Source organism: Martes martes (assembly GCF_963455335.1).
Source record: "Martes martes genome assembly, chromosome: 9".
NCBI lineage: Eukaryota > Metazoa > Chordata > Mammalia > Carnivora > Mustelidae > Martes > Martes martes.
This window is the reverse complement of record NC_137896.1, coordinates 5668667-5729614: the sequence shown is the minus strand read 5'-3', so window position 1 is coordinate 5729614 and position 60948 is coordinate 5668667. Positions and strand designations below refer to the sequence as shown.

General features: G+C 49.6%; 3 protein-coding genes across 4 annotated transcripts; 2 read left to right on the top strand and 1 right to left on the bottom strand.

Moving 5' to 3' along the window:
* Window positions 1-438: 438 nt before the first annotated feature.
* On the top strand, window positions 439-41374 carry RTF2 (replication termination factor 2). Of its 2 annotated transcripts, none has more exons than XM_080814367.1 (9): window positions 439-569; window positions 5530-5624; window positions 6331-6424; window positions 8640-8779; window positions 12388-12466; window positions 36618-36731; window positions 39374-39428; window positions 39547-39642; window positions 40619-41374. In XM_080814367.1, exons 1-9 carry the CDS (start codon window positions 501-503, stop codon window positions 40792-40794), a joined length of 918 nt encoding a protein of 305 aa, XP_080670493.1. In that variant the 5' UTR covers window positions 439-500; the 3' UTR covers window positions 40795-41374. The 2 variants fall into 2 exon arrangements, with proteins under 2 accessions (XP_080670493.1, XP_080670492.1); XM_080814366.1 differs by having other exon boundaries at window positions 40616-41374.
* On the bottom strand, window positions 19463-25889 carry LOC308349840 (beta-1,3-galactosyl-O-glycosyl-glycoprotein beta-1,6-N-acetylglucosaminyltransferase 7-like; the record flags this gene model as incomplete). Its single annotated transcript, XM_080814709.1, has 3 exons — window positions 19463-19686; window positions 23723-23818; window positions 24920-25889. The coding sequence occupies 3 exons, from the start codon at window positions 25887-25889 to the stop codon at window positions 19463-19465; spliced, it is 1290 nt and encodes a 429-aa protein (XP_080670835.1).
* Window positions 41375-44538: 3164 nt separating the features above from the next.
* Window positions 44539-46227, top strand: LOC308349588 (protein FAM209-like; the record flags this gene model as incomplete). Its single annotated transcript, XM_080814365.1, has 2 exons — window positions 44539-44787; window positions 45970-46227. 2 exons carry the CDS (start codon window positions 44539-44541, stop codon window positions 46225-46227), a joined length of 507 nt encoding a protein of 168 aa, XP_080670491.1.
* Window positions 46228-60948: the final 14721 nt, after the last annotated feature.

Genomic DNA, 60948 nt, shown 5'->3' with positions numbered 1-60948 from the left:
GCCGTTCACCCGCATCGTAGTTGCATTGCCGGAATGCAGACCCTTCCGGCGCGGCGCTCCCGCCCCAGGGCGCGCCAGACGCACAGTCAGACACGCTAGGGTGGGACGGGGCGTCAGGAAGGGGGGCTGCTCCCGAGTCACCCCTGCCCCCCGAAGCGCGGCGAGCGATCGCCAGGGTGCGGCAGAAACCCTGCACCCACCGGAAGGAGGGAGGAACGGGCCGGACGGGGAGATGGGGACGCTCCGTCTGCCCCTGAGCCGCCGAGGACCCGCGAGACCCGCTCGCGTTCAGGCAGCCCTCGCAGCTCGGCCTCGCCCAGCTCCTAGCGACGCTCTCCATGGCAACTGGCGCTTGGCAACGGATCCGCCCCGCTGCGGCGCGGCCGGCGTGTTGCGTCATCCCAGCGCGCCGGAAGTGGCTGCAGCCGTCGCCAGGGACCCCCCCCCTCCGGAAGTGGTCGCTGCGGAGTGTAGCTGCTGACTCTGACTCCTGGTTTGCGATGGGTTGCGACGGAGGAACAATCCCCAAAAGACACGAGCTGGTGAAGGGGCCGAAGAAGGTTGAGAAGGTCAGAGACGTGGGTCCGGTGGGGAGCAGCGGTAGTGGGGTCCCCAGGGAGTGGGGGTGGGGGCGGGGAGCTAGTGGGGTTCCTGACGCCGCCGTGCTCATTTATCTCACTTGGAGAATTCCGAATTAACAACGGTATTAGGATCAGACTCTTACTGAGTGCTTGCTGTTGCCATTCGCCTGACAGCGTGCTTAGTATGGGGTAGCTCGTACAGCTCTCACAACAGCCCTGTGGACACGTATTGTCATGATCCTCGCTTTTCAGACATTGAAATTGAGGGCCAAGAGGACAAAATTGCAACGCTGGTAAGTGGCAGGGCCAGGATTTAAAGCTTATCTGCGCCGTCAGTTACAGTGATACAAACGGCCGCTGTTTATTGAGCTTTGTACACACGTAACTTCACTTTCTCGGGGAATTCGTCCCAAAGGTTCTTTTATCCACATATGATGAGGTCCTTCTCTTATCTTTCCACTCTGCACACTGCCTTCATGGCTGATTGGTGTCAGCCACAGATAAAAATAAGCTCCCTGGGGCGCCTGGGTGGCTCAGTGGGTTAAAGCCTCTGCTTTCGGCTCAGGTCATGATCCCAGGCTCCTGGGATCGAGCCCCGCATCAGGCTCTCTGCTCAGCAGGGAGCCTGCTTCCCTTCCTTTCTCTCTGCCTGCCTCTCTACCTACTAGTGATCTGTCTGTCAAATAAATAAAATCTTTAAAAAAAAAAAAATAAGCTCCCTGTGGCACAGTCTTGCCTTTCCCCTGTACAGCTAGCACAATTCCTGGCCCAGTAAATATGGTGATTAAATGAATGAGTGGATAGTTCTTTTTTTTTTTTTTAAGATTTCTTTCTTTATTTATTTGATAGGCAGAGATCACAAGTAGGCAGAGAGGCAGGCAGAGAGAGAGGAGGAAGCAGGCTCCCTGCTGAGCAGACAGCCCCATGCGGGGCTTGATCCCAGGACCCTGAAATCATAACCTGAGCCAAAGACAGAGACTTAACCCACTGAGCTACCCAGGCACCCCGTGAGTGGATAATTCTTAATTCTCACAGGTAACTGAGAAAAATTGTATGTAGTGATTTTCATGCTACTGACAGGAAAATTGAGTCAGTAACATGACCAAAATCACACAACTGATAGGTAATGAAGCCAGGAGTTCCAACCATTTATTCAGGAATTCAAAGTTAGCCTTGATAATTACTTTACTTTTTTAAGCCTTTATTTTTAAAATAATCTCTGTGCCCATTGTGGGGCTTGAACTCATGACCTTGAGATGAAGAGTCAAGTGGTCTACCAGTTAAGGCAGGTGCCCCGCATTAGTAATTACTTTTTCCCCCTAAGATTTTATTTATTTATCTAACAGAGAGAGAGACAGCAAGCACAAGCAGGGGAGTAGGAGGGAGAGGGAGAAGCAGGAGCCCCGCTGAGCAAGCAGCCCAGTATGCGGCTCCATCCCAAGATCCCGGGATCATGACCCGAGCCAAAGGCAGACTGAGCTACTCAGGCTCCCCAGTAATTACTTTTTACTAACAGAGGGCATGTAAAGTAGCTACCAGAGTGTGGCACAGGTGGATGCTGCACATATTCTCCAGCAGCTAGAAAATCTTTATAAAAGGTGAATCTCCTATATCGCTACTATATTTCAAATCCTGCAGCAGCTTTTGGTCATATTCAGAACAAAATCATGCAGGGTCCTGTGTGATCAGATGCCTTGCCTCTCCACCTCAGCTTCTACCAGGTTCTTCCAGGTCTTTGTTTCAGCCATACCAGCCTCTGTTTCTCAGCCTGGAGTGTAAGTTCCATAACCTGATAATGCTCTTCACTGAGATGTTCACATCATTTGTTTCTTTACGTCATTCAGTTCTTTCCTCAGATGTCATCTCAGTTCACTGTTGCCAACATACATCCTGCTTCCATCGCTGTCTGTCCTCTTTTGCTGCTTTATCGTGCTTATCAGTGTTCTTGTTTGTGTATTGTCTGTCTGTCCCAGACATGAATGGAGACTTGTGTCTTACCTTTGTCCACCACACAATAGACACCTGGGAAATGTGTTGAATTTGAGAGCGAATGAGCTCTCAAGAGGACGGAGTGTGTCCTCTCCTCACACCTACAGGTGCAGAGACCAAGGGCAGGTCGTTAGCATTCATGAGAGCTTTTGCCAAAAAAGTATTCAGCTAGTTTCGTTAACTTGTGGCCAGGGCTGAAGAGGAGTAGCTTAATGCGAAGCTTGGCAAAAGGTGTCAGAAGGGGATAGAAAAGAAGAAAGCGTGATCTGAGACCACCAGAGTCCTCAGGCAGGATGGATTTTTGTTATCCTTATTTATTCTACGAATACTTTATTTAATGCTTATCACAGACACCATTCTAGGCCCTGGGGACACAGCAGCGAACAGAGTTCAGCCTTTGCATTGCTTACATTTCAAATAGATATATAATTAATATTTTTGATCACTCATATGGTATGTTTGGTCTGGCCAAACCATTGCTGTAATTTAAGACCTTGCCCTGAAAAGAAGAGAGACCCTGATTTTATTTTTTTATTTTTTTTAAGATTTTATTTATTTATTTGACAGACAGAGCTCACAAGTAGGCAGAGAGGCAGGCAGAGAGAGGGAGGTGGAAACAGGCTCCCTGTTGAGCAGAGAGCCCGATGCGGGGCTCGATCCCAGGACCCTGGGACCATGACCCAAGCCGCAGGCAGAGGCTTTAACCCACTTAGCCACCCAGGCGCCCCAGAGACCCTGTTTAAAAAAAAAAAATGTTTCAGAAGTTTTGGGGGGTTACCAACCTGGGTAAGGATTAGTTTGTCACTTTACTCCCTGTCCCCAGCTCTCCCAATTATTTTTTGAATCAACAAAGGACTATGGGTAAAGCAGGCGAGGGATTCCGGAAAGGAGATCTTGGACTTGCAGGACGTGGGTTTTTTGACTCTGCAAAAGATGTAGTAAATCGACTTCACTGGTGACAGGTTTCTCTTGGGGCTCCACTACACTGTGAATTTTGATAAAAGTTATTTAAGGAGCCAAAGTATAGCCCTTGGATCTGGGGTATGGATAGAATAACAGTTGCCGTAGTGTGGGTTTTGTTTTTATTTTGTCCTATTTGAAATAATAGAAAAGCAGTAGAAAGTAGTGACTAAAAGCGTGGTTTCTGGGGCGCCTGCGTGGCACAGTCGAGTAAGTGATTCTTGGTTTTGGCTCGGGTCATGATCTCAGAGGCATGGGATCGAGCCCTGCCTTGGCCTCCACACTCAATGCAGAGTCTGCTTGAGACTCTCCCTGATCATGTCCCCCGGCCCCCCTTCTCTCTCAAATAAATAAAATCTAAAAAAAGCAAACAAAAGAAAACCAACACAAAAACATGGTTTCTGGAGCCAGCCTGCTTGGGTTCTTAGCTTCTTCATTTACTTGCTCTGCGACCTTGGACATGTAACCTAACCTCTTGGTACCTCCATTTCCTCAGTAACAGAGTAAACAATACTAAGTTTGGGTTTTTTTTTTTTTAAGATTTTATTTATTTGACAGAGATCACAAGTAGGCGGAGAGGCAGACAGAGAGAGAGAGGGAAGCAGGCTCCCCACTGAGCAGAGAGCCCGATGTGGTACTCGATCCCAGGACCCTGAGATCATGACCCGAGCCGAAGGCAGCGGCTTAACCCACTGAGCCACCCAGGCGCCCAAGTTTGGGGGTTTTTATAAGGACTAAAAGATTAAGTCACAGAAACTGCTTAACATAGCACTTGGTACACAATAAACAAGCAGTTGTTACTGCAAAAAGTAAATTTAAGGGAATTTTTCTGTATTTTTTTCTCTTCCTACTTTCTCCCACTTGTGCCCTTCTATTATATTATTCAGATTTGGCATTTTAGGAGGGGAAAAGAGTGGGCCATGGAATATTATGTAGGTGAAATATCATTTGAGGGCAATAGACGTTCTTGTGTTTGGATTTTCAGAGTGTGGGTAAGGATTTGAGATGCCCCCTAATGAACAAGTTAAATTGGTGATTTTTATAAAGAATTATATAGTCTTTGTGCTGAACTTTAAAAAAAAAAACCTATGTTATAAATTCTTAGTCTTTAAATTCAGCTAAAACTTTATAGCCTTTCCCATTGATAGAAATTAACCTGTATTGCTTATTTTTTCTGTATGACTTTTCTTTTTTTTTTTTTTAAGATTTTATTTATTTATTTGACAGAGATCACAAGCAGGCAGAGAGAGAGGAAGGGAAGCAGGCTCCCTGCTGAGCAGAGAGCCGGACGCGGGGCTCGATCCCAGGACCCTGGGATCATGACCTGAGCCGAAGGCAGAGGCTTTAACCCACTGAGCCACCCAGGCGCCCCTGTATGACTTTTTTAACTTACTATTAAGGTACAAATGCTAGGGGACGCCTGGTTGGCTCAGTTGGAAGAGCATGTGACTCTTGATCTCAGGGTCATGAGTTCAAGCCCTATAGTAAGTGTAGAGATTTCTAAAAAAATAAATAAACTTTAAAAAATAGATGCAAATACTCATATGCAGCTTAATGTGAACTCTTTCGTTGTACGTGTCCTGTTTAGTGGGAACTCGATTTGACATGGTATTAGTTACATGGACTTTTTTTTTTTTTAAGATTTTATTTATTTATTTGACAGAGAGAGAGAGACAGCGAGAGAGGGAACACAAGCAGGGGGAGTAGGAGAGGGAGAAGCAGGCTTCCCGCCAAGCAGGGAGCCCAATGCAGGGCTCGATCCCAGGACCCCGGGATCATGACCTGAGCCGAAGGCAGATGCTGAATGACTGAGCCCCCAGGCGCCCAAGTTACTTGGACTTTTTAAGTCCCAGCTTCATGTGTCACTATCTTTGATTTAAAAGACAAAAAATCATCACATGTGGTATGACTAAGTAAGCCTTTATATGTAGAACTGTAGCCCATATTATCTTTCAGAGGTAAAAGTTAATTGAAAGGGTTTTTTTTTTTCTTTTCTCAGGTTGACAAAGATGCTGAATTAGTGGCCCAATGGAACTATTGTACTCTAAGTCAAGAAATATTAAGGCGACCAATAGTTGCCTGTGAACTTGGCAGGTATGATTCCTTTTACTTAATTGAGATGAGTTTTTATTAACTAATTCTCAAGAGAATTTTAATGTGGAAAAAAATAAAAAGAATTTTAAGGTGTAAATGCAGTTCTTGATTCTTGAAATGTGAATCATCTCAAACAAATTCGTGAAGCCTAGGTTATCATTCCCTGTCTCAGAACATACGTCTGCATTTTTCTATTCAATTTGGTTTATTTAATCTGTGATCTAAAAATTCAGGGGCCAGTAGGAGCTCATTTATAAACAGAAATGCATGAAGGAGCTATGTGGGGTAGTAGGGAATGGTGGGGACTGGAGGAAACTGGACAGTTCATGTCCTTTCTGGAAGGGGAGCTGCTGCTCATTTCCAGCCAGATGTTGTGGTTCAAGAATGTGGGCCTTGTGATTCCAGAATTTCGTTTTTCCCAGGAAAAGTTGAAAATGCACTTTTATATTAAACTTCCCGATTTTTAAGATCCTGTTCAGATCACATTCAGCCCTCAGACTGCCAGTTTGCAACCCTTGCTTTAAATTAGTTCTTTCTTTGTATACTCTGGAAATAGCTGAGACAGGATTTAATTTACTTTTTTAATAATGCAAGGCATTCCTGTTATCAGATGTAAATGACTTTGGATTGTACTGAATTTCATCTTACTCCTTTGTGTGGAGGTTGATTGTTGCTAGAATGTTCTGACTCGTCCTTACTGTTGCAGACTTTATAACAAAGATGCTGTCATTGAGTTTCTATTGGACAAATCTTCCGAAAAGGCTCTTGGGAAGGCAGCATCTCACATTAAGAGCATTAAGGTAAGGCCAGTGATTCTGAAGTTCTCCAGGGGTCTCAGTGGCTAACGTTTATTTTAAAGAATTCATGTGCATTATAGACTTAGAACTTATAGACTTAGAACTTAGAAATTTGGAATTCTGGTCCCACCCAACCACCTAATGAAAGTGTGATTTGGGGCAGGTCACTTAAAGCTCAAGCAAGGAGTTCCCACGCCTACCCTTCCTGCCTTATAAATCTGTTATAATTTAATACATGCAAAAGAACTTTGAAAACTCTTAATGTGATGTACAAATGTCTGGAGACATCACTTTTGTAGTTAAAACTCAGCTACTTGAAGTTTTGATTTGGAAGACACTAATAGAATTGGAGAATTTTACAGGTAGATCACTATTAAGTCAGTGTGGTATCTCCTCCTAATTAGATGTTCTGATTGGCAGTTAAAATTCTTTTATAAAAATGGAAAAATTAGTTTTTTAGTAAAAGAAGTTGAGAGGACAAAATCTTACAAATTGGTCAATGGGAGAAAAATCAGGACACGGGTAGAGAATTTGAGAGCCATCACTTTGGCAGACACGTCATCTCACAGGTGAGAATACTCACTGTCCTTGACTTCTTGAGGCCGCATAGCTAATGAGGTACCTAACCCAGAATCAGAGTCCCTGCTTCCCCATAAAAAGCTTTGGGTTTTTTCTCCTCTTTCTTTGTAAATTTTTATTATATTAGCCTTTTGTTTGAATTCTTGGAGTGATTACAGGATACATGCTATTTATAGGCAAATCAGCAATTCTGGAATGTAGGTAAAGTAGTGCTTTAGAAATAACCATGCTGGGGGCGCCTGGGTGGCTCAGTGGGTTAAGCCTCTGCCTTCGGCTCAGGTCATGATCCCAGGGTCCTGGGATCGAGCCCCACATCGGGCTCTCTGCTCAGCGGGGAGCCTGCTTCCTCCTCTCTCTCTGCCTGCTTCTCTGCCTACTTGTGATTTCCGTCTGTCAAATAAATTAAAAAAAAAAAAATCTAAGAAATAACCATGCTGATTTTTATCACGTTTTATTTGAGAAAGAGAATTCATTCTTTTTTTTTTTTTAAGATTTTATTTATTTATTTGACAGACAAAGATCACAAGTAGGCAGAGAGGCAGGCAGAGAAAGAGGAGGAAGCAGGCTCCCTGCTGAGCAGAGAGCCCGATGCGGGGCTCGATCCCAAGACTCTGGGATCATGACCTGAGCCAAAGGCAGAGGCTTTAACCCACTGAGCCACCCAAGCGCCCCAAGAGAATTCATTCTTAAAAAGCCCATTATAATGATAATTATTTTTGAGATAATTATCTTATCTAAAAAATGTGATAATCTTTGAAATTAATTTATACAGTTTTATATTTAAAATAATATTCAAGGTACATGATTGAATTTTGAATTTTAATGCAAAAAAAAAAAAAGACTTCCAAGAAATCAGAACTGTAATGGCAGAAGGATTCAAATAAAACAGTGCAAATATGCAAGGTAGTCATTACTGTCAGTTGATAGCCCTCACATACTCTTGAGCGGAGAACTGGATGAGACACAGGAAGCTGACTGTGTGGACGGTTCGCGTGGTGGCTTTCCTTTTGGCGCACTCAGGTGCTGTCCAGAGTGCTGACACCAGGGTGGTACCGCTGAATGTCAAGAAATGCCCAAGTGCTGAAGTGGTGCCGTTGCATCAGTCCTCGTGAAGGCGAGCTTCTGAAACGCTGACCGGCCAGCTCTTGGAATACGGTGGTATTCCCTGGCTAACGTTCTGCCCTGGACTCGTTGGACTGTGGCCTCATAGATGTTATTGTCTGTTCAGTTATTAAATAAACTTGGGCTGCCAGGAATATGGAGCAGCCCCAGTGAGGATTCATTGTCTGGGAGAGAAAATGTTGCTTCCTGGATGAAACCGATCCAAAGCTTTCTCTTAGTGGAGTCATTTTTCATGTCCAAAGTTACTTTTCCTTAAATAGCAAAATATTTGTAAAATAGAAATTAACTAATTCACTTGCCAGTCAGTGAATTTTAGAAGTCTTGTTTTCTATCGTGATTTATGATTTAATTTTTTTATCCATGTTACAGTTGACAGCCAAAGGAAAGGAGCTAGGAAGAAGAGGTTTGGATGGGAAAGGTCTGGAAAAACAGCTTCTCGGTCGATTTAGGTAGTTATTGAGGCTAAGAATGATCCGTTTATCACATGAATTCGTTAACTATGTATGGTTTTTCACAGAATGTGATGGAACTGAGGCTTTCTGATAATCCCGCCTGGGAAGGGGACAAAGGAAACACAAAAGGTGACAAACACGATGACCTCCAGCGGGCACGTTTCATCTGCCCCGTTGTGGGCTTGGAGATGAATGGCCGGCACAGGTCAGTAAGGGATGTGGGGCAGATGGTGTGGAGTCTGGTTAGATAATGTTGCTGTAGCCATATAATCACACAGTCCTCTTTAAGGGGTCCTTTGGTTTGGGTGGCGCCTTAGAGGTGACGGTGCTGCCATAAGACCTCGTTCATTCCCTAACAGCTGTTTATAACGTGGTGTCCCACCGAGACCCTTAACTTCGGTGTCTCTGCTTTCTGTTCTTGAGAGTAGGAGCACCTCAAGAGGGATTTTTAAAAGTTCTCACGGGACACGTAGAAGACTGGAGTTGGATTATTTGGTCTTTTCTTATGGGAAGAAAGCAGAGGACAAATGTGGCCCATCAGACAACTCCCATTTCCTTATAATTGCTGAAAACTATGCAGTGGAAAATGGTCACCGAATATGTGGTCAGTCAGTCACCTAAAGACCTAGCTGATGATTTTAGCTTGCTCTGAATTTGTAGCGAACAAATCCTCTGACTAGAGCACCAGAAATCCTAAGGTCAAGAGTTCTATAGCAAACATAAGAGATGTGTATATTTCTGCCTTAAAAAATATGAGTGTTGAATGGTTAATTAGTGCCTTTTTATAGGATGTCTCAGCAAGCCAAAGCTTTCAGCTCTTTTCCTACCATTTAGAAATACCTTTAATAACTGGTGGTCCCCTCTGCCATCTGGAATCTCCCATTTAAGATATTACTTGTTGAAAGATAGTATTTTTTTTTTCTATTTTCATTCAGGAAGCGGGTTGGGATTGAGGTAGGGGGAGAATCTCAAGTAAGTAAAAACTTTGAGCTATAAACGACCACATTGGATCTGGACCATTCTGGCGCATTTGTACACATCCGTTTAACAGACGTGTGTGCACTATGCATGGTAAACTGCATCAGAGAGCATGACCACCATGCCCTGAAATGGCGTAACCTGTGGCTTTGTAGATTTGGAGAGAAGTAAAATTTTAGGCCCAAGGAGCTTTTAAAGATTATATTCTTTAGATAGTCTGACTTTATTAAGCCTCTCAAAGTTTACCATTTAGTGGTGATGGGTATGTTAATTGGCTTGATAGTGATGATCATTTCATGGTGTGTACATATCAAATCATCAACCTGTACACTGTAAGTATAGACAGTTGCGTTTGTCAGTTGTACCTAAATAAAGCTGAAAGAAAGAAAAAGTAAAGAATTAATTAAAAAGCTAAAGTTCTAGGGAAGCAGACTCATGTACCTCGCCTCATCCCACTTTTGTGTGTGGTTTCGTATGTGGTGTACAACACACTATTTCAAGGTTAAAGTTGTAACATAGAAGTGACCATTTTAGGGTGCGTGTTTCAGAGGTGTTCGGTACAACCATAGCACTGTGCAGCCACCAGCCTCTGTCTTTTTCCATTTCCCTCACCCCACAGGAAAACTCCGTAGCCACGCAGCAGCCCCTCCGCATCCCCCCAGCCGCAGCCCCAGGCCCTGGCCACCGCCGGTCTGCTCTGTCTTCATGGATTTGCCTATTTTGGAGATTTCCTATATGTAGAATCACTCAGCATTTGACCTTTTGTGTCTGGCTTCCCACTTCTTTTTAGGAAAACCATGGTTCACCCCAAAAGAGGAACTTAGCAGAAAGACTCAACTCTGGGGTCTTGAGCAGGAGTTACCTATAACCTGTTGCTCTGATTATGGGTTCTCTGGTTTTCCCCTTTTTTTTCTAGTCTCCTCTCTTCTCTCTTCCCAGTTAATTGAGCTTTGCCTGTTTTGGCTTTGCACTCCTGCTATTAATAGGGCCTCCACAGTAGAAAATTGATTTGTGGGTGACTTCATACGTTTATTAAAGCTTATATAATAAAGACTTAAATACAGAGAAAAATAGAAGTAAATGACTTAAGGTAATGAAAACTTTGAGCATTTGTTTAAAGAAAAATAATTTTCTAAATTACTAATAATTAGTAAGCATCCATAAAAAAAGATTTTTTATTTTTGCCCTAAACACAGTAAATGAATGTAGTACAATGTTCCTAATTGGGTTTTTGTTAAGGTAATCTATATCCACTATAATTCCTAGAGAATTGGGGAGACTTCCTTTTTTTTTTTTTTTAAGATTTTATTTATTTATCTGACCGAGAGAGCACAAGTAGGCAGAGCGGCAGGCGGAGGAAGAGGGAGAAATAGGCTCCCTGCTGAGCGGGGAGCCCTGTGGGGCTCGATCCCAGGACCACCCGAGCTGAAGGCAGTCATTTAACTGACTGAGCCTCCCAGGCGCCCCTTGGAGAGACTTTCTGTTGTGGTATATTTAGAGGACTGTGTGAAGTAAAATGTGTACATGACTTTCCCTTTCCCCCAGTCTCTACCTCCCATGTCATGTTCTTAGTTGTTTGGAGTTTCACACCCCCTTGCAGACCTGCCCAGCACCAACACACATACTCCCTACTTCCTTACACCCCTGCCACTGGAAATAGAAATAACTGCGTATTCTTTGCAGTCGTGGGAATGTGTTATACACATCTTGTAACCTTTCTTTCGTACTTCTCTAATGTGAGCATGTTTCCCTGGCCTTGCACACAGATTGACACTTCTCCTTTAGTAGCTGTGTGAGTGTTTGTAATTCATGTAACCATTCCTCTGTTGATGAACATCTGGGTGCTTTCCTTTTTCCTTGTAAGAGTGGCACTGTCCTGGGGCGCCTGGGTGGCTCAGTGGGTTAAGCCTCTGCCTTCGGCTCGGGTCATGATCTCAGGGTCCTGGAATCGAGCCCCACATCGGGCTCTCTGCTTGGCGGAGAGCCTGCTTCCCCCTCTCTCTCTGCCTACTTGTGATCTCTCTCTCACTGTCAAATAAAATAAAATAAAATCTTTTAAAAAAAAAGAGTGGCACTGTCCTATACAACTTCATAAATACATATTTATGCATTTGCACACTTGTCAGCATGTTTCTGTAGGAGATGCTCTGAAAAGTGATTCTTTGCTCGATATTGACACATTGTCCTTCCAAGACGCACAGTGCTGTGCCCACCACCGGCGGACACGCCTGTTTCCTCCCTTTCCAGCAGGGTAACTTCAGTCTCTCTCACTACTGCCGGATACATAAAATGTGGCAGATCATTATTTTGCCGCGAATTTCTTCAATTAACAGTTGACTTAAGCATCTTTTATGTGTTTTGACCATTTATATTCCTCCCATGAATTGCATGTTAATGCCTTTGCCCGTTTTTCTAATACATTGTTTATTTCTGCTTTTTGAGACCTTTTTGGATATTCATAAAACACTGAATCTCATGTATATTTAAAATAGTCTCTCCCAGTGTTCCTATTCTGTCTTTTGACTTTTTATGTTTGTGGGGTTTTTTTTTAATGTATTTATTGTTTTTTTGTAGGAGAGACTTTATTCTAAAGGATTATTACAAGGGACCAGGAATGGGACTATGGCCTGTATTTCTGGTCTATATTTAAAGTAGTATATAAGTAGATATATATGGGACATACTAGTTTCTTTTTCCTTAATGGGATTAAATGTGACCATTTTTCTCTTTGCAGTTCCTGGCCTATGTACAAACTGAACAAATGTTAACTGATAATCTGGGCGATCATTTTTAAATTATTATTGAAGTCATCCTCCATTTGGATTATTTCTCCAGGTTTTGCTTCCTGCGGTGCTGTGGTTGTGTGTTTTCTGAGCGAGCCTTGAAAGAGATAAAAGCAGAAGTTTGTCACACAGTGAGTAGTTGACATACATCGTTTGTTCCGTCTTGGTAGCTCAGGAAATCAGATGGTTTAGGGTCCCTCCCTTCATGTGGCATTTCATCATCCTTCAGTTCTTTCCAAAATACAGATCTAATTCGTTGTTTCTCCACTTAAAACCCTTCCATGGCTCATCCTGGCTGGATGTGGATTCAGACCACCTTTTGTGACGTGTCCCTGTCTGACCAGCTCGGGCTGAGCTCAGGCCGCTGCCTGACCACCTCCCATGTGTGCCTTTGTTCCCTCTGCCCTGACCTGCCAGCCTGGGGAGGTCGCACCCCCTGTGAACCTTAGCTGCAGAGCGATTGCTTCCTCTGTGAACCCTGCTGCCGAGCCTCCTTCCCCATTCCCCGAGCACCTTGTTATCCCACTGATCTCATCAAAATGTGATTGGTAGTTACGTTGTGGTTTCCCCACTAGACTGGGACAGTTGTTTATTTCCCTTTTTGTTTCTTGTATTATTTATTTAGAGTAGTTTTTGTAGTGAAATTAAGAGGAAAGTAAGGGATTTACTCTGTTCATTCTACCCTTCCCCCCCCACACGTAGCCTCTCCCATTATCAATGTCCCCCCTTGCCAGGGGAGGCTCCATTTGTTAAAACTGATGAACCTCCATCAGTACACCATCACCCCAGATCTCTTCACGTTCCGTTGGTGGCGTACGTTCTGTGGGTTTGGACAAATGGGTAATGACATGTATCCGCCATCACGGTGTCATGCAGACTGTTTTCGCCGCCCTCACGGTCATCTCTGCTCCACCTGGAAGTGTGTGAGAGCAAGGAGCAAGGCGTGTCCATCTCGCACCCGCAGAGCGCGTCCGTGTCCTCAGTGCGCGCTCACACAGGGGAGCGGATACTTGATGTAGGAGCTGCCCGTGCAGCTCACGTGCCGGAAGTGCCGAGGGCCCTGCTTTCCCTCTGTCGCTGGTGCACACCAGATACCTGTGTCTCTGGTGTTCTGTTGGCCGTGGGAAACTGACCGTTAAGTTTCATGTCGTGGATGCCAGCAGCTCCTGATGGTGTTTTCACCCACATTAACCCTGCGCGGCTTTCACCGGGCCGCTTGCCCTGCTCCTCCCTGTTGGGAATGTCCTTTCATTCAGCGGCTTTCACTGATCACCTGTGAGGGGCCAGCCTTTGTCTGAAGCGTGGTACGGTGGGGTAGCCCGGTGGATAAGATGGCTACAGGCCCTGCCTTCACGGGACCCCCTCAGTCCCGTTGGAAAGAGGGGCTCAGATTGCTGAGCACAGCAGTAGGGGTTGTGACAGCCGCTGGGAAGGAAACAGGCTGATGTCCCCGAGGGAGAGGGGCTGCCGCAGTGGCAGGGGCTGCCGCTTTGCTGTTTACGGCAGGAGCGTAAAGGTAGCGTTCAGAGTAAATTTAAGTAAAGTTAGAAATGACGGGCATGTTTACAGAAATACATCAAGACGCTGATGGTACTTCAGCCCCCGCTGAAGCCTGAAGCTATGGGACAGGTCGCAGGTGGTGGCGCAGGATGTGAGTGGGGCTCTGGGAAGAGGTGGAGGCTGTTGAGAAGAGGAGGAGGGAGAGGAGCCGCTGCCGCGTCAGAAGGAGAGAGTGGCCAGGGAGCCTGCAGAGCCAGAGGTGCAGTGCGAGGTGTCGTCCACGCATGGGCAGGGCGGGGTGTGCGGGCCAGGAGAGGCCTGGGAAGGGGCTCGGACTGGGTGGTGGAAAGTTCGAGGCCAGCTCAAGGAGCAGGTCCAGCTACGCGTGCAGTGTGGCGCTGTTGATGCCTGCGGGAGCATAAATGTAGGCCTGTGCAGGGCGTGCAGAGGGTGCCGGCCGACCAGGCGGAGGAACTGGGCAGCGGGTGTGTGCAGGGCTCCCGTGGGGGAGGCCTTGTGGGCGCCGGCACGTGGCTGGCCTGGGGCTCCTTTGGGCAGGAGGGGAGCTCTGTACACATCGTATTCAGGTGTGTTTGTTTTCCCACGTAGTATGGAAGGTGTTGTTTCTGTGTTGGACACATGTGCAAGTACCGGAAGCGTGCTCGAGGAGGTGGGAAATGCTGAAATGTATTAGAGAAGCCAAATCTGCTAAATCCGTGGCTGCCAAACTAGGCCGCATGGTAGAATCTCCACAGTAGTGTAGGTTCCCGTCCCCCGTTTCAGCCACTAAATCTGGATCTTCACAGTTGGGGAAGAACCCCGCGGAGTTCTGCTTTTATTAGAGAGTTCCCAGAAGGATTCCAGTGGGCAGCCAGTCTGGGGGGCAGGGGGGAGTGGCTGATCCAAAGCAGCCAGACCTTATTTCCTTCTACCCGTAAAGGTAACCATCCCTCGGATGGCCTGAAGCTGCCCTTTGCATGGGCTGACCTTGAACATCCATCATTGACCACGTTAACAAACTTGTAGCGAAACAGGACTGTCTGCACAGAGCTTCACAGAGAAGTTGATTTTATGTCATGGAAATACAACAGTGCAAGGGAAGTCTGACACTTTTCTTGGTACTTGAGAAGTTTTACTGGGCGCTAGTGAACTTTTAAACGTCAGCACCTTGGGTACTTCCAAGGAAGGGAAGGAAGCAGGTGGAAAGGGGAACTGAGGGCGTCAGGGGTTGCACAAGGGGGGCAGGGGCAGGTGAGAACCAGGAGCGCGGGCTCTTCCTCTCTCATGAGGGCGGCTGCCATGGCTGTCGAAACCTCTGACAGCAAGACAGGGCGCTGGCTACCCTCCAGGAATCCCTCGGGGAGAGAACTTTAGGGAAAATAAATCTGTTGCCGGAAGAGCAAGATAACGAGCACTTTCTGACTTCAGGATCCACATAAAATTGCCTTTGCGGAGCCAGATGGAATACTGGTTTGCTCATACTGGCTTCCGCAACAAGGCGCCAGACACTGGGGAGCTCCTGAGAAGTTTACTCACAGTTGTTGAGGCGTGAAGTCTGAAATCACAGTATTGGCAGGGTTGGTTCCTTCTGAGGGCTGTGAGATGGCCATCTTCTCCCTGCCGGTCTTCATGTGGTTTTCTCTCTATGGAGGCGGTCTCTGTGTCCCGATTTCCCCTTTTTGTAAGGACATCCAGTCATCAGATCAGGCCCAGCCCAGTAACTGCATCTTAACTGCATCTACAGTGACCTGATTTCCAAAGAAGGTCGCATTCTAAAATACTGAGGGCTAAGACTTTAGCTTTTTGTGGGGGACACATTCAGTGTATAACACTGTGCAATTTAGAAAATCATAGAGCATGGGACAGTCAGTGGCCCCCTTCAGTGGGAGTCGTTTGTCCACATAACCAACACAGAGAGCCTGGTACAAGTCAGCTTTGGGTCACACACCAGCGCTAGCTTGAGACTGTCTCTTCTCTGGGCTTCCGGTTCTAATACATAAAATGAAAGTTTACAGTAAATTCTTAGACAGCTTTCCTTTTAGATCCAGATTCCAAACAGTAACATTTTAAAATAATAAATTACAAATGTATATCCTGCTATCAGGAATCGAACTCCTGCCTCTCATTGAAAGTCTCTCAAGTGTAGGAGAACTAAGCGTATCAGTCAAGGTTGGCCAACTGCTCCGCCCCACAGCCCTCACATTCCAGTGGCTAACGCAGGGACAGTTCCTGGGCGGGCAGCTTTCTTCCACGGGAAACTCAAGGACTCGGGCTCCTGCTGCCTTACAGCTCAGACCTCCCCCGGGGTTTGGAGAACTCTGCTCTCAGCTGACTGATGGGAACAGGGCAGGGAGCATACAATGTGGGAGATTTTTATGGCCCAGGCCGGGAAGTGGGTTATCACTTCTGTTGTCCATCAGTCCCACAGCCACACCAAACTGCAGGGAAGCCTGGGGAAGGTGCTAGAGCTGGATGCCCAGGAAGGAGCGAGCACCAACCTTTTCTGCCGAAGCTGCCAAAAGGAAGAGTCATGTGCAGCTCCAGGAGCTGCAGCGCGTCAGGGAAATGTCAGTGAAGGGAGGTGAAGCCACAGTATCGAAGTCTAAAACAAGTATTTTCGTTTTTTTAAGTAACATCTACAATCTAGAGAAACGAGTGTCATAAGAATGACTCCCGAACTCAGGGATGTTTAGGGTGTATGTTTTCTCTACTTTTCACTCTAGTTCCATACGCGTTTGGGTTTGCAGTTCACTAGAAGAGATTCGGGGCTTTGAGATCACTCCGCTTGTGGCTTGTGTGTTCTGAAACACACGGCGTGCACACTTCATTTCCATAAACAGGGTCCTAGGAGATGTAGTTGTTAGGTTTGTGTGTATGTTTGTTTTCACTATAAACGAGTCACTAGCCAAAAATTAACTGTATTCCCCACTGTCTTCTTCCCTTCTTGTAATAATGGAAACAGATTGGAGTAATAATTAGTTTGCCAAATGAACTGTGTGCTTGTCACTCTCAGAGAATGATCTACCGTCCTGCCATATAGGCATCACCTGGGACTTTTTTTATTTTTCTCTTTTTAAGAAATGCAGACTCCTGGGTCCCTCTCCAGACCTGTGGAATCAAAACCTGCATTTTAACAAGATGCGCCCGCGCCCAGGACCTGTGTGCTCTGTAACGTTTGAGAATCCCTGATGTCGATGTTAGCGGGATCTAAATCCCTGATTGGGAGTTAGGTGTGACTGACTTCATTTATTTAGGCTTTGTAGTCATTGAATAGGGTGTGTGGATATTTTAAAGTCAGAAGCGAAACAAAAATTTACATTCATGCTGGGTTTTTTTTGTTGTTGTTTTTTTTTAAGTAATCTGTAAGCCTAATACAGGGATTGAACTCACCACCTCAAGATCAAGAGTGGCATGCTCTGCTGACCAAGCCAGCCAGGCACCGCTCTTCTGCTGTCTTTTCATGGGGAGGTGGAATGGAAAGGGGAGAAGATGTTAGAGACCGGGGTATCTTCAGAAGGGTCTGTGAATGCTGATTTTTTTTTTTTTCATGCTCTGACCTTCTTCAGGCAATTTTAGCTTTCTTGCCATCATTATGGTCTTTGGAAGTATTAAGCCTCAGGGAACTGCATAACCTGTGGCACAGGCAGCCTTGAACTTTTCCACGTGTTAGGGAAAACTGATAGGAAAATTGAACAGTAGAGTCTGCTTTATAAGCAAAAAGGTTTTGCTCCCCAAAAGGGAAATTATCTCAAGATCTGATACACGTATCACCTTAAAGATTACATTCTGTAGCGGTGTATTTCAGACATTCTCTTTGCATGCAGTTGACTTTTGTTTTTACAAATGAACACAGGGAGAGTCTGACTCTGCATAGAGTAAAGGCTGGACTCTGGAGCCAGGCAGCCTGCTTAGGTCCAAATCCCAGCTCTTCCTGCTTAGCCGTGTGGTCCTGGAAAGTCCCACCGCTGCCCTGGCTGAGTTTCCTCATCTGTGAGATGAGTCATTCTAAGTGGTTCATCCTCTTGGCAGATCTGTTAAGTAGAGGCCCAGGTTGGACCCTTCCATAGTCATGTGACTATTGGATTGACATTGAAATGAAATATGAAATGAAATGACAATTGAAATGAAATATTCGGTTGACATTGAAACAAAATCAAGGCAGGTTTGTGTTTCAAGTAACTTGAAAAGTTACAAGCTTGCTTTTTTTTTTTTTTTTAATGGGTTTTGCCCTTAACTTGCTAGTGAGCTGTTATAAAATACAACTACGGTGGGTTCAAGCGTTCTGAACATAGCCAGTTGGCATCATCCTCGAGCACTGTGCTGGCCTGCGAAACTGTGTAGAAAAGTAGCGCTGTGCTGTTGTGGGGCCCCTGCGTTCTGCTCTTTGACAGTCTTAACATTTTCAGTGTGTGCTTTCCTTGGAATCAGGTGTCCAGGTGGGAGAAATGCTTGTTGAGACAGGGATTTTAATGTTCTGGGGTTACTTACATTTGATTCGTGGCACCTGCTTTCAGAGCCTCTTTCTGTTTAGCGTTGTGCGTTCCAGGGGCTCTTGGCCTTGACCAAGTTGATTTGATTTCATTTCACTGAAAAGCTTCAGTTCATGGAGGCTTTAGACTTTGCTTTTGAATCATACATTTTATTTCTTTAGTGTCTTCTGCGGTTCCTGCTTTTTCTTTATTTTGGTGGTTCCGTGTCGTGCCACCTTATAGTTGGACATTTTCAATCTTGTACGATTCCACAAGCTATTTTAGAGAAGGAGAATATAGAGGAAAGTCGTCAACAGAACGAGAAAGCCGTGCACTGTTGAGAGACCCAGACCTGCGAGTGGAGAAAATTAAGATCGTTCCTGCCTTTGGCCGGTGCTGTTCAGTATGGTAACCACCAGCCACATGTGACTATTTAAATTTCCAGTTCATTCAATTTTTTAAAAGTAAAAATGAAAATGGACTTAATCAGTCATACTGTCTACATTTCAAATGCCCTGAAACCCCCTATGGTTGTGGCCGTGGCTGTGGTCATTGGTATGGGACAGTCCAGACGTAGCATGGAGCCATCGGGGCAGACGGTGCCATTAGCGCCTCAAGACTCCAGAGACATAGGGCAGCCTTTTTTAAGAAAGTGTGTTTGAACTCTGGATTAGTTTCACTTCACCCAAAGGAAGTAGATGCTTCTGTGTTTTTGTAGGATTATCGGAACGAAGGTGCGTGGTTCGCAGCCAGAGAGCACCGTTGGAGACAAGCGGAGTCTCGTTTCCAGTGGGTTCGCTGTGCATTAGACCCTCATCCACAGCAGGTCTCCGAGATAACGTGTTCTTGTCTGACTTGAGTCAGGATCTAGTGTCTCAGCCACTGTTTACGGGAGCAGTCAGCCCTCCAGCTGGCGGGTCCGGGGCCCCCAGCAGTACCTTGAGTCACCTTTCCTCTCGTGATTTCTTCCTCAAAGCTGGGAAAGTGGCCTACGATTAATAGGAACGGCTTGTCAACAGCGTGTTGCTAAAGTCATCTGACGACTGGCTTGTATCAAGTCATCATTTCTCGTTCTTCCTTCTTTGGCTGGAAGTTCTCTTACTACGAGTCAGGAACAGGCGGCAGCAGTAAGAAAGCAAACACTCGGCAGCTCCGCGCTCAGCCGCTCGGTCTCCTGTTGAAGTGACTGTCCTGTGGGAAACGCCAGTGTGGCTCCACGGGAGCCTCTGCCTGTCGCAGCACCCGCAGCCGGTGCCACCGCTCCAGGCATGTCACCACCAGAGGGTCTGTCGAGTCGAATGTGCTGGCAAACAAAGAAGGCGACCGAGTGATCCACGGCAGGTCTCCCGGGCCATACACGCAGCTCTCGTGGACGTAGCGGCCTGTGGAAAGAAGCACAAAAACCTAGCTGCCTTTGTGTCCTCGTCAGGTCACATTCACACACAAAAAGGGACACTTTTCCAAGGTCATCTGTAAAGGCCCCTGCCTCGTAGGAGCTCAGACCGAGTGTGATTTCCCAGCTCGCTCTCACGGGGCTTCTGTGTAGGATTTTGAGTCAGTGGGCACAGGGGTGTTGCCGTTCCTCCTGTCCGTGATCTCTGGCGTGTTTAATGGCTACTTTCAGGGAATGCCGTGGAAGGTTCGTTAGTCACAAACACACGAGGGAGGTTTAATAGCACTCATTTGCCTGGCCCACTCTAAATTCTGTGTGAGGGCCCATGAACTTCGTTTTCCTCGGTTGTGGGGAGTTCACAAGAATCGCCTCGGTGGCCACAGGCCCTTGCTACCGTCCATTCTTGCTCTTGCTGAGTGAGTGAGTGATACAAATGGAAGGAATTAAAATTGGAATGGTAGAATCCAGTGCTCAGTCCTTCAGGATGAACTCAGTAGCATGTTTTGTGTGCCTGACGCCGCGCTCGGCGCTTCCTTCTCTGTCGCCCTCCCACCAGCACTGTGAGGTGGCTCCCGTGACCACCTTCGGTTCCCAGAGAAGCAGGCACCCAGTGTGTGTGTGAGGGAGAGGTCTACCCGTTTTGGAGACCTTGCTCTCTGCCCGGCTCTGCCCAGCTTTCCTCTCCACACCAACCTCGTCATCCTACTTCTACAAACCTGTCTGCGAGAACGAGGGGAAAGGGGCAGAACTGCAAGCACAGAACCATCCAGTGGTGTTTGTGAGGCTGGACAAAGGCAGAGAGAACCTTCCCCTGGGGAGCAGGCATTTATCCAGGAAAAGGCCAAGCCGCCGGCACGCAGTGAGCGCTCTGGAAAAGGCAACTGTCGTCATGATTGAAATCTTTCTAACTGATAGACGTTCCTGGTACAATGTCACAGAGTCGCCATAGAATGATACTTCACCATTTGAAAAGTCTGAATATGGGCGCTTGGGTGGCTCAGTCCTTAAGCATCTGCCTTTGGCTCAGGTCATGATCCCAGGGTCCTGGGACCCAGCCCCGCATCAGGCTCCCTGCGTTGCAGGAAGCCTGCTTCTCCCTCTCCCATTCCCCCTGCTTGTGTTCCCTCTCGCTCGCTCGCTCTCTCTCTCTCTGTCAAATAAATAAATAAAATCTTTTAAAAAAGAAAGAAAGAAAAGTCTGACTATGAAGACAAGCAGTCTGAAATACTTAGGACAGAGTGAAAAAAGAATGAGCAGCACCTTGATTGTGTTTGGATAATTCTGTCATTTGCAGACACATGAGTTTGAGCCAGAAGGGTACGCAAGCGAACGGAAAGTCCTCAGTCGGGTTCCTGTTATTTTGGTGATTACAGATAAACTCGTTGTTGCTGATAGCAACAGGGTGACTGTCCCTCTCGGTGTCCGCTCGTCCAATGGAGGGGCAGCAGGCAGCGGCCCCGGGTTTGAGACCGGGCTCCACCGCTTCCTGTGCCACTTCCTGTGACATGGGGAGTGACCTCACTTCTCAGAGCCCTGGGGTTCCTCCTCTGTAAAGTGTGACTATGACGGTTAACAACTGAGAGTCATTGTGAGGATTAACTTCGGGCCCAGAGCCAGACCCCGGAAGGGGGCTGGGTCTGCCCCGCTCGCTGCCAGTGCTCGGCCAAAGGCAGGGGCCATATTCCTGCTTTACTTGTAGACGGTCCGCACACCGAAGTGAGCAAGGGCGAGAACTTTCTGAAGTGTTTACTTTGGAGCAGTGCTGATTTTCGTTAAGATTCACAGTAATTGGGCGCCTGGGTGGCTTGTGGGTTAAGCTTCTATCTTTGGCTCAGGTCATGATCTCAGGGTCCTGGGATCGAGCCTGGCATCGGGCTCTCTGCTCAGCAAAGAGCCTGCTTCCCTCTCTCTCTCTCTGCCTGCCTCTCTGCCTACTTGTGAGCTCTGTCTGTCAAATAAAGAAAATCTTAAAAAAAAAAAAAAATTCACACTAATTGGGCTTTTTGCCAACATTGACGTATTCAGGTCATCGCTCAAAGAATTCAAAATCATTATTATTGATAGCAACAGCCCTTCGTGACTTTTTTTTTAAAAGATTTTATTTATTTATTTGACAGAGAGAGAGACAGCGAGAGAGGGAACACAAGCAGGGGGAGTGGGAGAGGGAGAAGCAGTCTTCCTGCTGAGCAGGGAGCCCACTGTGGGGTCCGATCTTCTTATACTATGAGTGAATCATGGTTTCATGATTTCATGATTTCAGGAAGCATTTGAGCCCCCCGAGCATTTATTGACCAGGCTTGTTCACCCCACATCTGTGTAATGGCAGCAAGCACCTGTTTTCTAAATAAAGGTTGAGGTTGCTCCTTAGGTCCCTAATTGAATCCTGGCTAAAATATTTATTAAAAATATCTAGGGGGCACCTGGGTGGCTCAGTGGGTTAAGCCTCTGCCTTCGGCTCAGGTCATGATCTCGGGGTCCTGGGATTGAGCCCCGCATCGGGCTCTCTGCTCAGCCGGGAGCCTGCTTCCCCCCACCCCCTCTACTTGTGCTTTCTCTCTCTGTCAAATAAGTAAATAATGAAAATCTTTAAAAAAAAAAAAAAAAAGGAAGGGAAAACAAATATTTAAAAAAAAAAAATCTGGGGGCACCTGGGTGGCTCAGTGGATTAAAGCCTCTGCCTTCGGCTCGGGTCATGGTCCCAGGGTCCTGGGATCGAGCCCCGCATCGGGCTCCCTGCTCAGTGGGCAGCCTGCCTCCTCCTCTCTCTCTCTCTGCCTGCCTGTCTGCCTACTTGTAATCTGTCTGTCAAACAAATAAATAAATTAAAAAAAAAATCTGGAAAATTCTTCCAGCCCTTCCGACCCGGTTCCTGTCAGGAGGATGGCTGCGCACACAGCAGCAGGAATTGCTTGTCTTCAAGTTACTCTGGCGTTAGGTGTTAGACTTTCCATTTGTCTGCAACCTGTTTCTTTTAGGTCAGTCTTTTAAATAGGTTGAAAATTGGGTGACCCCAGATCTCCCTGGTCTACTGTAACTCAGGCCCGAGGACCACAGCCAAATGCCCACTGAGAGGAGGCGGCTGTACCCAGCGGTAGCCCCCGCCGTGGCTGGGCAGCCGTGTGCAGACGGAAAGGGGAGGCCGGGTCCCCTCGGACAGGGGCTGCTGTGCCCCGGCTGCCCGCACGCCCATCTGCTCCGCTCCTCCGGCCTTCTCCGTCCCACACGTCGGCAGCCCCACAAAGGTCAGACGCCTCGTTTGCCTTTCCGTGCGGGCTCCCAGAGGGTTTGCATCTCTCCCTGTGGGACCTGTGTACGTGGCACTGTGACCGCTGGCCTCTGGCTTGTCCCCAAGGTCATGTGCTCCTCGCGGGCAGCCGTCCGACCCTGAGCTCCGGGTGGGTGCGGAGAGCGGGGGCCCGAGACCCTGCCGGCAGCCGGTGCTTTTCCAGCCTCTTCGCCACCAAGGGACACCGCCCTCCCCACCCAAGCCGTGCTGTTCTGTATTGTCCTGGTAACTAAAACCTCGGGGACACCAGACAAGAATTCACAGCTCCCCAGGAGAGTCTCCTGAGTGCAAAAAGCAAAAAGACCTTCCTTCAGCAAGAACCACTTAAGAGCCTGCTCCGGACCTTCCCCCTGTGTTACTGATCGTCTATTCTGGTGGAGAGCCCGGGAGACACACAGCGTTTTGAAGTGAGTGTTGAGTGTGAATTCTAGGAGCGGGCGGAAGAAACCCGCTAGCTTTTTGTGTATTTTTATCTTAAAATGTTTAAAGTTGCAGCCCGGTTTTGGCTTCACTTTGTGAAAATGTGTCAACCCAAATACCTAGGATTTGTGCGCTTTTCTGTCTAGGTATTATAATTAAATAAGAAGTTTTTAAAAAATGGACCCCGTGGCATCGGAAGCTCGCCCATCCCATCCCTGTTGTGCGCACGCTGGTCCGCGGCTCCCGACGGTACCGGGGCGGCAGCTGGACAGTTTCCGTCAAACGGGAAGGCTGGCTTTTGGTTTGGTTCGATTTTTACCTTTACATCCGTCGTGAACACGTCCCTCCTCGTGTCTCCATTTCACAGCGCGAACACGTCCCTCCCAGCCGGCGTCCAGGGTGGCTCCCGGGGCATCTGGGGGGGAAGCAGAACAGGCATGGCCCCGTGCGCGCGGGCAGCGCCTCGGCCCTTCCCCTTCCTCCCCGGGCAGGAGTCCGGGGGAGAGGCGGGGCGCAGGGCAAGTCCAGCCTCGCCGCAAGGGCTCGGCTCTCCGCTGTCCCTGACGAGGGGCTGAGGCTCCGGGGGCAGTGGGGGGCCCCGCGCTGGCCTCGTGTCCCGGCGCTGTGCTCCGCTTTCATCCCTTCCCGCAGCCCCAGTAAGTCACTGACCGCCGACTGCGTGCCCTGGGCCTGATGATCTCGGGGTTCTTGGGATGGTCTCTTCCCCGGGACAGCCTCTGAGGGGATTGGGAAGTAGGATTATAAGATCCTAACTGGTTTCGGCACTTGCACTGTCATCTGGACCGATTAGCTTAGCTATTCGAGCCTGAAGCCACATCCCCTGCAGGAGCCAGTCAGCTTTATGCAGAGAGAAAGTAAGTCACGCAAAGAAGGACATCAGCCCTCCCTGTGCCTCTCAGGGAACCTATCTGAGATATCCTGTCTGCCACCCCCAAAATTACTACTTTTAATATTTTCTATTCTTTTTTTTTTTAAAGATTTTATTTATTTATTTGAGAAAATGAGACAGCATGAGAGGGGAGAGGTCAGAGGGAGAAACAGACTCCCCACCGAGCAGGGAGCCTGATGTTGGACTTAATCCTGGGACCCCAGGATCGTGATCTGAGGCAAAGTCAGTTGCTTAACCAGCCGAACCACCCAGGCCCCCCAATATTTTCTATTCTTAAAGAGCCCCTAGCATGTCTGGCACTTAGTAGGTGCGCAGTAGTATCTAATGACTAAGTGAAGAAGCTTCTGAAGATTCATGCTCAGGTGCTGGTAGGACTTCCTTCTAGAGAGGGAACAGGAGCAGCCGGGCTGGTGTGGGAACATGGCTCGCTCCCCGCAAACTGGGGACCCCTAAAACCAAAGGCCTTCCCATACTCAAGTGGAAGGTCTTGCAAAATGCAGAGCTCTTTACCAAGCCATAGAAAACAGTGAAATAGAGTTTTCACTCGAGTAAACTTCTGTCCTTGCCTCTGATTCGAACAGACGCCACATGCCGGATTGTTCTTACCTCTCAGTCGGTTCAGAGTCACCCAGTAATGTCGTTCTGGGCTCTGGATGTCTTTGGACCAACGAAGCATGTCTTTCGCACGGGCGTCAGTCAGGACAAACTCTACAAACTTCCTCGTTAGGACGTAGTAAGCACTTCCAAAATAAACTGTTAAATTATGGGGCGGTTCGTCCTTGAATCTTTTATTTGGAGATATGTAGATATTTCCTCCAGGGGTGGATTCAGGATGACTTTCACTTGTCTGGGATTTCACGTTCGGTGGTTGGACTACTCCAGGAGTGATGTTTTTGTCATTCCATTTGCTTCTGATGTAGTGTATGATTTCTTTGTTGGTTTTGATTGGAAAATCCTGCCCGCAAAGGTTAATGACGTAGTTCCATTGGAATTTGGAATGGACCAGGTCTTTCATACAGTTAATATCTGCCTGGAGTCTTGTAAAGCCGGTGTGGGCCACTTTTGCTCTCTTTGATGAAATAAAAATATTTTCAAAACAGTTCACCAGGGTTTGCACAGCAGTCTTGTACTTCTTCGGAGCCTTTTCATCGACATGAATACAGTAAACGTTTTGAGGTACATAAATCGCTCTGAGAAGCTGTGCAAACATCGCCAGCTCCTTGTGAATTGTTATAATATACGCCAGAGAGAAATTGCCCTCTTCTGCAGACAAGGGTCTGGTTATGAAACGCAACTCCTGGGAAATCCTAGAGCAGTTTCCTGATGTGCGTAAATGAGCAAGAATTTGAGAACCATGAGGGTTTTTACAAAATCTTGCGATTTGAAGGGCGGCCCCTTTCCCTTCAAGTAAAGCTGAACACAGTTCATCTGGATAAAAGCCGCATTCCACTACTGCCGGATAGGTGGGCTCCTCCTCCGCTTCCTCAGGGGTTGGGTTCCGTAAATAAAGAAAAACAAAGATGCATACGGCTGCGCACACGAGGAGCCCAGGCTTTGTGGCTCGCAGCTGGCTCATGTTTCCGGCCTTCTCAGCACCATGGTTTAAAGTGTTTTCCTTTAAGCTTCCTACGAGAAAAAGAGGGAGAATTTAGGGTGTGGCAGCTCTCCCCCAACCTGCAGCATGACTGAAGTGCACGTATTTAAGGTGTATAACGCACTAGTTCTTCTGTACGTCCACACCCGCAAAACCATCACCACGATCGCCGTGACAGTCACGCCCCTCAGCCTGAAAGTTCCCTTGGGCCCCTTTTTCTCCATCCTCCTTCCACCGTGTCTCTGGGCAGTTTCTGATGCTCTGTCACTGGACTTGCTGGCATGTTCTGTAACTTTATATAATGGAGTCCTACACTGTGTGCTTTTTGCCTGTCTTGTTTCACTTGGGATACTCATTCTGAGATTTCGTCCACATCATTGCGTTTATCACTGTCCCAGATTCCATCACGTGAGCACACCCCGGTTTATCTGTTCATCTGTTGTGGACATTGAAAATGTTTCCAGTTTTAGGATATTACTAGACACTGTAAGCATTCATGCACATGTCTTTGGCCCTTTGTTTTTGTTTTTTTTATTTCAGTAGCTTTATTGAAAGGTGTAGCCCTTATTAGCACCAAAACATGTTGGTAGGTGGTTAGGTGACCTCTACCGACTCTGAATTAACACTTACGTATTCAAATGGTTGAAATATGTATCAGCCTTTGGGAAAACTGAAAAACGATCCACAAGTCATGTTTACCAAAGTATGAGATATACTGTGGGTCTGTGGTTTATTTTCCAGGGGTTATTTACCCATAACGTTATGTCAGAATTGGGCACAGCCATCCTGGATGGACTCGGGCTGCGCACTGCACACAGTAGCCATTTGCAACACTTGCGGTGCTGGAGGTCTCCTTATATTACAGCAGAAAATCCTGATGACTGCTTCAGCAAGCTTATAGTCATGATGTTTCATATCTACTTAAGACTTTGTTTTTGGAACAGACGTAGATAGACACTGTCCTGTTCTGCACAATTCAGAGTTCATTTTATGCTGTTACTCTGTATCATGTTATAACTCCTTCCAGTAAAGGAAGCAACATATGGAGAGAAGTTTTGTGATCACAGAATTTGACATGAGTTTATGATTATTTTTAGAGAAGGGTTCAGTGATTAAAAACATGGTATCTTTATCTGATAAAAATTAATTGATAATGAGTTGCCTTTCTGGAACCCTACAGAAATGCACGAATAGGTTTAGTAGCAGGAGCAAAGGGGACCAAAAGCATTTTGATTCATTATTAATGCATGAAGATGTTATCACCTTTGAAATTTAGGAAGAAAACTGATCGGGTAAGACATCTATGTGATAGTAATTACTTTTTTCTTGTTTATAAATCCTGACTCCTGGTTTCCATAAGAAGTCGTATCGTTGCCTGTTTAAAAAGCCCAATTGCTTTTGAGTAGTGTACTAGCTCACACCGACATTAGTCCCATTACCCTTCTGCATCATTATTACAGATGCCATACAGATGAAGCATGGACTAGGCAGCCTTTGAGCTCTCCTTATGTTCTTAAACTGTGAGCCAATAAAAGTTGTAAACGCTGATTGCGGGTTGTGAATTTTAAAAATGTATTTATTTTCCTCTCATAGTTTCTTTTCATCCATCCCGCTTCAAAAATAAAAAGCAGTCACTGCCCAAATAAACCAAGTTACAGTGTTCTTTGCCAGGTCAGTAAACGCTTGTGGATAGCCCCAAACATGAAACCTAATGGCATAATTTTGAAGACATTTTTATAAACTATGTAATACTTTTTATAAACACAAAAACTCTATAATGAACACACTTCCTGTCTGGTCTGTAAAATAAACAAAACCTAGAAATTCGGCAGGAAGGAAATACCTTCCTGAAATTAAATTTAGCTACTTTTATAGATGTTGGCTCCAGGGCACCCACGTACCGTAGTTTGTGGCAGCACGGTGTGACAGCTGTAGTGTGGGGAGGTGGTTTGGGGGCTTGTCCTCTTCAGGGTGGTTTCTAGGCTCGGGGTCAGAGTAGAAGGTTCTGGTTTCGGGGTAGAACTGTTGTTAGCCCCGCCTCACTGACAGGTCACACCCCATGGCAACTGGCTCCGCCCCAGGGAATTGGCTCTTTTCAGTAGTTTGTAATAATTAAATGAGGACTAGTCCCATGTGCAATCCGTTGTCCTTCCGGGCCATCCCTGAGCTAAGTGTTTTCGGTCCCTTCTGCAGCCGCGGGCGTGTGAGCGGGGCTGCGTCCACCTGCCGCCTCTCTTCCCCGGGTCTGGCCTCGTGGAGCTCAGGCCCGTGCAGTCGCAGCTTCCCGCCCGCGTGGCCTCCGCTGCCGAAGCCGCTGTGCCCTCCAGTGCCCTGGGCCGCGGGGTGGAGCTTCGTTGTCCCTGCTTCACCGCAGGCTCTTCCCGGCAGGCCCGCCCGCCCGCTCGCCCCAGGAGTGCGGCTCTTGTCTGGCTTTCACAGGCCAGTGACACCCCCGTGGGCGTGGCATCTGCGGCGTGCTGGCCCGTCCTCTTTAAATGGGTGTGCGCCCCCTTCGGTTTTGCAGACGTTTCGTATCCTTGATTCTTGTGACCTGTGGTGGTTTTGTCTGGGATGTAAACGTGGCCTTTGTTGCCGTCATGAAAATGTAATCGTTAAACAGGTGACTTTCCTATCACTGAACTAATTGCCAGACATGTCCCTGGTGTTTTTCAAGTGTGAGGGATCGGCAGCTCACGTAGCAGGGCAGGGAGACTGATTTTTGGACCCTTTTTTCCCCTCTGCAAAAACTGTATTTAAAATATTTATTTTAAAGACCTTTGAAAGGGGCGCCTGGCTGGCTCAGTCAGTTAAGCATCTGCCTTTGGCCCAGGTCATGATCCTGGGGTCCTGGGATTGACACCCCTGTCGGGCTTCCCTGCTCAGTGAGTTGTCTGCCTCTCTGCAACCCCCCGCCCCACGCACGCACGTGCTTGCTCTCTATCACTTTCTCTCGAACACATAAAATCTTAAAAACTAGTAATAATAATAAAGGCTTTAGAAAGACTGGCAGCGGGGCGTCTGAGTGGCTCAGTGGGTTAAAGCCTCTGCCTTCGGCTCAGGTCATGATCCCAGGGTCCTGGGATCAAGCCCCGTGTCGGGCTCTCTGCTCAGCGGGGAGCCTGCTTCCTCCTCTCTCTCTGCCTGCCTCTCTGCCTACTTGTGATCTCTCTCTGTCAAAAAATATAAAATCTTAAAAAAAAAAAAAAAAAGACTGGCAGTTATCCTTGTGTTTTATGGAGCAGATATGAAGACTGTCCAGACTAGACCCATTTTTTACTATTCCAGTATCTTCTTTCCTCACGTGTTACTGGAGTCATACATGGTTCCTGGAACTATGTATTATTTTGTCTGTGAGTGAGAGCATTCGAAGTCTCTTTTTATTTTATTGTCAGTTACTGAAATTACCTTTCCGGTAATTACCTTACGTACGCTAATAATTACCTTACATACCCTAATAATCTTTTAGTGCCTGCATCCCTGCAGCTTTTGGGAGACAGAGTCAGGGAATATGTTCAGTGCGCAGACAGCTTCTAAACAACGAGTCATGTTTCGAAGATCGTACATTCAGTTGACCGAAGACGTGACATCCAAGAGATAGTAGAGAATCTCTTTCAGTAGAAATGACTGAAAGTTGTGATTAAGGATGGGGTTTAATTTTTTCCCGTTTTTATAGCATTAGAATCTATATAATAGCAGAAATGGTTTTCAGTTAATAGTTCTCAAAATTGGCGTGTTTTGCTTTTTATGTTTTTGCCCGAGCATATAATATTATCAAGGAGTTACTTCAAAACACGTTACTCCCCTAATTACTAGACCAAGTATGGTTTTCTTCTTCTTTTCTTTATCCAGCCACAGTGCCCGCCCCCCACGACAAGCCTTAACAGCCAGAAACACAAGTGGGCAGCATGGGTTCGGTACTGGGTGTTACCAGTAGAACACTTTCTTTAAGGGCAGTCATTTTTCGTTTGTTAGGATGGGATTTATTGTAACGACTTTTCAGGGGAGTTGACAATATCCTGTATAAGCTAACTCTTTTTGCTGACTCTTTTATACTTAGTTTTTAGTAATATCTGTGAGTAAACAGATAATAAATGGGCATCTTTAAAGATGAACTTAAAATATTTTGCCACATGTTCTAGAATATTATTGTTTCGGACCATTAACATTAGCTTGCCCAGATTAAACATCGTAGTCTCCATTTCCTGGACCGAAGATGGGGTGTATGGTAGTACCTGCCCCATAGGAACGCCAGGACACGAGTCCGGGAGCAGGTGGATGTGAGTTTCCTGCTGAGCCTCACCGGGGATGGACCCTCAGCTTGAGCAGAAGTGGGGTGCTTAGTGTTGGCCCCCAAGACTGAATGTTGGCAGTGTCATTTACTGTAGGTTTGTTGTAAAAAAAAAGTCACTCCAGCCACAGCAATGAAAATTTGACGCCTGTTATTTTTGTGGTCTCTGGGCTAAGAATGATACCCACAAGTTAAAAACATTTGGTTTTCTTGAACTCTTTCTGTTTATAACATGACACTAGTTTTGAGTTCAAATGCTGTACCAACTGTCTAGCAAAACAGATGTCATAGTCACAGTAGGTATACAATTTTCAGCTCCAGTACGAAGAGGAAAACTTCATTTTAGGATATCCTACTCAAAACCCCCACAACAAAAATAGCATGTGTATGATTGGCACAAAGTGAGGACTGCGGACATGGCCTTGATGCTGGCTTAGTTGTTATCTGCTATGTGAGGAAGGAGCAGCTGGCGGCATTTTAAATTTAAAAATCTAATCACATGGGTGCCTGCGTGTCTCAGTCAGCTAAGCATCTGCCTTCGGCTCAGGTTATGATCCCAGGGTCCTGGGATCGAGCCCTGCATCAGGCTCTGCTCTGAGGGGACCCTGCTTCTCCCTCTCCCTCTGCCTGCTGCTCCCCCTGCTTGTGCTTTCTCTCTGTCAAATAAATAAAAATCTTTAAAAAAAAAAACTAATCTCAAACTTGAGAACATTCTACTTTTATTTTTTGGCTGAAACAAAGACCTGAGGGCTGGTTTTGAGAGAAAAAGATGCCTGCTACATCTGCATTGAAAAATACTACTCATCTCCCAGTATTCTGTTTTAGAACTAAAGGAGGCAAAGAAAAACATTTTATTTTCATAATTGTACCTGCTCAGCCTCTGCCGTTCATGACCCGGACGCACTTAGTGAAGCACTTTCCAGAAGCTGCTCCTCGAATTCCGAGGGTTGGAATGCCGGCCGCCTCCATGCCTGGTCTGGTTTTTTCTCCCCTCGGTGCTTCTCTTCCCGTGGCTTCCACTCAGATCACATGAACGGAGTTGTTTGGCCGGTTTTGCTACCCTTTCATCCCTGGAGGATTTTATTCTTGTTGGCTCTGACCTGAGGATTGAAAAACAGCGTCTGCTTCTCTGAGTGTTTCTCCAGGACCAGGGCAGCCTGGCCCAGGCGGAGGGCAGCAGAGTGGTCTGGCGTTCTGATGCCTGGACGAGATCCTGGAAGTCGAGGGGCAAATTCTATAAACGCTTTTAAAAATCGGAGGCCAGATGTGGTTATCTGAGCCTTTTTCATTAAAGGGGTAAATGATGAAAGTCCTTTAAAAATCTTTTTTTTTGTTGTCGTTTCCTTAATAGCATTCAGCATAATCCAAGCATTTCAGCGTGGCTCTCCAGAGGGCCTGAGTTCAGGGACGCAGGGGAGCTGTGCCCGGCCTGGTGCCTGGGGGCTCCGCCAGGGGCGGGGCGGGGCACGGGCTGAGGGGGCCTCTCTGTGCCGCCGGTGCGGCTCTTCCCCTCTGCTGTTCTGCACGGCCGGATGCTCTTCCCTTTCCCTTCTCTGGCTTCAGAGCGTCCCTCACTTGCTGTCTCCCAGGCTTCCCGCACACAGATCTGAGAAGAGCCGAGCCAAGAGGCGGGAGTCACACGCCTCCTCTTGAAGGTGTCCAGGCACCTGAGCTTGACATTTAGTCAGGTGGGTCCTGATTCGTTTCACCTGGTTACAGGTGACTCGAGGTGCCTGTGGCTCTTCTGCAGAACAGGTGTCGCCGTTGCCATAGGAAAACTGCGTAATTGGGCCGATGAGGTCGAGTCTCTTTAAGCTCATGGGGCCGCAGCGTGGCTGTGTGTGGCAGGTGTACTTTTTGTACGGAAACAGATTCGTGCCGCCTTTCACTGGTGGCGAGACCTTGTATGTGTTTGTAGGGACATCTTCAGAGGCCAGGAGGTGAGGTTTTCGGGCAAGAATCGGGCAAGGAAAGGCCACCGGCCCCCGGTGCAGTCTTGCACAGCTGTGTCCCCGGTACCTTGAGTGCTTGTCGGAAAGGTCAGCCTGTGGGTGCTCGGGACCCGGGCCCTTCGCAGTGGCCCATTCTGGGGGGATAGGTTCGGTGCTGGACTTCACCTGGGACCTCACATCCTGAACCTGGAAGGGGGGAGATTCTCTAAGCAAAAAGCAGTGGAAGAAACAACTGAGAACACAGAGTGGCCTGCGCACAGCTCTACGCTTCCGTAGCTCGAAGGGAAATACAGAATAAAACCAAACACGTGGGAGGAATTATTGTGATACGTGGACCAAAGGTCAACAGGCCTAATGTGTCAGCTTCTTACACAGATTGGTTAAAGTAAAAATTTTTTGGATGAAGATCCTAATAAGTAGGGGCGCCTGGGCGGCTCAGTGGGTTAAGCGTCTGCCTTTGGCTCAGGTCATGATCTTGTTGTCCTGGGATCAAGCCCTGCATGGGGCTCCCTGCTCCTCGGGAAGCCTGCTGCTTCCTCTCCTCCCACCCCCGCTCATGCTTGCTCTCACTCTCTCTGAAATAAATAAAGTCTTTAAAAAACATCCTAATAAATAGAGTGGACCTACAGCATATACACGTAATGCTCGAGAGGCAGTAGGAATGTGGTGGGGATTTGAGTTTCTTTTTTTTTTTTTTTTTAAAGATTTTATTTTATTTTTTTTTATTTTTATTTGACAGACAGAAATCACAAGTAGGCAGAGAGGCAGGCAGAGAGAGAGGAGGAAGCAGGCTCCCTGCTGAGCAGAGAGCCCAATGCGGGGCTCGATCCCAGGACCCTGGGATCATGACCTGAGCCGAAGGCAGAGGCTTTAACCCACTGAGCCACCCAGGCGCCCCGGGATTTGGGTTTCTTAAAGCCAAAAAGGAACTGTCTTCTTTTACCTTTCAGATCAGTGTAAGTGTTTTTGTTCCTTCAAATTATATGGTGTGATGGGAAGTCTTACATGTGGTAGGAAGTGTAAAGTTCATAAGACTTTTCACGAGAACTATTTGGCTTTAAAATTTTATTCCCTTTCATCCTGGTTTGAAGTATTTCTTTGGGTCGTGTTTTCATTTATGCATAGAGCGATTATTTCCTGGTGCCCACTGTGTGCAGGACTCAGCCACAGCCGAGGCGGATAACGACCCTTCCATCCCTCTCGGGGCTTCCGGTGTGACAGAGGGAAGCATTACTTTAAAAGTCAGTACCCACGTGCGGGCACACGTTCATTTACTACGTGTCACAAAGTATTATGTAGGAAACAGACTTCGGTGATGGAGAATAAACAAGTCCCACAAGTGGGGTGTTGGGGTCTGAGATGCACGCCATTGGGTGTTCATTGCAAAGATTATTTGTAAGAACAGTGATTGAGAAATTACTTTTCCATTGTGCAGGATACAGATCTGCAGGCACAAGAGCAGAGTAGCATATTATCATAATTTTACCCATTCTCTTGGCCCTTTTTTTTACAGTTCTCTCGGCTGGCTTGTTTTCCCCTAATGCTTAAAAAAAAGTTAATATCCAAAGATCAAGAATATATAATTTCTTTTTCTTTTAGCTTAATAAGCATTTTCTACATTGTCAAACTCTGAAATAACTATCTGCCTGCCCTTTTTAAGAATGTATTGTGATTTACTTTCCCCATCTTGGGGGCGTCTAAGTTATAAGTGATGAAAGGAGGCTAATTTAAAATAAATACATGATCTCAGCTGTGCAATAACAGTACACCTAGAAAAATGCATTTGCAGGAGAATATGGGTGTTTTCGCTTATGATATGAGTTACTTTATAAGCAGAGAGGGTCCGTCCTTTTGGGTCAGCCGTGTCTCTGCTGCAGCCCTCCCCTCACTTTCAGAAGAAGCCCTCCCTCACCCTGCAGAGAGAAGAGCCCTAGGCGGGCAGCGGGCACTGTGGATGGAAAGCTGCTTCCTGCCCTGGCTTCACTTGCTCCCAAGGAATGGGCCACTCGTTCAAGTTCCTGGAGGCAGAAGCCTGCCAGGGTCAGGCACACCAAGCAGGACAGCGCCTACTGCCAGTGGGAACTCATGTGCCCAGGCTCTAAAGGGCAGCCCTGGTCAGGTCCCAGCAATTAAGGCCTCGAGAGCATGGCTTTAGTATTAATGGATCTTTTGAATTTGGGGGAGAAAGCAAGATACCTCAATTTTTAGTACGAAAGGTGTTCCTGACTTTTTATGGTCAGTGGCTAATTCAACTTTAAAGCTAGAACTCTGGGCACAACACACCACAGCTGTAGGTAGAATGGGGTCCACAGTCCGATCTAGACAACTAAACAGTCACGTGTAGAGGAGGGAGGGAGGCTGCTGACCGTCGACACTCCGGGAAGGGGTGCGGGGAACTGGTGGAAATCAGCCACGGAAACCCCGGGTGGGGAAGGAAGCGGGGCAGGCTAATGGAACAAACGGGGACTCCTTTCTGCCTCTTGGTTGCGTGCTCGGGAGGGTTATTGACGCCATAGCCCCAGCCCCCCTGGGCCGTATCCGCCACATGATTCTGTTCCTGCGGATCCCGTTTCACTCCCTTCTCAAGAAGGAGATCCCCCAAGGGAAGGCTCTACCCAGATCTCCCCCAGCGTGGGGCTTCCCTGGGGGCCTCCTCCTGCAGAGCCTGGAGGCCTCCCTGCAGTGATGGCGACAAACAAGCTCCTTTTCTTCCAAGGCAGTCCCAGCGAGGTGCCAATAGCCCCCCTTCTCTTGTTCGTAGGACTTCTCTGTGGCCCTGATCTCAGCCTTTGTGGGCCAGAGGGTGGGGGTGGGGGTTCTCTTCAGCTGTGACATCTTACCAGATCCCCCCTAGGAAAGGAGGTGTCTTAGGTCTGTGCAGTGGGTTTTGGGGGTGAGAACCACAGTAAATAACCAAGCTAAGGCAGCCCCTGTGGGTCAGCCCGTGTCCAGTGGCTCTCCTGTGTGTTGGGAGGTGCTGGGAAGAACTTGGCAGCTTTTAAGAAGAGGACTCCCGTGTCTTGTGCTGAGAATGTGTTGTAGAGATTCTGGGTGCAGTAGGTCTGTGGCTGTTTCTCTTCCGGGCAGGATAGGCTTTCGAGGCCTCCCTGGGGTCAGCATGTCGTTGTGCTCACGGCTCACGCTTATTCCAGCAGGCTGGTAGGGCTGCGTGGCCGATGGTAAGGGACAGACCTGGGCAGTGTCAGCAGAAATCGTGTACTCTTTTCCGTGGAAGGGCACAGAGACTCCCTTTGTCCTCAGGACACATGCAGCCACGTGTGTGTGAGGTTTCTCCCAGGGAAGCTAGTTAGAAACGCAGAGATGTGTCCTGGAGACGGTGTGCATCAGGACAGGTGGTGCTCCTCCAGGAAAGCGCAGCCCGCAGCTGTAGCCCCTCTGGCTGACTGTTGGGTACCCAGCCCTGTGCTCCGCTCCCTTAGCCGTCGCCCTGAATTCTCACCTCCCCCCGGCCGTGCTGGGACTTCAGTTTACTTCCCATTTAACAGATGCGGTAACTGAGGCCCAGAGAACGCACAGGTGTGTCCGGGCTTTGGGACCCACAGGAGGAGAAAGAGCCCAGAACAGAACAGATGCTGGCCCCAATCCTTCCCTCAGCGGGGTGGGCTCCCCAGGCGGGCCTTTGAAAATGCAGGACCCCCACCCCGCCCCACCCCCATGGGAACGAGAGTGGGCAGGCCCAGGAGAGAGCTGAAGGGCAGCCCCTGCCTCCACACAGGTCCTTCCGCCGTCCTGCTGGGATGGAACCCTGTTCCCCCAGTTGGCCGTCTTCCCGGACGCTGGAGCAGGGTTTCTCGAAGCAGGGTTCCCCCACAGGCAGCGGCCGCATCACCTGAGAACGCGTGAGATATGCGGGTGACGGGGCCCCGCCCCGGAGCTCCTGAACCGGACACCGGCCGAGGGTCCCCTCGCTCCCGGAGACCCTGACGCCAGGTCCGGCTGGCGAACGTCTGCTCTGTCTGGGACGGAGGCTGTGCCGGGGGCCAGCGGGGTGCGGCGGGCACAGCACGGGCTCTCGGGGAGTGACCCTCCCGAGGCGAGCCGGCAGCAAGTGCTGACGGACAGGCCGGTCCCTGGCGCAGACGTGCCCTGCAGGCCCGGCAGCTGCGGGCGGCTGTGAACGGGGCCCTTCTCCCGCCGCCTGGAGGTCGGGGCCGCGGGGCACACCTGGATGGAAAGAAGCCCGATGCCGTTAGGAAATGGTGGGACCCTCCGGGTTCGCAGCCACCAGTGTGGGGCTCGCCTTGCAGAACCCCTCTCGGGCCTGCCACGCTGCCTGCGTACACAGAACTGGCCAGAGCAGGGCTGACACTCAAGCTGGCTCAGCCGAGACCCAGGCAGGAAGTTCCCGAGGGTTCACAGAGCTGTGGTTGGGCTTGGGGAGCGTCTGGGGGGTAGCTGAGCGGCCCTCCGCGTGCTGATGGAGTCTCTCCTGTGTTCTGTCCTCTCCAGTGCGGAGCCGCCTTCCAGGAGGACGATGTCATCGTGCTCAACGGCACCAAGGAGGACGTGGAAACACTGAAGGGGAGGATGGAGGAGAGGAGGCTGAGGGCGAAGCTGGGGAAGGTAACGGAGCCCCGGGGTCCACCCCCGTCCCCGGAGTCTTCAGCTGCCACCTGCCGCCTCTGCTGCAGGGCCGTGGCGGACCCCGGGACTGCACCGCAGGGGCCGGCTTTTGGGCGCGCAGTGATGGAGGCACTTGTATGGGCTCGACGGGCCTGGGCTCACTGTGGGGGGCACGGCTGCTTCTTCTGTGACGTGGGCCTGGTGACAGCACGTGCGTGGGGTGGGGTGCTCAGGAGGGTCACCAAGATCGGGCCCGGTTGCAGCCCGGCGGGGAGGGGGTGTGGCCGCCACCCCCACTGCGCTGTGCCAGCTTTAAGAGTGTGTGTGTGTAAGACTCGGACAGTAGGAGTGGACAGCACATCCAGAGAGCCTGTTCATCCAGGTCTGAACGTCCTGTGAGTCCCCTGGAGATCTGGGGGGCCTGGGAGCCTGCGACCCCCATCCACTGCTGAGGCGCCTCAGGTAGTGCGGGGCTGAGCAGCCTTCCCACGCCTGGGGGCCGCCCCGGCCTTCCTGAGCCCTGCCCGGCCTCTAGTTGGGAGGGCTGCCTCTGCTCTTCAAAGGGAGGCCAGTGCTAGGGACCCACGGTCGCAACTAAAGCTCTGTGTGGACACAGACGTGGTGGGAGGGCTTTGTTCTGTGGCCCCAGGCCTAGGATCCTGTTCCATAAGCGGGGGATTCATTGCCTCCTGACTTGGCCTAAGGACCAGGCTCAAAACGGTTTATTAGCTAAGAAGTCCTTCTATGTGCCATCTGTTATGGGTCCAGCAGCAAATTTTGTTATTTCTTAAATATTTACAAATGATCCCTGTGATTTTTGTGAACAGCAAGTTTTTCATTCTTCAAACAAAGTAAGTTAGGGGCGCCTGTCTGGCTCAGTCCGGAGAGCACGGAACTCTAGATGTCCAGGCTGTGAGTTCTAGCCCCACGATGGCTGTAGAGATTGTTAAAAGATAATTAATTTTTTTAAAATAATCACAATTTTAAATTATAAGATTAAAAATACAAAAGAAGTTAGATTCAGGACAAATGTGGGAGAAATTTTGTGATCAGAACTAAGAGGAATGTTTTTAAAGCATTAGGAAATGCGTTTCAGTGTCCTGAGGACGATAAAGTAGTGGGGAAAATTGCCTGCCTCAGTGGGGCATCCATGTATCAGTGATGTAATCATCAAAGATTTTTCGGAGTTGTGTTTTTCTGATCATCGCAGAGGAAAGAACAGGACCCTACGCCCCTCGGAATGTAAATGCACTCGTTCTGTTGGTTTTGTGTGATTTTGTTATCATATGAGCAAAAAAGAAAAAAGCTTGAGAGAGTTTTGACAGTTATCAGAAAGGATCTGCTGGTTCTTCCTTGCTGTCATTGATCAAGCTTAGTTTTTATAAAAAGCGCGAAAGGAGAAGAAAAGTGTTTCCGAGGCTCCCGGCATTTGTATCGTCATTAACGGAGCCGCTGCGGGGAGCGGGCTCCAGTCCCAGAGTTCCCGCTGAGGTGTTGAAAGCCCAGTGGGGCCAGCACACCCCTCTCCGCAGCTTCTGGGAATGCCTCTTAGATACTGCTACCAGGATACCAAAATATTTCCCAAATACGCTCTCAGCCGAGGACAGGACCTGGCATTTCTTCTCCGACTTCTATTGCTCTTGCTTTTATAAACCTCAGCTGTGAATGAAAGGCTCCAAAACCCAGTTGTCTTTCCTTGAGGACTGGGTATCATCCTCAGGGATCTGAATGTGTGCCGTGCATGTGTGAAGCAAACAGGAAGTTTCTGTGTTGTGTAGAAGCATTACAAGTCATTTTGCCCGTCTGTATTACAGGCTCAAGGTCTGCTCCCCAGCCTTGGGTCATAATCAGGCCGTGTGTCTTTAGCGCCACCTTTTGGATACTTAGGAAAGTGCATGTTAAAGTAAATTCTCTGAATAAACATCCTTCTGTTCCTGCTCTGAATCCCTTCTGACACAGCTGTGTGATTTTAGAATGGTTAGTTTCGTTTCTTAAATTTTTGCTGACCAATATCATTATTCTGAGTGACAGAATTCTAGTGCCTAGAAGTCTTAATAGGAGTAATCCAGAGTTTAGGAGGATGGGCTCAAGTGTCCTTTAGCATAGCGTCAGATCTTTGTTTGTTCTTAGTAATCTCTACACCCAGCGTGGGGCTCGAACCCATGACCCCATGATCAACAGCGGCGCACTCTTAGACTGAGCCAGCCAAGTGTCCCTGGCCTCAAGTGGGTGAGGCTCGTGGGTGAGGCTCGGTGCGTCTTAGACAGGCTGGCCTGCAGTGCCCATCCGTAACCTCGAGGCTCGTGGACTCCCTCTTCCGTGTGCGGTAGTCACCGCTGACGTGGTTACCACTGAAATCTGGCGCCTTCATTTAGATTTTTGAGAATGTGTTTTTTGGAATATAAGTAGAGAACCACGCAGATCTTTTCAGCTGTATTCCTGAAGGAGCGGAAACGTGTAACTGGAAACACATGCCAAGGGTCGGGGTTCAAGACTCGTGCGGTCAGAGTCAGCTCCAGAACGAGCACCTCCCTCACATGAACCTCGTCTGCCAGTCGGCGGGCCCTGGAGCGGCGGCAGCAGCCACGCTGACGCTGAGGTAGAGTTCAAGCACATCTCAAGTTTACTCTTTCTCTTTACAGAAAGCAAAGAAACCCAAGGCGACAGAGTCTGTCTCAAAGTCAGGTGTTGGTGAAGGTAAGACCCTAAAAGAGGGCCATATTTCAGCAAAAATAAGGCTATGGAGCTGTTTCTTTTAAAAATTCATGTTTTTGCTTTGGTTTTGTCTGCCTTACTTTTTTTATTTTTTAAACAGAATCTCCAGGGCCATCAAAAATTAAGACAGGGAAACCTGACGAAGCCAGCCTTGATTCTAGAGAGAAGAAAGCCAGCTCAGCTCCCCGGAGTGCAGGTGGGTCCTGCTGAGACAACGGGGGCTGCTGAGAGGGCTGCCGACCCAGGAGCTGGTCCTGGGTTCCTGTCCCAGTTCCTGTCCCAGTTCCACTGGAGCGAATCTGAAAGCTCGAGCTGGTCCTAAGTCAGTTTCAAAGTAGTCCCTGAGCTCTCTGGGAGGCTGAGAGACAGCCGCTCTACCCCAAAGCCTGGTTGAAGGAGTCTGGCCACCGATGCTACTTGTTTTTCTGTTGAGTTTGCCTCTGGCGCCAGGCTACCCAGGCTGCCCAGGGAGCCGGACTCAGATGTACCACGAAACTGGTTAGTGGCCCAAGGCTCAGGGCATGGGCGGGAACGTCCCCGATAAGGCTGGGGTTTCATGTGCACCACACCTGGCAGTCCACCAGCCTTCCCTTTACCTGCCTCTGGCCAAGTGTCAGAGGGACATTTGACACATAGCCCAGAATTCAGTGCGTTTCTCCTCACCACCTTTATCTTGAAAGATAGATTTCACAAGAAGGAAACACAGATTTATTGTTTGGCGAAAGAAGGTGTAATCTTGTGTCTTGAGTGGCACCCGCCACGGTTACCACCGTGGTTAATGGTTTCCAGCCTCCACCCTGCACAGCGTGGCCACTGGCCTGGGGGTAGGTGACCGGGCTTCCTGGAACTTGCACACCTGCCGCTGTGAGGCAGGCTGGTGGCACTTCTCCTGGGGGCGATCTGATCTATAGCTTTCACGGGGCTGGCACCGGAGCGCAGAGGATAGCGAACAGTCACTGGTGTGGTTTTCAGTGATAGACTTCGGTGTAGGAGCTTCATCTGTTTCTAGGAGTTGGCAGTTGAGATGATGTACTTTCGCATTGACCCCAAGCAAGGAAGAGGGAGATTCCTGAGATTAATAGACTTTTTTTTTCCCTTTTTAAGAACGCGATATGTGGAGTGAGCTGTAGGCCCAACCTTAACGTATTATTTGGCTTTTCATGCTTTAGCAGCAAACGGGAGCTCTTCTGGAAAAGTCGGGAAGCCTCTGTGTGGACCCCCAAAGCGGTCCATTGCTGACAGCGAAGAGTCGGAAGCTTACAAGTCCCTTTTCACGACTCACAGCTCTGCCAAGCGCTCCAAGGAGGAGTCCGCCCACTGGGTCACCCACACATCCTACTGCTTCTGAAGTGCGTGCTGCACCCCGTGCCACACAGGCCTGTCTGGTTTCCACCGGGGCAGGTGGCCGGGGCATGCCCGTGCCCTATCCTCTGCTGGCTCTCCGTTTGCGCCGAGCTATAAAGTCGTCCCCCCAACCCCCAGAGCTGGCGTGGTCTCCCCTGCTTGTGACGCTCGTGGGTTCCTGTGGTGACGTGCTGGGCCCGGCCCGCCCCCTCCCGCAGGCTCGTGCTCTCCCTGGGGCCTGGAAAGAGGCATCTTCTGTACCTTTTATGGCTGAAATAAAGACTCCAGATTCCTTGGGGTGTGGGGGTGGCCCATTTTGCCTAAAATTCTAATGATTTTGCTGCCGGTAGTGAAACAGACCAGGTGGAATTGGACTTTAGAACGTGAGCTTCCCACGCACCCCGCCGGCGCGTCCGTTGGCGGACACCCCTCTGCCCCCCGCCCCCCCCTCCAGCGGCGCTGCGGCCTTCCCGGTCGAGTCTCGAGGGAGGTTCCTTTATTTTTATCACTTTCAAGTTGGAAGCCTTTTAGTTGGGCACCTGAGGGTTTGATATAAAAATAAAGCAAGTCTGCCCTTTCTCTCATCTGTCTGTATTTTTCTCTCTCCCATGTTTAAGAAAATGACAGCCTCTCCACTGATGGCGATCAGAGCATTTCCACATCATGAGTTCCCTTTTCTCGCAGAAGATGAGGGCAGTTCTGTGTAAAATCGGTGTCTCTTACCGGTCCATCCCGTGTGCTGATGTCAGGCATGGAAACGTCCTGTGGGACTGATTCAGAGCTGGGAACCCCTCCCCCCCGTCAGCCCGGCTGTCTGGAGACGGTCGGTTTCCATCAGCACGCGGGAGACGGACGGAGCTGGGAAGAAAGGCCAGGGGCCTGGGCGGGAGGACTGTGTCCCCATGTCCTCGGTCTCCGAGGAATGGAAGCTCGGCCCTGAGGTGTCTCTGTTAGGAACAGAGAATCATTTTAATCAGAATTCTGTTCACGTCAGTGAATTTTTGTGGTGGACGTTTCCAGAACAAAACCGAATTGCCCATTTTCTTTTCCTCACCCATTTCCTATACAGCCCAGTAAAACCATTTCCTAATTGTTGCATTTTTTTTTATATTAACAGCCATTATTTCTGCCAACTTCAATTTACCTCATTTTAGCCTTAATTTTATTCTGTGGGGATTAGTTTGTCTCCAGTTTTTCCCCGTGACCCAGTCACAGTGTCCCCAGCATCAAAACTTGAGCAGCTCAGGCCGCCTGCTTGCCCTCAAGGTCACCTCCAAGCTCTGAGTGTCCCCCTGCCCCGCCCTTCCCCCCCAGCCTCTGCCACACTCAGCAGCACCCACCCCCACCCCCGAGAGCACCGCAGCCCCGGGGGAGAGCTTGCCGTGGGGGCTCCTTCCAGCCTTCCGTGTCCAGCAAGGCATCGAGTCCACAGAGGCCCGAGGAGCAGCACTTGTCCTTCCGGAGGTGGGGAGCAGTCTGCCCGTGTCCCCCCGGGCCTGGCAGGGTGCCGGGGACACAGGAGGAGGAGAGCAGGGCGGCAGTGGCTCAGAGCTGCCGCTGCGTCGAGTGGAGCCTCAACAGGCCTCGTCTCCTGGGACTCGCCCGCCACAGAGAGGGCGACAGAGGTCACACAGCATCATCTCGCAGCATCGCGCACACAGTCACAGCTCGTGTCCCGTCAGGACGCCACGCCCGGCTCTCCCACAAAGACTTGCCAAGTGGGTCGGTCAGCGGAAGTGGGGGTGAGGCTTCCACGCGGGGTGCCGAGGAGCGCCCGCAAGCCCCACCTCCTCTGCCCACCCGGCAGGGCCCGAGCCGCTGGGCCAGGCAGGAGGGCCCCGGGAGGGCGAGAGCTCCAAACACAGGCTGTTCCAGTCTTTGATTTCCAAGAAATCTCACGAAAGCCTCCCCACGATGAACTGAGAAGATTTCCACTCAACACCGTGAACCTGTTCTTGGATTTGGACCCAGAGAACACTTTGGCTCAAAGATCTTTCTGCTTTGTAGCTGCTTTTCCACTTGCCCTCACTCTCTTGAAAAGTGCTTTAGACTTTTGAACACAGTATCAACTAAGACAGTGTGATTCCTGTCGCGGCATCTATGTCAACATTTCCGAATAACAAAAATCAGGCGGGACGAGAGTTCCCGAGCATTCCCGTTGTGTGGGGTCACCCGTGTGCGTGACGTCTGTGTGCCCCTCACTGCATCACACCGTAACGGCCACATTTTAGAGCACTGTTGGGGGGTGACTTAAATTACAGGGTCCACACAGACATGGGGCCACCCCAAAATATCCTGCAGCCGTAGCTCGGCAACAGGGGTGACTCTCCCACAAGAGCCACGTGAGGCTGCTCAGGTGAGTCAGGACCGAGCCTCGATTCCAAGGATGAGCCTCCAAGGGTCACCGGGGCACCCCCCCCACCCCCAGCATGTGGCCGGAGACACCAGCACCTGCTTCCCAAAGGAGCAGCTACAAAGTAGCCCCTTGGGAAGGCTTCTTTAACTGCCTACTTTCTAATCAGACCTTTGGATCTGCATCCCTGCCAGCCCCTCGCAGACCACCTACTGCAGGAAGGCCCCCGCCTTTCCGTGAGCTGTGCACATGCCGGAGCCGTCTCCCCTGTGGATTCAAGTAGTCCTACGAAACCTTGCTCTATGCCCAGAGCTCAACACAGTGCGCGACACAGGGAGGGTTCCCGGTGGATCCTTAATGATAGCAGAACGTTTCATTCCTAGGGACTAAGCCTGCGAATCAGAGAACACGGGGAAAGAGGTACAAGCTGCCTTGTATTCCATGAAACGAGATTCTTTTGGTTTCTTATCATTTTAAAAACTGATGGTTTGGAACACACCGGCCAGTGAGCCCTGGCTTTCCTCCCGGCACTGGCTTTGGTCGTCCTACAGGCTGGGTCCTTCTCCCTCTGGGTCCTCACGCCACGCAGATGCCAGCACTTCCTCGTCACCCCTCAAACTACCCGAGTATCTTTTTCGGGAGAGGCTCCCTGCACAACCTAACCTAGAGTCGTCCTTTTGTTCTGGTCTCCTAAAGTACTGTTTTAATCACAATTTTAATGAAGTAATTGATACCCTTAATTAACGCGGGCACCGCACACTCGGACGATCAGTGAGTGGAGGTGTGAGGCGAGAGGGAGTGGTGGCGACTGAGGAGAGTGCGGCCACCCAGAGGGCCTATTGGATTCCAGCAGAGAACAGCCCAGTATGATCAGATCATCCCTATTTTCAAAGGAAGCCAAAAACCACGGTTTCAAAAGTCAAGTCCCTCCCAACATCTAAAAGTTGGCAAATCATCATGTTTAGGAACAATGCAGGCAAAACCAAACACACCGGCGGCTCCCCGTCTGTGGCCTCTGTTTAATCTCTCCTCCACTTGGCCCTCGGCCCGACAGGGACATGCGCTGGGTGGACCTGCTCACCATCATGTCTGGATTCCACAAGCGAGAAACAGAACTAGGTGAGGGCCTCTCCCAGGGGTCGGAAAGAATGTCCTGGGAGGGAGCTGGCGTCCCACGGTGCCCGTGCTCCCACTCTCACTGTCCACCCGCCGTTTCTCCCCCTCCCCTTAAGCCTTGCTCCCGGACAACCACCCCTGGGAGCCTCCTCCTCTGGCCGGAAGTCATCACAATGGGCTCTGTGACATCACCAATGGCCCGGTCCCAGGCACCCAGTCTCCAGGTGCGCAGGCAAACAGACCCACCATGAGCGACTTCGTCCCCCACCTCGGCTCACCATGCGGACGCTGACATGGTTCTTGTTCTTGCCTCTGTGCCTCTGCTGCGGCTACGCCTTTGTGTTTTCTCCTCTGAGAGAGAAAGTCAAAGAACCCCAGGGGAAGGTGCCTTGCGGAGGGCACTTTCGCATCAGGCAGAATCTCCCAGAGCACGCCCAAGGCTGGCTTGGGAGCAAATGGCTCTGGCTCTTCTTCGTAGTTGTGCTGTATGCGACACTGAAGTTTCGAGGAGATAGTGAGAGGAGGAAGGTAAGGGCGGCCCCATTTCCTCCCCCGCCCCGTTCGTTCCGTCTCAGACGGGTCAGGCTCCGAGGGACGCGCGCGCTGGTCCTGATAGGCGGGGCCTTTCGGTAGAACGAAGCGGGCTGCGAGGCACCTGCCTGGTGGTCCTGCGACACGCAGGCACATTCATTTCCTGGCGTGTCCTTAGGGAAGACAGTGGTCCCCAGACCCTCAGGGGTCAGGGCTAGCGGTTGGAGACGACCTTCCACTTATTGGCTGGTTAAAAGCTTGGCTTGATATTTATCTTATTTTTTTTTAAGATTTTTATTTATCTATTTGACAGCTATAGAGAGAGAGAGAGAGCACAAGTAGGCAGAGAGGCAGGCAGAGGGAGAGGGAGAAGCAGGCTCCCCGCTGAGCAGGGACCCCGAAGTGGGACTTGATTCTAGGACCCTGGGATCATGACCTGAGCCGAAGGCAGCCGCTTAACCAACTGAGCCACTCGGGTGCCCTGCTATTTATCCTAATAAATGAGATTTTTTTCTAATGAAGGAGAGATTTGAGAACTTGGTGTGTCTCAGGTCAACATTATTCACAGACAGATTCACTGCTCCTGATTCTTAACTTCCCTAAAAGAAATTCTTTATTTCTTCTTATTGTTGTTTTTTAAAATTCTTTATTTTTTACAAGTTGCCAAACCGTTGGAAATGGTATCATTATTCCAGGTAAGGGAAAAGATCTGTCGTGAAGGGATAAAAGTGTAAAGAAGTAGCAGCTCCTCAAAGTGACTGAATAGTCCTCAAATGGGGAAAGGGAGAGAAATATGGCATGTTTTCTGCTAGACAGCCCAACACTTCATGACCCTGTGTCCAAACAGAGAGCAGGGGTTGGCAAGCCTTTTCTGGAAAGGACCGGAGAGTAGCTATTTTCAGCTTTGCAACACATACAGTCTCTGTTGCACAGACCCAACTCTGCCATTTTAGCCTGAAAGCAACCTTATGTAATGTGCAAATAAATGAGCAAGGCTGTGTTCCAATAAAACTTTATTTACAAAAACAATTGGTGGGCCAGACTGGGCCATAGTTTGCCAATCCCTGGGCTGGAGTGCAGTGTGAGAACCATCTTTTCTTAGGGGAGCCCGACTCTTGGAACTGTGTCAAAACCAACAAAGGCAACCATATTATTCACCCTGAGTATCTTTCTTGACAGGAGCAGCATCCTTCTGCCCTTCGAGGCTGTTCATTTCGCTCTCCACTAAAGAAAAATCAAAATGCTTCCCCCAACAAAGACTATGCGTTCCATACCTTAACCCAACTGGAGATGGACCTCGTGAAATTCGTGTCCAAGGTGCGGAATCTGAAAGTCGCCATGGCAACTAGCCTCAAGCTTCAGAACTTGGAGTTACCTGCAGACCCACACAATAATATCACCATCTATGAAATATGGGGCGAAGAAGACACGGAATGAGTGGATTTGTGTGTCAGAGTAGGAGAGACAAAGTTGAGTGTTGACAAACCATATGGAAACCAATAAAACTATTCTGAAGAAAGAATTCTCCAAGTTGGCACTTTCTTTTTTTTTTCTCCTTTTTTAAAGTGGAAGAAAAAAAATAAGTGGGAGGCCAGTAGGCACAGCAGTTACTCTTTTGTTTGCCTTCTTCACCAGCCCCAGCGCAGTGAGTGGTGAGGAGAGCACAGAGAGCAACACGGTAACAGAGGCAGTCTTCTCAGCGGTGACGCCCTGGCCCTGGGGGGTGGCGATTAGGCTTAGGAAATTTGGGATAAGATGTAGATACCATATTCATAGTAGTTACCTTTGTAGTAGCAGTTTGTGCAAAAGATGGAACCAAGTTTTATCTTTATAATTTATTACAAAGGCCAACTTTAATTATAGTTTTAAAAGGAAATGATTGAATTAAGAGGTTGTGCGTGCGTGTGTGTGTGCACGCGCGTGTGCATGCGTGTGTCGGTCAGGGAATGCTGGATTCTAGAAACATTAGATTTTCTTCTCACCAGAAAAGTCTTTTTATTCATTCTGTCTTGTGCATGAGATGTATTGACTTTTTCTTCTACCAGATGTCTAGTTAGATTAAGAAATCGAGAATAGATCTGAATTTTCAATGGAATTTGGATACAGATGAGCTAACCAGGGCTTCCCAAAGTAGTCGATAAGAATGTTTATAACGGGGGCGCCTGGGTGGCTCAGAGGGTTAAAACCTCTGCCTTCAGCTCGGGTCGTGATCTCAGGGTCCTGGGATCGAGCCCCACATTGGGCTCTCTGCTCAGCGGGGAGCCTGCTTCCTCCTCTCTCTCTGCCTGCCTCTCTGTCTACTTGTGATCGCTCTGTCAAATAAATGAATAAAATCTTTAAAAAAAAAAAAAGAATGTTTATAACGCATATTTAAACTGGGACATTTTGGCATGTTAGTGCAGCTGATGGGAACTACATTTGCCCTTAAATTAGCTTTACTGACCCCCAGTCTAGGTCAGCGGGCAGCCCTGCAGACCCGCAGGTGTGAGCCTGGAGAAGACATGAAATGTCCGTGTACCTACTTGAGTCCGACTTGTGTGTGCCTGGCGGAGGAGGCTGGAATCTCCTTCCGTGAATTCCCACTCTCTGGGCAAAGTCTTCAGGCTCTGTCCCGTGTGTAGGCGTCAGACCTCAGACCAAAACCGCCGGCCCCTCTCTCCCCGTCTTGTCCCTCCTGAACACTTGACTCTTGGTCTTGACTTTACGGGATGGGGAAAATGGCAGGAGTTGAGTTGTGCCTCCGGTATTCTGAGTAGTCCAAGCAAATGGGACTGCGCGAATGTCTTCCCCGCACACTCGGAGGCACCAGATCTCGCGGCTGTAATCTCTGATCTCAACATGGTGCAGATGTTAGATGAATGGAGATCATCTAAAAGGCCAGGGAGGCCACAAACCCTGGCTGACGGGCCCAACTCAGCCTGCTGCCCATTTTTATTTACAGTACCCACGAGCTAATAATGGCTTTTCTATTTTTAAGTGGTTGAGAAAAGAGGAGTAATACTCCATGACATGGAAGTGACATGAAACTCAGACTGCGGTGTCCATGACGTTCGTCGGCACCCGGCCGCTTGCATTCACGTCCACGTTGCCTGTGGCTGCTTCCATGCTCGTGGGCAGGCTTGAGTTACTGCAACACAAACCCGATGGCCCCCAGAGCTGAAAACACTGACTGACGGCCCTTTACGGGAAGTTTGCCAACTCCTAGTTTATGCTAATCTTATTTACATGCTAACAAGCAGGGAGAGCGTTCAAGGGAATCAGATCTATTCAGCTGTAAATGTCACAAACCTCCCACATTTGTCTGCTAGGCGAACATGGAATTTTATAAATCACAGTTTTTGTAGTCCCGTCCTTGTCACGAGCAATGAAAGACGGGGCGGGGGAGGCGGCGTGTAAGAAAATGCAGAGAACCTCGCAATTTCCTTAGAGCAAGGTGACCGAGGCTATACATTAGAACAAAATCTACTGTGCGTTTGGATGTAGCAATTTCTATAAAATCGTGTCCCCGAGTCTGGGCCTAGCCTCCTGCAGACCTCCGCAGACCACAGTTTGGCCTGGAGAACAGTGTTTTCTGAACCCAGTCAATCGCATGCAATGTTTTCCTACAAAAATGCATTCGATTTGCGATCTAGAGCTTAAACTACTGAATTCTGCTGTTCTAGCATGAATTCAATTCCTCCTGTCACCACACTCCGTGGTTTCAGAAGAGCAGCTGACAGGCCGAGGGTAACCGCTGGCTCCCTGTCGTCACCTGGGAGGCTGGGAGGAGGGGGATAGATCGGGGAGCGGCGCACACTGTGGTTTGCTCCCTCCAGACCAGCAGGAGGAGGAAGATCCCAGTCTCACAGGATGGAGAGCGGATCCAGGAGTGACAGCTCTCACATCAGCTACTGGTTAGAAACAAGTCCCTCGGGGGTGGGGGTTACACCCAGTGTGAGCGCCGGGACTGGGGCCCACGCCAGACCCCGCGGCAGAGAAGGAGGCTGCTCGCAGGAGGGTACAGGTACAGGGACTAATGAAGAAGTGGGAGGCCCGTCGGTGCCCCCCTTGGCACGGTCATCCGCAAGGCCTTTCTCCTGTATCTGGGCACAGGTGGGGGAGGGGGGCAGAACCCTGGGGGTCCCCGGGGGGCACCCAGCCCCGTGTAGCCAATCTCTCTCTCGAATGACTGTGAGGGAGCGGTCACTGCCATGTTCACAGCCCCAGCTGACCCTTGGATTTCAGCCCACAGAAGCTGGGAGATAAGGAATGCGTGTTGCTTCAAGCCACTCAGTTTGTGGTAATTTATTGACGGAATTAGAAAACAGTAACGCGGCCTGTGCACGTGTGCGCACACACACGTAAACCTGCCGGATCTCTCCACGTGCTCCTTCCCGGGCCTGCATGACCTTCCCTCTGACCCAGGCACCGGCCTCTGAACCTGAGAAGTGGGACCAAAGGATTATCGGCAGCGGATCAGGAATGGGGGCATCCGGGGGCCCAGGTGGCTCCGCTGCCTTCGGCTCAGGTCATGATCCTGGGGTCCTGGGACCGAGCCCCGCACCGGGCTCCCTGCCAGGCAGGGCCTCCTTCGTCCTCTCCTTTTGCCACTTTCTTACTCACTCTTGCACATAAATAAAATCTTTTGGGGGGGGGGCGGCGTAACGGTGGTAGGAAAACAAAAGCAGGGACCCGACATTGGGACGGTGTGTGTGAAGGGTTCTGGGCCATTTTGCCCCCCGTGGAGACTGGCGCACCTGCCCCACAGCCAAGAGACAGGTGTGTGCCGGCCCCGGAGACCTCTGCCCGCTGCCCCTCGCGAGGGCTCCGGAATCGCCCCCATCATCCTGCCGGCACCGATGCGTCTGTTTCCATCTCTCAGATGCCGTCGTTTGGAGGGTGTCGGTGAGTGTGGAGGTGTCCTGCGAACGCGACCTCTGAGGCTGGCTTCTCCCCTCTGCGCCGCGCCCTGCGTTCCCTGCGAGTGGCTCTCTGGGCGGGGGCTCCGGGCCCATCTCAGCATCCGTGTTCCGCGTGCCGGGGGACACTTTGGTCATTTGCGGGCTCCGGCTCTTACCAACAGGTCGGCTACAGAGGATCGCGCCGTAGGTGTTCGTGTGGGCGTGTGTTTTTATTTCTCGGGGATTTACGCCCAGATTTATGCCACGTCGTGTGGCAAAGGGTATGTTTTGGCCCCCAGTAAAATCTTTATGACTTTGGATGCGTGGCCAACATTTTACAATGAGATTCCACATTATATTCTAGTGAGGGCCATGCAGTAAATCAAAAAGTCTGATGAAACACACATAAACACAACAGGAGTTGTAGCAGTCTGGGTCACATACCCTCTGGGCTGTCCCAACAGACTCACAGGAGCATCCCACCCACCACCGAGCCCTGTGACCTAGCTCCTCCCAGCTATGCCACACCAAGCCCGTTTCTGCCCCAGGGCCTTTGCACATGGCCTCTCTCCCTATGGTCAGTTTTTCCACCAGATGTCACAGTGCTGGTTGTCTTGCTTGTCATTCTGACCTTTGCCCAGACGGTCCCCGGCTCAGAGAGGCCTTCACTGACCACCCGGTGATCTCCCTCTGCCACCCTAGCTACCTCATCCACTTCCATTTGTTTTCTTTGCAATACCATCACTGTGTGACATTGTGCTTTTTACTGAGCTGTTTCTTCCTGGTCCCCTGGAACATGAGCTCCATGAGGTACAGGGATGGTGTCGGCTGTGGTGACCGCAGTGTCCTCAGTGTCTGGAACAGAGCTGGCATGTAATGGGTACTCCATCCAGATCTCGGAAAACCTACGTGGAACTCATTCCAGATTTAGAGAAAACAAGAGCACAGAGAGTTCTCCTGCGCCCCTCCCCCAGCGCCCCTGAATGTTGGCCGCTCAGGTAACCGGGGTAGAATCGTGACAACCCAAAGCTGTAACATGGGGGCAACACTGTGCACTAACTAATGTGGATTTCACTTCAGCCAGCAGCCCACGGCGCACGCAGCCATCCCACGTTAGTGGAACAGTCCCCAGGCTCGCCTGTGATGCCCTTGGCGGTGGTGAAGATAGCAATCAGCTGTTCTGTCCAGGGTCCCCCCCGTCGGGGTTGAACAACGCTTGTTTCCTCACGATCGGGATGAGGTTTTGCCCTCTCGACAAGAGCACCAGAGACTTGGTGTGGTGTCCCGGTGCCTGCACCCCTGCACTGTTCATACTGACCTTCATAGTTTGGGTAGAGAGGCGCCTGCTGCTGCTTCACTGTGAGCTAGAAACACCTTAGAGGATGCTCTGAGTCTACACCAATCGGCCCCTCAAACTTTCACCCACTGCTGCGAGCATCCGTCTGCGGTCTTTTCTGCAATAATTATTTTGGTGGCATCGGCATTTGCCTGGTGGTGATTTTGATTTCCCTCTTTCCTTCTTCATATTAATTGGGAGACGACTGTAAGGGACTCCTGTCCTTTCTCCCCCATTTATTTATTTATTGATACCAATATAGACACATAGTTATTTTATTTTCTTGTATTAAAATCCAATATTTTTTTTAAAGATTTCATTTATGCATTTGAGAGAGAGAGGAGCGTGAGTGGGATGGAGGGCAGGGGAAGAGAGAGGAAGAAGCAGGCTCCCCGCTGGGCAGGGAACCTGATGCGGGACCTGATCCCAGAACCCTGGGATCATGACCTGAGCCGAAGGCAGACGCTTAACAGACTGAGCCACCCAGGCGCCCCCAGATCCAATATTGTTATTTATTTTCTTGCTCACATTTGCTGGTTCCCTCAGGTGGGCTCCTGTGTACTTTGAACGAGCCCCATCCTCTTTTGATCAATTTCTTACTTTCCGGCAACTCCAGACCTTCCAGGACCATCTTGTCCCTTCCCTGTGTCAGAGTCAACCACTGCTCCAAAGAGCCCTCGTTCCTCGCACTGGAGAACGGCGCTCGGCAACCAGGCGCAGGCAGCTAGCCGCGCTGCTCTGCACGGGGCTGTCCCAGCTCTCCGCCCCCTCGCATGCCGTAGTTGTCCCCCACCCCGGTCTCTGTTTCTGTATCAGTGACCGTGACTTAGTCCTGGTGTCTCTGATTCCAGCCTAGCACCTGGGTTCATTCTAGCCACCCCCCCTGCCCCGTGGGTATAACTCCTTCCTCCTACAGGGACAAACCCAGCCCTTGAGATCTGTATTTACGGATTTGTTCAATTCTAGGACACACATAAAGTAGTTCAAGATTTGTGCCCCGACCCCACGAGGAGCACATTTATGAACCAGAACGCAGCCTGGCAGCATCTTGTCAAGATGTTTCTTCCAGGGGCGCCTGGGTGGCTCTGTGGGTTAAAGCCTCTGCCTTCGGCTCAGGTCATGATCTCAGGGTCCTGGGATCGAGCCCCGCATCGGGCTCTCTGCTCAGCAGGGAGCCTGCTTCACTCCCTCTCTACTTGTGATCTGCCTACTTGTGATCTCTCTCTGTCAAATAAATAAATAAAATCTTAAAAAAAAAAAAAAGATGCTTTTTTCCCAGAGTTCCTTAGGCGACATCCGTTCTTGCCCCCTCTTCAGTGGGACAGTAAGTCCACGGGTGCGTGTTAGACCCATTCCGTTTTGGCTTCCCCCACATCCCGGCTGGTTTTACTTGTTTCATTGTATGTGAAGGTACACGATGTGTCACAGTGGTTCTGAGGGTCAAACATGTAGGACAAGATATTCCCGAGAACTGCTGCTCAGTCCCTGTCCCTGTCCCAGGCGCACGGACCCCATTCCCTCTTCCCCACCTCTTTCCCATGGGATAGGAGTCAGCCTCTTGGGGTTCTGTTTTATCCTTCCTGTGTTTCTCTTGCACAAATGGACAGACACGTGTGTTTTCCTAGAACCCCTCTTTCTCACAGGAAGGGGAGCATGCTGTCAGTATTCTTTGGGGCTTTGCTTTTTTTTTTTTTTGCTTCAGAGCGGGTCCTGGATATGGCTCCTCATTGGCTCGAAGAGAACTTCCTCATTCTTTTACCCTCCGGCTGGAGGACTCCACTGTGTGGACAGAGCAAAACTGAGAGGAGTTTGCCTCACTGTTCCATGTGGGCATTCAAGTGGTTTCCAGTAGTTTGAAACGACCAATAAGGACGCAATGAATAACCTTGTACGTGAGTGTTTCTGTGTTGTTGGGGGGTATCTTCCGGGGGATGCCTACACATGGGATTGCTGGGCAGAAGGGTAGTGCCCATGTAGCTTTGTTGCCAAATTTCCCTCAGGGGGGTGGTGCCAGTGTGCGTCCCGGCCAGAGACGCCCATCCAGAGGTTTATAAGCAAATGTGGGCGGATAACCCTGAAAGGCTCAGAGCGCGCGGGGCGGCCTGCAGTTCCAGAGACGGCCACGAGGTGGCAGACGACGCCCACCGCAGAGACGGCGGCCCTCGTTGCCAGGGTTTTGTTTTCTAGGGCCCTTGACAGGAACGGGGCAGGTGAAGTAGTCGTCAGGCTTTTATTACCAACAGCAACTAGCATTCACAGTACTGGTTTATATAAGAATGCCATAATTTTATTAACAATTGACATTTGCCGTTTGATTATTTACTCAAGGATTTATTTGTTCTGTGCACTCTTGTAGGCTCTGGGGATGAGAAAGGGGAGAACAGCCCAGACAAATATGCTGCCTGGGGGAGAGAGGCCTTAAACACTCACAGAGAAGCCCAACATGCAGCCTATCAGGTGCACACAGGTACTATGGAAACAGATAAGCAAGGGAAGGGGTATGTGTGAAAGTGTGGGGCGAGGGGGGCTGGTGAGTGGCGAGGGGGGCTGGTTGGTTTACAGTCAAGCAGGAAGTCAGGGAAGGGTTCACTGAGGTGTAAACCATGAGAACAACCTAGCAGGAGAGTGTGCAGGACAGAAGTGATGGCAAGTGCAAAGGCCCTGAGGCAGGAGCATGGCCGGCATGATGGAGGGGCACTCAGTGTACTTGGGGTTGGGTGAGTGAGGAGATGATGTAAGAGACAAGGAGTGTGGGGGATGCCAGTCATGCAGGCCTCGCAGACCATCCACGGGACTTTGGACTTTTCCTCTGTAAGAGATGGAAGCCATGGGAGAGAAGATCAGATCCCTAGAAGCCCGGAAAGAGGGCTCCCCAATCCCTGCTCCCTGAAGCTGCAATTCATCCCTCACCAGAGAGCTACGGGCAGCCTCCCCATCCTAGGGCACCTACAGGAGAAGAACCTGGTCTCTTCTCAGGGGACTGTCACAGCCGGGGGCGGGGGCAGCAGCAGGGACACCAGACAGGGCAACTCCAGGACTCAAAGAGGTTAGGATCCTGCTGCTGGGAAAACCTGTGAGCAGCTGCCCCGGAGAAACAAGGCATCTTCCCGGGAGCCCTTCTGTTCTTCCAGCTACTTAACAATCCTGTCCACTCTGGAAAACGGATAACAGGCAAAGCACTCGTGTTCGCAAACACACAGAAGGATCGCATCGGGTGGGATGTGGTTTCATGCTGTCTGTGGTTGAGTCCCCGCTGTGCACCCCTGCTCGGTCCTTCCAGGGGTCCCTCCAACAGGCTGGGGCGTCCGACTGATCCCCTGCCAGACTCATGAGCTGGAGAAACTCTAACACACAATCATCTGCCATCATGAGAGCCAGGACTGTGCCCGAGACAGTCCCCTCCCTGAGCTCTGAGGGGTCGCAGGATGGTGGGTGCAGGAACCCACACACCTCCAGGGTCTGGCTCTGGGAGGTGAACTGGATTCACCTCCATGGCGTGGAGGGACCCCCTCCTGCTTCCCCTTGTCCTTCCTCGCTCAGCACCGCAGACCCTGCTCACTCTCCAGGGCTGAGGTCTCCATGAGACCGAGAGGCCCCGCCAAGTGCCAGTGCTCAGGAAATAGCCCGGCCCTTGGTGGGCAAGGGGGTTTGGGCTTGGGAAGACCTCGGAAGGCTGAGGAGGGACTCCCACGGTCTGGAACTTGGGGGACCACGGGGCTGCTCACTGCCCTTCCTGGCTGTGGATTTAGACGGCAGATGGACACGTCTGGATCTCTTGCCTCTTGTTTGGACCCATACCGCCCGTACACACATCGCCCCACTCCATCAGTTCAGAAATTCCATCATTCCTCCGTCATTCGGACATCCATCCGGTGGTCCTTCAGCTAAGACTGAGCACCGGTCTGCACGAGCTCGGTGGGGGTGTATTGGCGTGGACGCGGAGAGATTGAACCCTTGTGCACCTGCCGGCGAGAACGTGCCATGGACAACGGTGTGGAGGTTCCTCAAACACTTAGAGACACAATTACCATGGGATCCAGCAACTCCAGAATTGAAAGCAGGATCTCAAAGAGACGTCTGCCCAGCGATGCTCCGAGCTGCAGGATTCACAACAGCCAGGACGTGGGAGCAGCCAAGGGTCCGCAGGCGGATGGATGGGCAGACGGTGTGGTCGATGGGCGCGCTGGAACACTTGTCTTCCGAAGGCCAGCACCGTGTGGCGTGGACCCTGGGAGCGCAGAGGTGGTCGAATCCTGCAATCGGATTGGAGGCCGTAGACAATTAGGGGAGAGAGACGCGGCAACAAACACGGAGAGAAACAACGGCGGGTCAGGAGCCGGTAAATGCTGGGAAGAAAAACGCACCAGAGGAGAGGCATCCTGAGCCAGATGGTGAAGGCAGACCTTTCCGGGGAACACCTTGGACCGTGGGAGGTGAGAGCACGGGGAAGAGCCTCCGGGCAGCCGGAACAGCAGGTGCAAAGGCCCTGACGTTCTCCTAGAGAGCCACTCCTTCCTCCGGAGGACCCTTCGTCCTTATTCAGACCTTCGCTCCGCTGTAATTGGACCCCCGGGAAGACCATCAGGACATGCCGCGCACATGCGCTGCTTCAGCATAAAGATTATTTCCAGCTGAAGGCATTTGAGGCCGAAACAGTTCTCGCTCTCCCCTTTTCTGCCTAAAAGCAAGACATAAATTTCCTGATGAGGAAGGTGTTTCCTCCTCTCTCATACCAGGGAAGGAAGGGTGACTCTTGCCACCGAAGACGGAAGTTGAAACCGGGATGAGTTTGCATAAAGAGACCTTAACACGTGGTCCACCAGCCCTCCCGTACCTGCGAGCCACTTCCCCACAACTTACCCCTTGAGCCCTCTTTCGCTCTTTCGCTAAACCCTCTTTCGCTAAAATGGTATCTAAGCCTTGATTCTAACTGCTTCTTTGAATTTCCCTTCTTTTCTGTGAACTCCTATGCCCATAAGTATTAAGAAAAATTGTCCGTCTTTTCCCCTGTTATTCTGCCTTTTGTGGTTTAATTTACAACCCCCCGGTCACCCAACCTAAAAGGGTAAAGGGAAAGCTTGTCCTCTTCTACATTTCAGTTCTCTGCCCTCAACACATTTGGGCTCTTACTAGTCTAGAGTTCGGATACACCATGATTTAACCATTTCCTAACTGAGGGAGGTCTAGATTCTTCCCAGTGTTCTGTTATTACGAAGGCATATGGTATGTTTTTCTCCAGCTTGGGCAGGACTCGGTGATCGTCACTTCAAATAGCACAACCACCATCTGCCGGCGTTTGGGTGGCTTCCGCAGTCAGCAAACAGAGCTGCCACAGGCAGGCCAGGCACGGAAAACAAAAAGCCCAAAATGCCTTACACTTCACTAATCTTAGAATTCCCAAGTACCCGTTATATGATGACTCATCCCACTTAAATTCAAAGCTGTTTAATGGGCCATCTGGTTCATCAGAATATGAAAGACTTTGCCTAGCGACCTGGCACAGAAACCCAGAGGAAGCCATAGAGTGTTCTCAACCGCAGAGGGTCAGTCCCACCCGATGTCAGCTGAGTGTCAGCTCCTTGAGGACAGAGATGCGGTTGAATAAAGAAACTGCCTTTCATCTGGGCCTACTTTTCTGTAAGATATTTCCTTTTTTTTTTTTCTGATCATAAAAGCAAAGCAACCCAAAGCGCAAGTAGCCAAAGAGAAACGGATCAAGTAAACTTTATCAAAATCAAAAACTTTTGAGCTTCAAAGGAAATGATAAGAAAGCAAGAAGAGGACTCACAGAACAGAAGAACACAGAACATTTGTAAGCCTTGTATCAGACCAGGGTCTAATATTAAGAATATAGGAAGGCGGATGCCTGGGTGGCTCATCTGGTGAAGCATCTGCCTTCGACTCAGGTCCTGGGATCGAGCCCCAAGTCGGACTCCCTGCTCCGGGGGAGCCTGCTTCTCCCTCTGCCTGCTGCTCTCCCTGCTTGTGCTCTCTCTCTCTCTGACAAATAAATAAATAAAATCTTAAATATATTTTATCTATATTAAGGGGCACCTGGGTGGCTCAGGCGGGTAAGCGTCAGACTCTTTTTTTTTTTTTTTAAGATTTTATTTATTTATTTGTCAGAGAGAGAGAGAGCGAGCGAGCACAGGCAGACAGAGTGGCAGAGGGAGAAGCAGGCTCCCTGTGGGGCAAGGAGCCCGATGCGGGACTCGATCCCAGGATGCTGGGATCATGACCTGAGCCGAAGGCAACTGCTTAACCAACTGAGCCACCCAGGTGTCCCAAGAGTCAGACTCTTGATTTCAGTTCGGGTCATGATCTCAGGGTCCTGGCATCAAGCCCTGCCTCGGGCTCTCTGCTCAGCGGGGATCCTGCTTCCTCCTCTCTCTCTGCCTGCCTCTCTGCCTACTTGTGTCCTCTGTCTGTCAAATAAATAAAATATTTAAAAAAAAAAACCGGGCAAAGGACATAAATAGACATTTTTTCACAGATGATGTACGAATAAGTACACGAAAAAGACACTCAGCACCATGAAGCCATCGAGTGCAAATTGAAACCACAATGACGTGCCACGTATACTCACTAGGACGGTTAGGATATATATATTTTTAAGACTTTATTTATTTGAGGGCACTTGGGTGGCTCAGTGGTTTAAAGCCTCTGCCTTTAGCTCAGGTTATGATCTCGGGGTCCTGGGATCGAGCCCCGCATCAGGCTTTCTGCTCAGCAGGGATCCTGCTTCCTCCTCTCTCTCTCTCTGCCTGCCTCTCTGCCTACTTGTGATCTCTGTCTGTCAAATAAATAAATAAAATCTTAAAAAAAAAAAGACTTTATTTGAGGTAAAGCGAGCAAGCAAGAGAGAGAGCACGAGTTGGGGGGAGAAGCAGAGGGAGAAGGAGAAGCAGGTTCCCCACTGAGCGGGGAGCCCGATGTGGGGCTTGATCCCAACACCCCAAGATCATGACCTGAACCAAAGGCAGATGCTTCACCCACTGAGCCCCCCAGGCACCCCAACAGTTGGGATTAAAAAGGACAGAGAAGGGGCACCTGGGTGGCTCAGTGGGTTAAGGCCGCTGCCTTCGGCTCAGGTCGTGATCCTAGCGTCCTGGGATCGAGCCCCGCATCGGGCTCTGTACTCAACAGGGAGCCTGCTTCCTCCCTTCTCTCTCTGCCTGCCTCTCTGCCTACTTGTGATCTGTCTGTCAAATAAATAAATTAAAAAAAAAAAAAAGGACAGAGAAAATTTTTAAAAAAGGACAGACAGTAACAAGTGTTGGGGAAGAGGTAGAGAACTTGGAGTCCTCACGCAATACTAGTGGAAATGTAAAATTTTGCAGTTACTTTTGAAAAAATCTGGCATTTCTTCAGTGTTAAATATATGGTCACGGGGTGCCTGGGTGGCTCACTTGGTTAAGCGACTGCCTTCGCCTCAGGTCATGATCCCGGAATCCTGGGATCGAGTCCCGCATCAGGCTCCCAGCTCCATGAGGAGTCTGCTTCTCCCTCTGACCTTCTCCCCTGTCATTCTCTCTCTCACTCTCTATCAAATAAATAAATAAAATCTTTAAGAAAAAAAAAACTTAAAAAAAATAAATATACAGTCACCATATGATCCAGCAACTCCACTCCTAGATGTTTGTTGGAGAAAGAAGAAAGCATATGTCCCCACAAAAACTTGTACACGGATGTTCATAGCACTGTTACTCATAATAGCCAAAAAGTAGAAATAGCTCAAACTTGTCCATTACAACTGACACACGGACGAATAAAACGTGCTCTATCCATGCAACGGGACATTACTCAGCCATAAAAAGGAATGCAGGCTGACCTATGCTAGCAAATGGATAACCTTGAAAACCTTATGCTAAGTGACAGAAGCCAGGCACAAAAGACTGCCTACGATATATATGATGCCTCAAATTCTAGAGGGAAAATTTCTCTTCCACCCTCTTAGGCGCTAGCAATGGAGACCTGTGAATTAAACTAACAAAAGATCACTCAACAGGAGAAAAGGGCATGTGATTTTTTTTTTTAAAGATTTTATTTATTTATTTGACAGAGATCACAAGTAGGCAGAGAGGCAGGCAGAGAGAGAGGAAGGGAAGCAGGCTCCCCGCTGAGCAGAGAGCCCGATGCAGGGCTCGATCCCAGGACCCTGGAATCATGACCTGAGCCAAAGGCAGAAGCTTTAACTCACTGAGACACCCAGCCCCCCAGGGCATGTGCTTTTTATGAATATGCATGTGCACAGAAGTTCCCAGAAAAAAAAAAAAAGTGAAACTAAGGAAGTGGAAAAGTCACCCAAGTGGCTCAGTTCATTAAGTGTCTGACTCTTGGTCTCAGCTCAGGTCTTGATCTCAAGGTTGTGAGTTCAAGCCCCACATTGGGCTCCACACTGGGCATCTAGCCTACTTAGAATAAAAAATAAATTTAAAAAAGAAGCGATAGGCTCACTAGGTCATATGCTACTTTAACAAAGGACAGACGGTCTGAGCTTCATCTTCCGCTGAAACGGAGGTGAGGGTGGGGGGACCCCGAGAACCTGCCCTCTCCCTTGCACCTGCTTTCATATCTTCACCTGCCCCCAAAGCATGTTGGCTCTGCGCTCAGGGGCTCAAGAGGTGACCAGCCCCAGCGCCCTGGCATTTCCACTCCCCGGCTTGTCTGAGGGGCTCTGGGCCCTGGCGGGGGGAAGCTGGGTGACCTCCAAGGAGAAGCTTCACAAGCTCCCGGAGGGGGATTTCTAAGCCAGCAGCCCAAGGCTGCAGAGTCAGGACACAGCAATGAGGAAGGCGGAGGGCCACACGCTTTCCCTTCATGTTTCCAGCTCATCTGCAGTTTCAACGACAATTTAAAAAACAAAAACAGGGGCGCCTGGGTGGCTCAGTGGGTTAAAGCCTCTGCTTTCAGCTCGGGTCGTGATCCCGGGATCCTGGGATGGAGCCCCACATCGGGCTCTCTGCTCAGTGGGGAGCCTGCTTCCCTTCCTCTCTCTGCCTGCCTCTCTGCCCACATGTGATTTCTGTCTGTCAAATAAATAAATAAAAATCTTAAAAAAAAATAAAAAACAAAAACAAAAAGGAGGCTCATTCCTTTCAGGCAGGACTGGCTGTGTCCTTTGAGAGCCTGGTGCAAAATAAAAAACTTGGGGCCTCGCATCCAAAAATCGTGACTTTCAAGACAACTCCAGAAAAGCAAGGAATCAAGTATGGGGGCTTTCTGAGCACAGGGTCCTGTCCTCTGGGCTGTCAGCTCGGTCCCTGGTGTTCTTCTGCATGTCTAATTAGCATATTCCCTCCTGTTGTCAACAAGGATGGGTGAGCGGGACCGTGTGGGGGCAGAGGCCAGAAGTCACTGGAAATGAGCGAGCAGGCGGGAGAGGCTGGGAGATGGGGATTGCCTTTTCCTGGGCACGCACCCCCCACCACCACCCTCCCAGTCCCTGGTACCTGCACTGGGTGTGGGGTGGGAGGGTTCTCAGAGAAGGGACAAGGCTGGAGAGACAGCCACTGTCCAGCGAGAGGCTCCAGACCCTCCCCTGCCTGCACCGTGGACAGAAGGTGATGGGCACACAACTCTTGGCTCCGGGTCGGCTTCTGGGAGGCACAAACCTCCCAGAAGTCACAGGATAGACAGGACGTGGGCCATTTGCTGTGTCGGGGGTGAGGGTAGACAGTTAAGGGCATGGGAGTTGGCATTTGGAAGTCCTACCTTCCTAAACCCAATGCTGCCTCTCCCCAGCTGTGCTCCCTTAAGCAATTTCCTTAACCTCTCTGAATCTCATTTGTAAAATGAGGTTTGCTGTGGGGGCTGAGGGGGTTGGAACAGGGTCATTGCCAAGATTCCGTAGCAGAGCACCATGAAATCCTGACTATGACATCTGGCACACAGTAGGCGCTCTGTAATATTACTTTATTGCACCAGAAAAAAAAAAAAATG

Bases quoted from the DNA above. Each gene is read 5' to 3' on its own strand.
- RTF2 (XM_080814366.1), top strand. From the start codon at position 501: ATGGGTTGCGACGGAGGAACAATCCCCAAAAGACACGAGCTGGTGAAG. The intron at 8,780-12,387 runs GTCAGTAAGGGA...TTATTTCTCCAG, and splicing joins GAGATGAATGGCCGGCACAG to GTTTTGCTTCCTGCGGTGCT. The intron at 39,429-39,546 runs GTAAGACCCTAA...TTTTTTAAACAG, and splicing joins AAAGTCAGGTGTTGGTGAAG to AATCTCCAGGGCCATCAAAA.